Source organism: Pristiophorus japonicus, chromosome 4, assembly GCF_044704955.1.
Source record: "Pristiophorus japonicus isolate sPriJap1 chromosome 4, sPriJap1.hap1, whole genome shotgun sequence".
In the NCBI taxonomy this organism is placed as follows: Eukaryota; Metazoa; Chordata; class Chondrichthyes; family Pristiophoridae; genus Pristiophorus; species Pristiophorus japonicus.
This window is the reverse complement of record NC_091980.1, coordinates 128,947,356-129,008,303: the sequence shown is the minus strand read 5'-3', so window position 1 is coordinate 129,008,303 and position 60,948 is coordinate 128,947,356. Positions and strand designations below refer to the sequence as shown.

General features: G+C 47.8%; 1 protein-coding gene and 2 pseudogenes across 1 annotated transcript; 2 read left to right on the top strand and 1 right to left on the bottom strand.

The window, feature by feature from the left end:
• Positions 1-2,236: 2,236 nt before the first annotated feature.
• On the top strand, positions 2,237-6,553 carry LOC139262189 (ferritin heavy chain, oocyte isoform-like). Its single transcript, XM_070877334.1, has 4 exons — positions 2,237-2,338; positions 4,812-4,958; positions 5,927-6,052; positions 6,398-6,553. Exons 1-4 carry the CDS (start codon positions 2,237-2,239, stop codon positions 6,551-6,553), a joined length of 531 nt encoding a protein of 176 aa, XP_070733435.1.
• A 3,640-nt stretch (positions 6,554-10,193) lies between these two features.
• LOC139262524 (ferritin heavy chain B-like) lies at positions 10,194-18,460 on the top strand (annotated as a pseudogene).
• An 8,604-nt stretch (positions 18,461-27,064) lies between these two features.
• On the bottom strand, positions 27,065-31,605 carry LOC139262188 (ferritin heavy chain B-like; annotated as a pseudogene).
• Between the last annotated feature and the right edge of the window lie 29,343 nt (positions 31,606-60,948).

Below are 60,948 nucleotides of genomic sequence, written 5' to 3'. Positions count from 1 at the left end.
ATTTATTTAAAGTAAGCTATCAATGCTGCTCTGAGTTACTCCCGTAGGATACACTGCAGGTCGCTCACTCAACCAAACTCATTCTTGCTGCTATAGACTTTTTGTTCAGCTTGGTGGGCAAAGTAGCACAGAATGCTGGACTCCACACTCAATGTCTGAGCTCATTGAGTGAGCGATGGTATTGGGGCCAAGGGAAGTACAATTGGTGATTGGGAAATCCACCCTCAACTCCATTTTTACACAAGTTAATTTTATAAAATTAGTTCAGAACTGCAGTGAGTGCACTGAAATTGTTGTCATGTCATTCCATGTATATTCATCTCAAAGAAGTTACCATTCACTATATATCGAATGACAGTATTTAGTGCCCACTAGGCTGGCCATTGATTGTGACCATGTGATGTCCATCAGTTTGCTCGAAGTCCTTTGTGACTGCAGGGCATTTAATGCATCTTGGATCTTTCGACCAATATAGGTGTAAATACACAGGCACATGTTCGATTCAGGTGGGTCAACTGTGCTCATTGGTGGCATCTCCCCCGAAAGGGCAGTGCCTGTGGTGTGATTGGTGGCACTGGATCTGAACCACTGCCGCTCCCTCTGCCCCATCTAAAGCAGAGTTTTCATCCAAGGGAACACCTTTCATCAGCTAATCCAGGACTGAATACTTCTGCACTGAAACCAGATATTTCGACTTTGGTTCTCTGAGAAACACCAACATGAAAGGCAAATGACCAGAGGGGAGAGATGAGGACGATTATTTTTACGCAGCGAGTTGTTGTGATCCGGAACGTGCTGCCTGAAAGGGCGGTGGAATCAGATTCAACAGTAACTTTGAAGAGAGAATTGCATATCTGCTTCAAAAGGACAAAAGTTGCAGGGTGATGGGGAAGGAGCTGAGGAGTGGGACTAATTGGATCGCTCTTTCAAAGTGCCTGCACAGGCATGATGGGTCAATTGGCCTCTTTCTGTGCTGATAGAATCTATGATGAACCAGGCAGTTGGAGCATATCTGAGGTTCATCATTTCAATCGAATTTAAATATTCTTTCGCCTCACTGAAAGGTGACTGAAAAAGGACGCGTCCAACACACCAAATTGAGGGGCAGGAAAAGACCAGTTGGTCCATCAGGCCTGCCCCAAAACACGCCGGAGCAAATCATAGAATCATAGAATGGTTACAGCACAGAGGGAGGCCATTCAGCCCATCGAGCCTGTGCCGACTCTCTGCAACAGCACTTCAGCTAGTCCCACTCCCCCGCCCTTTCCCGCAACCCTGCTATTTTTTTTCCTTCAGGTACTTATCCAATTCCCTTTTGAAAGCCACGATTGAGTCTACCTCCATCACCCTCTCGGACATTGCATTCCAGATCCCAGCCACTCGCTGTGTAAACATGTCGCCTTTGGTTCTTTTGCCAGTCACTTTAAATCTGTGTCCTCTGGTTCTCGACCCTTCTGCCAATGGGAACTGTTCCTGTCTATCGACTCTGTCCAGACACCTCATGATTTTGAATCCCTCTATCAAATGGAGACGTGTCTGTGGGTGACAATGTGTTCAGTAATGTTCACTCCCTCTCATTCTCACTCACTATATTGAATTTTACCAGGCATCATTCCATGAGAATAAAAATGACAGATCGTTGATGCCCCCATGTAGCCAATCCTCAGACACATGGCCATTCTCTATATTCGAACTGGGGGCAGTTCACACCACCCCCAGGATGGAATTCTCATTCCACTGGTCAATGGTTGGTTTGTCAATTCACCAAGACGATGTGATAGCTTTGAATATTGCCTCAATGCCACAGAAACTTGCAAGTAACAAACTTCGCCAGATTATGAAAAACCCCTTCGGCGAAAGTAAAAAATGTTCATTTCAATCAATTGAGAGTGTTAAAAAATGAGACACTTTCAGATTTGAAGACGTTCAAGAAACTCAAAGTCAGTGACATCACCGAGACTGATCTCCCAAAATGTTGTGTTTCCCAAAGCTCTAATTGGCTCTGGATCTCCCCCAGCCCCGCCCCCAAACCTCCTCTCCTTTGTTAATTGGTGCCTGGATTCATGGAAGGTTCCTGATTGACAATCCCTGAGAGCCAATCATCATTGGTGATGTCATACCCTGTTTGAATGCAGCTGTTCCAATAGTATAAATACAGGAACTTGAGCACAATAGTGTGAATTTGAGAACTCTGCAGGAGATAGTGAGAAGTAATAGTGTAATATAGATAGTGAAGATGGCCTCCCAAGTGTGTCAGAACTACCACCAGGATTGTGAGGCTGCTGTCAACAAGCAGATCAACATGGAGCTCTGTTCCTCCTATGTTTACCTCTCCATGGTGAGTCTTGTATTCCTTGTTGTTGCATTCTGAAAAGTTGGAAATTCTCCAATTCCATGAATTGGCTTTAAGCTGTATTTCTCTGGAATTACTTCCCTGGGGGAGCAGAGTCTTTGGGCAGTGAGGACTTCAGGTGTGTAATACAAGGGGATCTTGTTGAGTTAATGGAGTCCTCCCTATAGCAGCTGTCCTTTTTTGAGGTTTAATATCTGAAATTAGCTCAGCTGCTGTCTGAGTGTATAACAGAAGAGCACAAACCTGGTCAGGGGCCAGTTGACCTGAGATAATGTTCAGTTTCAGTGGGGGGACTGTAGTGAGTGAAATGTGGGCAGGTCCTTACTAGCATTCTCATTAATTAGAGGTGAAGTACTGTGAATCCTGGTGTTGGAGCCTTGCTCACTGCTGAGATCTTTTTTATTTTATTTTATTTTATTTATAATATACATTAATGATTTGGATGAGGGATTTGAGTGTAATATCTAAGTTTGCAGATGATAAGCTGGATGGTGGTCTGAGCTGTGAGGAGGGTAAGAGGCTGCAGGGTGATTTGGACAGGTTACATGAGTGGACAAATGCAGGGCAGCTGCAGTATAATGTGGATAAATGTGAGGTTATTCATTTTGGTGGGAAAAACATGAAGGTAGAATATTATCTGAATGGTGGCAGATTAGGAAAAGGAGAGATGGAGAGATAAAATGAGCCCTGGGTGACATGGTACATCAGTCATTGAAAGTTGGCATGCAGGTATAGCAGGTGCTGAAGAAGACAAATGGTATGTTTGCCTTCATAGCTAGGGGATTTGAGTAAAGGAGCAAGGAGGTTTTACTGCAGTTGTACAGGGCCTTGGTGAGGCCTCACCTGGAATATTGTGTTCAGTTTTGGTCTCTTTTTAATCTGAGGAAAGATTTTCTTGCTGTTGAGGGAGTGCAGCGAAGGTTCACCAGACTGATTCCTGGGATGGCAGGACTGACATATGAGGAGAGACTGGATTGACTGGGCCTGTATTCACTGGAGTTTAGAAGGATGAGAGGGGATCTTGTAGAAACATATAAAATTTTGATGGGATAGGTTAGATGCAGGAAGAATGTTCTTGATGTTGGTAAGTCCAGAACCAGGGGACATAGTCTAAGGATCAAAGGTAAATCATTTAGGACTGAGATGAGGAGCAACTTCTTCACTCAGTAGTTAACCTGTGGCATTCCCTGCTGCAGAGAGTAGTTGTTGCCAGTTCATTGGATATATTCAAGAGGGAGTTAGATATGGCCTTTATTGCTAAAGGGATCAAGGGTTATGGAGAGCAAGCAGGAAAGGGGTACTGAGGTGAATGATTAGCCATGATATTGAATGCTGGTGCAGACTCGAAGGGCCAAATGGCCTACTCCTGCACCTATTTTCTATGTTTCTGTTACACTATTGGTGTGTAAACTACTGGAGTGGAGGATTGTTCTCACTAACTATCCTTCCATTCGATTAAAAGATTCAATCATTTCTATAGTGCCTTTCACTACCTTGGAATGTTGCAAAGTGCATTGTAGCCAATGAAGTAGTTCAGTGTAGTCACCTGTTATGTGGGAAATGCAGCAGCCAATTAATGCACAGTAAGCTCTCACAAACTGCAGAGATAATGATCAGATCATCTGTTTTGTAGTGTTGGTTGAGGGATAAATATTAGCCAGCACACTGCAGAGAGCTCCCTGCAGTAGTACCTCTTGGGAGTAAGCCATCGGCCCCTCAAGCTTGTTCTGTCATTCAATAAGATCATTGCTGATCTTGTACTCAACTGCACCTCCTGCACTGTCCCCATATCCCTTGATTCCCTTGTATCAAAAAAATCTATTGCTTTCTGTCTTGAATCTACTCAATGACTGAGCCTCCATAGGGTAGAGAGTTCCAAAGAGTTACCACCCTGAGTGAAGAAATTCCTCCTCATCTCCATCCTGAATGGCTGACCCCTTTTTTATTCTGAGACTGTGACCCCCTGGTTCTAGACTCTCCAGCAAGGGGAACCATCCTCCCTGCATCTAATTCTTCAAGCCCAGTAACAATTTTGTATGTTTCTAATGAGATCATCTCTCCTTCTAAACTTGAGGGAATAGAGGCCTAGTCTGCTCAATCTCTCCTCTTTGATCTTTCACATCCACCTCATGATGGACACAGTCTTGTGTGAATGATGGAAATTAGAGGAGGTATTGCTTATCCAGGACTAGTACTTGGTTTGACTGGACATGAAATATAATCCTGAACTTTAGTTTATAGTTTTTTCTTGCTGGTTGAACATTTCATCCAGTTATAGGGAGATGAGGCTCCACTCTCATTGATGAATTGAATGGCATTTTGCTAGTTTACAAATGGTATCTATTTTTGAAGCATTAAGAATTCACTATCTCCGGTGGTGGGGGGGGGGGAAATAACTATCTCTCTTTTGTATATGAATATCAAGGTCTGAAGAAGCTGTTTAAAATTCTCTCTGCAGTCCTTCTACTTTGACCGGGATGATGTTGCCCTGCGTCACTTTGCTGAGTTCTTCAAGGAGCAGTCACATGAGGAACGTGAGCGTGCTGAGAAACTGATGGAATTCCAGAATCGGCGTGGAGGCCGAATCATCTTGGCAGACATCAAGGTTTGGTTCAATAAATGAGTGGCCTGCTGTCTGGATAGCCTTAGATTGATTGTTTCAAATGGTTCCATGGTTGTGGTAGTGGAATGCAGAAATTATATATTCCTGTGACACAATGAGCCTGAAATTCTGGCCTCCCCGGGCCCGTACAAAGTTTCTACGGACCCGGGACGGCATCGGAAAAGCTGGTTTTCAGCGTGCGTTGCGCATGAGATGAAAACCAGCTTTTCTGATCTGTTAAGTTTCTGGCTTGCACATATCTGGAGCAAGGACATTTGTACATGCAAATTTTATATTTATTTACGCATCCAAATGTACGCAAAAATCTTGTGCCTGAAAAAGCAGGCGCATAGCCTACTTTAACAGGCACAAGTTTTTTAAAAACACACAAACAAACATTAAAAAAAAGTTATGAAAACCTATTTGATAAAAATCCTCCCCATGACTAAGTTTATTTTAAGGCATAATTAAAAAACTTGTATTTAAAAAAAAAAAAAAAATTCCTTTTTATTAAAAAGGCATTAACTTTAATTTAAATGAATCTTATGTAGTGTATATTTTATTATTATTGTGGGTGTTTGGAGTGGTTTTTCATTCATAGTATTAGGAGTTTCGTACTTATGAAACTCCTATTACTATGAGTGAGAATATACTATAACTGATTGGCTGCCCAGAGCCATGTGACTCCAGCTCCAGGCCTGTGCACGTCCTGACATGCACATGCTACGATATGCAGCAAGAGGAGGCCTGTGCATGGGAAAGTCGAGTGGGGGCAGCAGCTTTGGGTAGGTGTGTATATTTTCTCTTAAAATCTTGTCGAATGCCCACAGGAAGGAGCAAGTGGAATTTCTGGGTGATTGTTTATGCTAACATTGTCATCTGGTTGCTTTTTCACCCCTATTTTCCTTGTACTGTCTTGTGTACTTTGTTTGTTCCATTGTACATGAACTGCCTGTGACTTTCCTCTTCAGAAACCAGAGCAGGATGAGTGGAGCAATAGTCTGGAGGCGATGCAGAGAGCTCTGCAGATGGAGAAGAATGTGAACCAGAGTCTGCTGGATCTGCACAAACTCTCCACTAGGAGCACTGACCCTCATGTAAGTTCCTCATGTGGGTTTTTGGGTAAGTTGGAGGTGGTGGAACATTGCTGTCCTTGAGCTGTTTCAAAATGGCTCCATGCCCAATAGCTGTCTTTGGGTTCTTCATGGGGTGGGGGAGAGGACCGGGAAGTTGGCCTACTGTGGACATTGAGAATTAAATGTGTCCCAGTGTCTCCAGGATCTAAGCTCACATTGTACATGAGTTACTGGATTATTAGAGCAAATTTGCGTCGATCTCAATTGTCCTAGTTGACTATCCTCCAGTCGAAGAGGATTAAAATCCCAACTTGAGGGGATGTTCCTTGATATCTGCTACTAGTCATAACTTGTTTCCTCCTTCAGTTGTGTGACTTCCTGGAGACCCACTACTTGGATGAACAAGTGAAGATGATCAAGAAGCTTGGTGATCATATCACCAACCTGAAGAGACTAGGAGCCCCTGAGAATGGCCTGGGAGAGTACCTGTTTGACAAGCACACACTGGGAGAAAGTGACTGAAGCTTGTGTTCAGTACTCGTGTTCATATAATTGTGTGTGTGACTGTCCGAATAGAGAATGTCAGCTTGTGTCTTTGTGCAGCCTGAGACCTGGTCTCTTGATGTGAAATGTAATTAACTAACTGTAAATAAACTGTCTCCTTGTAAATTTGAGTGATTTGCTTATCTTCAGATTGACATCATTTGGTTTCCATCAGACAAGAATTCCATTGGGCTGTGTAACAGCTTTATTTTCCTTTCCTTCAGGTGTAATCTAATTTATTGAGCTGGATATTCAGTGTTGCATGTTCAAGATCTAATTTCAATTTGGTTTTTACCTAAGGAGCAAATTGTCTTCATGCATTTCAATGATTGTGTTGCAGCAGCAGTGAAGAGAAATGCTGTAACACAACAATTTGCTGATTTTTATATAACTCCTTTAGACATTTTCCTATGTTAAGGCATTTTGCAGGTGTGTCACTAAACAAAATTTGAGTGTGTCAGATGAGACAGGAAGGTTTTAAGGAGTGTCTTGGAGAAGGGGGTGAGAAGAGAATTTTCAGGGTGTGAATTCCCCAGAGCTTGTGCCAAAGTAACTGCTTTTATTGGTGATGAAAAATATTCTTTCTGCTCTTTGCATCAATGGCAGCTCTCTTTAATCCCTCAATACAACAAACTCTCAGCTGCTCTAACTTTTTGTTAAAATGCAAACAGAGTTTGCCAATGAATTGAGTGACACCATTTCATTCCCAAGAACAATCCAATTTCAAGAATGGTATCTGCCCTGGGGAGAAGAGTTTAGGTATTTAAAGTAAGCTTCTACCAATCCCACTGAGTAGTTCCTGTGGAATACACTGCAGGTCGCTCATGGAACCAAGCTCCATGTTGCTGCTGTTGACTTTCTGGTCAGTTTTGTGGGCACAGAATGACTAATTATCACCAGTGGAAGCAGTTACTTTGGCCCAAGCTCTGGTGAGTTCACACTGCTAAAATTCTCTTCCTGCCCCTTCTAAGACATTCCTTAAAACTTTCCTGTCGCATCTGACACACTCAAATTTTGTTTAGTGACACTCCTTTAAAATGTCTTAAACATTTTACGCTGTAAATACAGCTATATAAATCGGCAAGCTGTTGTTACAGCATTTCTCTTCACCTCTGGTTACAACACAATGTCTGAGCTCATTGTGGGAGCTCCCTGAACCCATGGTACTAATGGTGATTGGGAAATACACCTGAAATGCCATATTTACTTACTGGCCCTTAACCTCTTGGGGCAGAAAGTGTGGATTCCTTTTGGGTAGAGGATTCGACTTGGTTCTTAAAATGTTCTCTGTTTTGTGTCTCTTTGGATAGAATAACCTGTCTACCTTAGCTGCCACATGAACAAGAACTTATACAAGGCATTAAAGGGTGAGGTAACTATGTGGAACTGTACACAAATAAAATATAAACCTTCCAGAAGGAGTAAATGTATTTCATTAAATGCATAACGCAGTTAACTGAAAACACCAAGCAAGAACAATAGATATTTCTCCTGCCCCTATACCCTTCAACATTCTCTGTTTTACAAATTAATAAACCCAATACAGCTCCTCCATAAACTTATCCATTTGTGCATTTCATATTGGTGTTTCTCTGAGATCCAAAGCTGTGACATCTGGTTTCAATGCAGAAGTGGTTCAGATCTGGATAAGCTAATGAGAGGTGTTCCCTTGGATTAAAACTCTGCTTTAGATGGGTCAGAGTGGGTGGCAGTGATTCAGATCTGGAGCCACCAATCACACCACAGGTCCTTATAATTTATGAAAGGTTTGATAGAGTGGATACAGAAAGAATTTAGAACCACCTGAAGTGAAAATCTCACAATCTCCCTGTGTCTCTTTCACTGCAGGAATGGATGCAAATGTTGACTCTGTAACTGTATTTATTCATTGCTTATAAATTAATTAGTTGAGGACTGCAATGACTGAAGATGGCAATTTCATTTCAGTCATTCCTCATTAATGTCTTTGCATCTCTCGACGTTTCCTGTCACCTTATTCGATCTTTGCTATTGTATGAAAATTCATCAATGACAAAGGAAGCTTCTCACCACCTTGGGCATTCTGTGCCTATCGCCATCCTGATTCCCCACAGGGAGTGACACTGAATTCAAAGAGATCCTGTAAAAGGATCAAAGGTTCCCTCAGACCCAGTAACCACAGGCCTGAATTGAATCTCTGGTCCCCACCAGGGTGGCCACGTGATGTCCATCAATTTGCTCAAAGCCCTTTGTGACTGCATCTTGGATCCTTCGACCAATACAGGTGCAAATACCCAGATACATTTTCGGTTCAGGTGTTTCAAAATTCTTTCCGTATGCACTCTATCAAATTTTTCATAATTAGAAGGACCTGTGATATGATTGGTGACTCTGGATCTGAATCACTGCCACCCACTCTGACCCATCTAAAGCAGAGTTTTAATCCAAGCGAACGTGTCTCATCAGCCAATCCAGGACTGAACCACCTCTGCACTGAAACCAGATGTCACGGCTTTGGATCTCAGAGAAACACCAACATGAAAGGCAAAGGACCAGAGAGGAGAGATGAGAATTGTTTTTACGCAGCGAGTTATGATCTGGAACACACTGCCTGAAAGGCCCATGGAAGCAGATTCAACAGTAACTTTGAAAAGGGAATTGGATATATAGGAGGAAAGAAAAACATTGCAGGGCTATGGGGAAGGAGCTGAGAAATGGGACTAATTGGATCACTCTTTCAAAGAGCCTGCACAGGCACAATGGGCTGAATCACCTCCTTCTGTGCTGTATGAATCTATGATGAGGCACAGTTACAGAGCAACTGAAGAGGGTGTAAAAAAGATTTACAAGGATGATACCAGAACTGTGAGGGTATACCTATCAGGAAAGGATGAACAGGCTGGATCTCTTTACTCTTGAAAAGAGAAGACTGGGGGGTGACCTAATAGAGGTCCTTATAATTATGAAAGTTTTGATAGAGTGGATACAGAGAGAATGTTTCCACTTGTGGGGAAGAGCAAAACTAGAGGCCATCAATATAAGATAGTCACCAAGAAATCCAATAGGGAATTCAGGAGAAATATCTTTATGCAAAGAGTGGTGAGAATATTGAACTCGCTACCACAGGGCATGATTTAAGTGAATAGTATGGAAGCATTTAATGGGAGGAAAGACAAGCAAATGAGGAGAAGAAAATAGAGGGTTATGCTGATAGATTTAGAGGAGGAAAGACTGGAGGCTCGAGTGGAACATAAATGTTGGCATGTACTGATTGTGCCGAATGGCATATTTTCCAAAGCTCTGATTGGCTCTGGGTCTCACCCCCTACCCAAAAAAGTGAGAATATGGTGTTGAGATAGAGGGTTAGCCATGATCATAATGAATGGTGGTGCAGACTCGAAGGGCACAATGGCCTAATACTGCTCCTATTTTTCTATGTTTCCTTTGTTAATTGGTGCCTGGATTCAAGGAAGATTCCTGATTGACAATCCTTGAGAGCCAATCATCATTGGTGATGTAATTCCTTCTTTGAATGCCGGCTGTCCCAGCAGTATAAATACAGGAGCTTGTGTGAGAAAGGGTCAATACTAGAACTGTGCAGCTGATAGTGAGCAGTAATCGTGCAATATACATAGTGAAGATGGCTTCCCAGGTGTGTCAGAATTACCAGAAGGACTGTGAGGTTGCTGTCAACAAGCAGATCAATGGCCGCTGCACTGCCAGGGCAGAGAGAGAGCAGACAAGGTGGGCCGACAGAAAAAGCTGTCAGGGACACCGTTCAACGGTTCATGGAAATGTTTTCGCAAATTTGGGACGGATTGAAATGGGGCGGAATAGCGGCAGTGCGCGCTTTGCTGGCGTGCTTGCAGCAGTCAGCAACAGCGGGGCGGAAGTGGGGACAGGCAGAAAAAACCCGAGCTGAATTTGGGTTGGGGTGGCCAATGGAGTGGAACGCAGCGGCCATTCGTTAAATAGACCACATGACATTCATTTGCAATGTGCGATAGAATTAGATCATGAGGCACCCTGTGAAGGGCTGTGCATTTATATTTTATTCACATAGGCAGCCCTTTTAAAGCAGTGCTGTCACCATGAAGAAAGTGTTTAGTAAACCATGGTTCTTGTTCATTTTTGAACAAGATGCAATGATGCAAGTTGCCTGAAAATGCATCACTGTTCTGTTTGCACGTGATGCCATTGTGTATAAAAAAGGTCTGTGGCTCTTTGGCTGGTCTCCCTCCAAAATAAAGCAAGGGTTTGCCCAAACACCTTCTTCCTGAAGATTTTTCAATATGCATTGGTTTATTCCAGAAGGAAAATATCCATCTTAGCAACTCTCACCTAACCTGTTTCTAACATTGAAAGGATAAGCTAGTCAGGAAACTCCTATTTGATATTGTCTTTCCTTCAAAAAGAAAATTCTAGAACACAAGCATTCTGCATTCTAGGGGGGAGGCCATCTTAGACTGGGTGTTGTGTAATGAGAGAGGATTAATTAGCAATCTCATTGTGCGAGGCCCCTTGGGGAAGAGTGACCATAATATGGTGGAATTCTGCATTAGGATGGAGAATGAAACAGTTAATTCAGAGACCATGGTCCAGAACTTAAAGAAGGGTAACTTTGAAGGTATGAGGCATGAATTGGCTAAGATAGATTGGCTAATGATACTTAAGGGGTTGACTGTGGATGGGCAATGGCAGACATTTAGAGAACGCATGGATGAATTACAACAATTGTACATTCCTGTCTGGCGTAAAAATAAAAAAGGGAAGGTGGCTCAACCGTGGCTATCTAGGGAAATCAGGGATAGTATTAAAGCCAAGGAAGTGGCATACAAATTGGCCAGAAATAGCAGCGAACCTGGGGACTGGGAGAAATTTAGAACTCAGCAGAGGAGGACAAAGGGTTTGATTAGGGCAGGGAAAATGGAGTACGAGAAGAAGCTTGCAGGGAACATTAAGGCGGATTGCAAAAGTTTCTATAGGTATGTAAAGAGAAAGAGGTTAGTAAAGACAAACGTAGGTCCCCTGCAGTCAGAATCAGGGGAAGTCATAACGGGGAACAAAGAAATGGCAGACCAATTGAACAAGTACTTTGGTTCAGTATTCACTAAGGAGGACACAAACAACCTTCCGGATATAAAAGTGGTCAGAGGGTCTATTAAGGAGGAGGAACTGAGGGAAATCTTTATTAGTCGGGAAATTGTATTGGGGAAATTGATGGGATTGAAGGCCGATAAATCCCCAGGGCCTGATGGACTGCATCCCAGAGTACTTAAGGAGGTGGCCTTGGAAATAGCGGATGCATTGACAGTCATTTTCCAACATTCCATTGACTCTGGATCAGTTCCTATCGAGTGGAGGGTAGCCAATGTAACCCCACTTTTTAAAAAAGGAGGGAGAGAGAAAGCAGGGAATTATAGACCGGTCAGCCTGACCTCAGTAGTGGGTAAAATGATGGAATCAATTATTAAGGATGTCATAGCAGCGCATTTGGAAAATGGTGACATGATAGGTCCAAGTCAGCATGGATTTGTAAAAGGGAGATCATGCTTGACAAATCTTCTGGAATTTTTTGAGGATGTTTCCAATAAAGTGGACAAAGGAGTACCAGTTGATGTGGTATATTTGGACTTTCAGAAGGCTTTCGACAAGGTCCCACACAGGAGATTAATGTGCAAAGTTAAAGCACATGGGATTGGGGGTAGTGTGCTGACGTGGATTGAGAACTGGTTGTCAGACAGGAAGCAAAGAGTAGGAGTAAATGGGTACTTTTCGGAATGGCAGGCAGTGACTAGTGGGGTACCGCAGGGTTCTGTGCTGGGGCCCCAGCTGTTTACATTGTACATTAATGATTTAGACGAGGGGATTAAATGTAGTATCTCCAAATTTGCGGATGACACTAAGTTGGGTGGCAGTGTGAGCTGCGAGGAGGATGCTATGAGGCTACAGAGTGACTTGGATAGGTTAGGTGAGTGGGCAAATGCGTGGCAGATGAAGTATAATGTGGATAAATGTGAGGTTATCCACTTTGGTGGTAAAAACAGAGAGACAGACTATTATCTGAATGGTGACAGATTCGGAAAAGGGAAGGTGCAACGAGACCTGGGTGTCATGGTACATCAGTCATTGAAGGTTGGCATGCAGGTACAGCAGGCGGTTAAGAAAGCAAATGGCATGTTGGCCTTCATAGCGAGGGGATTTGAGTACAGGGGCAGGGAGGTGTTGCTACAGTTGTACAGGGCCTTGGTGAGGCCACACCTGGAGTATTGTGTACAGTTTTGGTCTCCTAACTTGAGGAAGGACATACTTGCTGTTGAGGGAGTGCAGCGAAGATTCACCAGACTGATTCCCGGGATGGTGGGACTGACCTATCAAGAAAGACTGAATCAACTGGGCTTGTATTCACTGGAGTTCAGAAGAGTGAGAGGGGACCTCATAGAAACGTTTAAAATTCTGACGGGTTTGGACAGGTTGGATGCAGGAAGAATGTTCCCAATGTTGGGGAAGTCCAGAACCAGGGGTCACAGTCTAAGGATAAGGGGTAAGCCATTTAGGACCGAGATAAGGAGAAACTTCTTCACCCAGAGAGTGGTGAACCTGTGGAATTCTCTACCACAGGAAGTAGTTGAGGCCAATTCACTAAATATATTCAAAAGGGAGTTAGATGAAGTCCTTACTACTCGGGGGATCAAGGGGTATGGCGTGAAAGCAGGAAGTGGGTACTGAAGTTTCATGTTCAGCCATGAACTCGTTGAATGGCGGTGCAGGCTAGAAGGGCTGAATGGCCTGCTCCTGCACCTATTTTCTATGTTTCTATGTTTCTATGCAGCATAAATACAATCATTTTATACAATATAATGCCAATTCTGGATGCATCATATTTTCTATTATTAGGGACTACATCACAATATGATCTTCCACTACTCTTAACTCTATTTTATTTCATTCCTGAAATGGAGCCAGCTGTTACATAAGATGCTAGGTATCTAGATCCTAGAAACGGCTCCACCTGCCGTAATGGTCCATAAAGGTGTCACGTGCAACCTCACCTCCTCAGTGTAAGAGCTTCCATTATATTTACTGTCACATCACACATCAGTGTAGGTAATGAAACTTATAGTTTGGTTTCCCTTACATTGAGCAACATGAAGAATCTCCACCATCTTGACATGCTTAAAAGCAAATTCAGTGGAGCATTGAGGAATTCTTGTTCTCCCTTCTCTCCTGAAGGTGCTGACTCTTAATGGTACTGGCAGCCCTCTGATACCTCACTCCAATGGCCATAGTTGATGTGAATCTAGACAGCGAGTATTCCCAGACTCTTCATTTGTTGATGGTATTCCAGCCAAGCCTAATTCTGTTCTTGTCTGTGATCCACAAACCTTTCAGCTCACGTCACTATACTGAACAGGAATTGGAAACTTAGCTGCCTTGGCTCAGTGATAACATTCTCATTTCAGAGTCAGAAGGTTGTGGTTTCAGGCCAAACTCCAGAGACTTGAGAACAAAATCCAGGCTGACACTCCAGTGCCGTACTGAAAGAATGCTGCACTGTTTGGATGAGATGGTAAATGGGGCTTAGGTGGATTTGGAAGATCCCATGTTATTATTCAAAGAAGAGCAGGGAGTTCTCCCAGGTGTTCTGGCCAATAACTATCCCTCAACCAACATCACTAAAACATTATCTGCCCATTACCACATTGCTGTTTGGGATCCTGCTATGCACATTTTGGCTGCTGCATTTCCTTCATCATCATCATAGGCAGTCCCTCGGAATTGAGGAAGACTTGCTTCTACTCTTAACATGAGTTCTTAGGTGACTGTACAGTCCAATACGAGAACCATAGTCTCTGTCACAGTTGGGACAGATAGTCGTTGAGGGAAAGGGTGGGTGGGACAGGTTTGCCGCCCGCTCCTTCCGCTGCCTGCGCTTGATTTCTGCATACTCTCGGTGATGAGGCATTTCCTACATTATAGCAGTGACTATACTTCAAAATAAACGTACTGTAAGTTTGCTGTAAAGCACTTTGGGATGTCCTGATGATGTGAAAGGCGCTGTAGAAATGCAAGTTCATTCTTTCCTCCTGATGTTTCACCAGGCACGCTGTAGCACGTCTAGCAACAGATCAGTTAACTCTGCACAGGCTGGCGATCAAACTGGGGCCTTGGTCTGTGCAGTTAAGTTACAAGCTGCTTTTTGCAATGAGCCATCAGGGTAACAAGCTGGTCATCGCCCTAGCCAGAATGTCCAGGGTTTTCCACATATTTGACAAGGTCTCACACAAGAGATTGGTGTGCAAAATTAAAGCACATGATACTGGGGGTAATGTACTGACGTGGATAGAGAACTGGTTGGCAGACAGGAAGCAGAGTTGGGATAAACGGGTCCCTTTCAGAATGGCAGGCAGTGACTAGTCGGGTGCCGCAGGGCTCAGTGCTGGGACCCCAGCTATTCACAATATACATCAATGATTTGGATGAGGGAATTGAGTGTAATATCTCCAAGTTTGCAGATGATACTAAGCTGGGGGGCAGTGTGAGCTGTGAGCAGGATGCGAAAAGGCTGCAGGGTGACTAGTACATGTTAGGTGAGTGGGCAAACGAATGGCAGATGCAGTATAATGTAGATAAATGTGAGTTTATCCACTTTGGTGGCAAAAACACGAGGGCAGAATATTATCTGAATGGCGGCAGATTAGGAAAAGGGGAGGTGCAACGAGACCTGGGTGTCATGGTTCATCAGTCATTGAAAGTTGGCATGCAGGTACAGCAGGCGGTGAAGAAGGCAAATGGTATGTTGGCCTTCATAGCTAGGGGATTTGAGTATAGGAGCAGGGAGGTCTTACGGCAGTTGTACAGGGCCTTAGTGAGGCCTCACCTGGAATATTGTGTTCAGTTTTGGTCTCCTAATCTGAGGAAGGACATTCTTGCTATTGAGGGAGTGCAGCAAAGGTTCACCAGACTGATTCCCGGCATAGCAGGACTGAGATATGAGGAGAGACTGGATCGACTGGGCCTGTATTCACTGGAGTTTAGAAGGATGAGAGGGGAACTCATAGAAACATATAAAATTCTGACGGGACTGGACAGGTTAGATTCAGGAAGGATGTTCCGAAGGATGTAAAGTCCAGAACCAGGGCACATTGTCTAAGGATAAAGGGTAAGCCATTTAGGACTGAGATCAGGAGAAACTTCTTCACTCAGAGAGTTGTTAACCTGTGCAATTCCCTACTGCAGCGAGTTGTTGATGCCAGTTCATTGGATATATTCAAGAGGGAGTTAGATATAGCCCTTACAGCTAAAGGAATCAAGGGGTATGGAGAGAAAGCAGGAAAGGGGTACTGAGGTGAATGATCAGCCATGATCTTATTGAATGGTGGTGCAGGCTCGAAGGGCCGAATGTCCTACTCCTGCACCTATTTTCTATGTTTCTATGTTCCTCCTATGTTTACCTCTCCATGATGAGTCTTGTATTCCTTGTTGCTGCATTCTGAAAAGTTGGCAATTCTCCAGTTTGATGAACCGGCTTTAAGCTGTATTTCTCTGGACTTCCTTCCCTGGGGGAGAAGAGTCTTTGGGCAGTGAGGACGTCAGGTGTGTAATGCAGGGGGATCTTGTTGATTTAATGGACTGCTTCCTGTAAAAACTTCCCTCTATTGAGGTTTAATATCTGAAACCAGCTCAGCTGCTGCCTGAGTGTATGACAGAAGAGCACAAACCTGGTCAGGGGCCTGTTGACCTGAGACAACATTCAATTTCAGTGGGAGGACTGTAGTGAGTGAAATGTGGGCAGGTCCTCACTAGTGTTCTCATTAATTGGAGGTGAAGTACTGAGAATCCTGGTGTTGGAGCCCTGCTCACTGCTGAGATCTCTATTGCACTATTGCTGTGTAAACTACTGGAGTGGAGGATTTTTCTCACTCCATGCCCAAACTTGGATTAGAATGGAAGAATAATCATTTCTATTGTGCCTTTCACTAACTTGGAATGTCCCAACGTGCTTTGTAGTCAATGAAGTAGTTAAGTGTAGTTACCTGTTATATAGGAAACACAGCACCCAATTAGAGCACAGTAAGCTCCTACAAACTGCAATGAGATAATGTTCGGATCATCTGTTTTAGTGGTGTTGGTTGAGTGATAAATATTAGCCAGGACACTGCAGCGTTCTCCTCTGCTCTCTGAAGTATTACCTAGAGCAAAGGAGTAGGCCATTGGCCCCTCGAGCCTGCTCCATCATTCAATAAGATCACAGCGTTTCTTCTACCTCATCTCCACCTCGTTCACTGTCTCCATATCGCTTTGTTCCCTTAATATCGAATAATCTATTGATCTGTCTTGATTATACTCTTCTGGGGTAGTGAATTCCAAAAATTCACCACCATCTGAGGGAAGAAATTTCTCCTCCACTCAGTCCTGAATGGCCGACCCCTTAACCTGAGACTGTGATCCCTGGTTCTTGACTCCCCAGCCAGGGGAAACATCCTCCCTGCATCTACCCTGTCCAGCACTGTAAGAATTTTGTAGTTTGTTTCAATGAGACCACCTTTGATTCTTCTAAACTCTAGAGCATATAGGCCTAGTGTAAATCTCGCTTCCTTGAGATCTTTCACATCCACCGGAGGACAGACAGGGCCTCTGTTTAATGTCTTGTGTGAATGACAGGAACTATTACTTGTCCAGGAGTAGAATTAAGTTTTACTGGACATCTCTAATCCTGTTATAGGAAGGAGTGGCTATCCAACTCCGATTAGTGAAGTGAATTGCACTTTAGCTAGTGAACAAATGGTAATTATTTTTGAAAGATTCAGAATTAGCTAACTAAGTGGAAAAGTAATCTTGCCTTGTATATGAAGATCAATGTCTGAAAAAGCTGTTTGAAATTCTCTTTGCAGTCCTTTTACTTTGACCGGGATGATGTTGCCCTGCGTCGCTTTGCTGTGTTCTTCAAGAAGCAGTCACATGAGGAACGTGAGCACGCTGAGAAACTGATGCAATTCCAGAATCGGCATGGAGGATGGATCATCATGTCTGACATCAAGGTTTGATTCAATAAACGATTTGCCTTCTTTCAGGATCCCCATGGACTGATTGTTTTAAATACTTTCTAAAGCAATTGGTTCCAATTTTATTCCATGGTTCTGGTGGTGGAAGGCAGTAATTCTATATTCCTGTGTCACATGGTGTATGGTAACCTGGGTGTCTCGTTGCTTTTTCACCTGTTTTCCTTCTACTTTCTCATATTTTGATTAATTGATTGTAAGTAAACTGCCTCTTCAGAAACCAGAGCAGGATGAGTGGAGCAATGGTCTGGAGGCGATGCAGAGAGCTCTGCAGATGGAGAAGAATGTGAACCAGAGTCTGTTGGATCTGCACAAATTCTCCACCGGGAGCACCGGCCCTTATGTAAGTTCCTCATGTGGGTTTTTGGGTAAGTTGGAATATTGCTGTCCTCGAGCCTATTCCAAAGATCTCTGCCCAATAGTGTTGTGTTGGAGTATCTCTCCTGGCTTCTTCAGTTATTTGGGGAGAGGACCGGGAGGTTGGCCTCCTGTGGACATAAATGTGTTTCCAGGATCTAAGCACCCATTGTACAGGAGTTGGAGCGTCATTAGAGCAAATTTACATCAATCTTAATTACCCCACTTGATTTTTCTCCAGTCCAAGAGGATTAAAATCACAACTTTCGAGGGATAAGTTCGGATGTTGCTTGATATCTGGCACTGGCCATAACTCGTTTTCCTCTTTCAGTTTTGTGACTTCCTGGATACCCACTACTTGGATGAACAAGTGAAGATGATTAAGAAGCTGGGAGATCACATCACCAATTTGAAGAGACTGGGAGCCTCTAAGAATGGCATGGGAGAGTAGCTGTTTGACAAACACACCATGGGGGAGAGTTACTAAACTGACTGATGGGATCAAGCTTATTGTGTTTCGTACTTGTATTTATATAATCAGATCCCTGTCTTGTAGGGAATGATGGCTTGTGATTTTGTACAAAGAGCTGAGACCCATCACTCTAAATAAACTGTTCAACATTGGACTGGGTTTTGTCTCCTTGTAAGTTTGAGTGGTTGCTTATTTTTCATTTAACATAACTTGGTTTACACCAAACAAGAGTTGCACTGAGCTGTGCAACAGTTATATGGGATTCAGTCCTATGAAATGTGTTTTCCTCTAGTGTAATGTTGATGTATCGACTGAGATATTCTGGCACCTGTTGTAAGATCTAAAATGTTCAAGGGTGTGTTCGGACAACTGACAACCCAATGGGATATTGGCCCAGTGACCAAAAGCCTGGTCAGAGGTATGTATTAAGGAAGTACAGTGATGTTTAGGAAGGGATCTCCAGAGCTTGGGACTTAGAAGCTGTATAAAATTAACTGTTCCAACTATCTGCCCTTGCTTAAATGACAATTCAATCCAACAAGATGTGACATTTGTTAAACATAGAGGGTTTTTGCCAGTAAATTAATGTTGCACCATTTCAGTGCAGTGAAGAAAAAGTCCTGGATTAGCTTCCTATTTAGTGTATCAGCCCTGTGAAGAGCAGTTTGTATTCAATAGCTGCTACAGATCCTGTTCAGTTATTCAGGTAGTTCAGTAACTGGACTCACCACTGCTGCTATCGGCTTTCTATTAAGCTTTGTAGGCAGACAAGCAATATCTCAGCACATGGAACTCTGGGCACTACAATTGGGTGAGGAGGGAAAGCAACAGGTGGCATCAGCTTGCTGTCACAGCTTCAGTGGTGTAATGTCTGTAGCTCCACACTGTGGACATATTGTGTTATTGCACCAGAGTGTTTAATAAACAGTCAAGTCACCTGACAAGAGACAGCTTCTACAGAGAGTTCCGGAAAGCTGCTCCATCGTAAAAGCTTGTGTGCTGTGTGATTTGTGAATCTATCACAAATGGTGGCAACGAATGGGATAATCGGATAAAACAAAGCTGAAATTTTTGTTGGTGAATGATTCAGCCAGCTGACAGAGAGACTTTGAGAGTTTTTGTATTTTAATTACAGCTACAAATTTGAGGTAAATTATGAGCACACTGTTGAACTGCCAGAGTTAAAATGGCTGCAACTATGGGAATGATGTGACATTTCAGGGAATATAAATGTGACCGGGAAAGGTTCAAAGCATATGTGGATTGGCTAGAAATGTATTTTGCTGCAAATAGCATAATCAAAGTCCCAGAGAATGCAGACCAGAACGGGGCGGTGATGGAACAGAAAATTATTTTCTTAACTGAAGCTGGGCCTGAGTTGTATGAAACGCTGATAAATTTGCTTGTGCCTGCCGGTCAAAGGACACAATGCTTGAGGAGATTTTCACAGCATGACAACCCCATACCCTTGGAAATTGCAGAAAGCTATCGTTTCGGTTTATGAAGTCAAAAGGCTGATGAAAATATCAGTGAATACATTGTAGCATTAAAAAAGCTATCTATTCGCTGTAATTTTTGAAACTTTCAGAACCGAGCATTGTGGGACCATTTTGTTCGTGATCAGAAGAAAGTTATTGACAATGTCTGACTTGACCTTTGATATAGCTTGTCAGACATCTAGGTCGATGAGCATGGCCGACCAATATTCATGAGAATTTCTATTATTTTCAGTCGCCAGACAACCAAGGTTAATCGCCTGCAGGTTCAAAGTAAAAGGCGGTGCGGGCCCAAAGTCTCAGAAACTAGAAATTGTAAGAGAGCATTGACATCCTGCTATCAGTGCCTGGGACATTACATTGCTCAAAGTTGTCCAAATGTGAAGGCAGAGTGTTTCTTCTGCAGGAAATCTGGGCATCTTGCGAAGCCATGCCGAAAAAATGGTAAACCAGTTTTCAAAACTATTTGTTCAGCTTTCAAAGCTATGAGTAAAAATCCCCAGATACTACACAGCATGGAAAAACAAAAACAGGACGAGGAGATGTTAGAGTTAAACGTCATCTGGAGCACGAGGTTAACGGACAGCGATTCGAAAAGTATCATAATCCACATAGATGTTGTGGGATTCAAGATACCCATGGAAATCGACACGGGTGCATCCGTGAGTGTAGTACCGGAGTCACTATACCTCGACAAATTGTGTGATTTCCAACTGGAGAAATCCAAGATAGAGCTGCGAGGCTACTTGGGAGAGAACATTTCTGTGGTAGGTTGTATCACCGTATCAATGAAATACAAGGATCAAGTTCTGAGCTTGCCTCTAATAGCAGTGGCAGGAGACAAGCCTGCCTTTTTAGGAAGAAATTGGTTGGGATCACTGAAGTTGTAGTGGAGTAAGATTTTTCGTGTTGAAATGAAATTTGCATCAACGGATGAGGTCATCAAGAATTATCCAAAGGTGTTCTGGAAAACGGGCAGTCCGATCCAAGGCTTCAAAGCGAGTGTCAGGGTGCAGAAGGACGCTAGATCGGTTTACTACAAGCCAAGTTCCATACCATATGCACTCAAGGAGAAAATTGAGCAAGAACTCAAAAGACTAGAAACTGAAAACATTATTTCTAAGATAGATCGATGTGATTGGGCTACACCCATTGTTGTTATACCTAAGTCCGATGGTAAGATACGATTGTGTGGTGATTATAAAGTAACCGTAAACCAGGTTCTAGAGGGTAATATCCCCAATACATTGCCAAATGTAGAAGATGTGTTCACAACACTGAAAGGTGGTCAGATCTTCTCAAAGTTGGATCTTACGAATGCCTACTTACAGCTTGAACTAGATGAGGAGTCCAAGTCATGCTTGACTATAAATACTCATCTAGGCCCATATCAATTGAATAGGCTACTGTTTGGAGTATCTTCTGCTCCTGCCATATTCCAAGGGGTGATGAACCAGATTTTGCAAGGTATTGAAGGGGTATAATGTTATTTAGATGATATTCTGATAACAGCACCAAATAGGCAAATTCATAATAACATATTAAATGAAGTCCTCAAATGGCTAGAGAAGCACAGAGTACGAGTGTCTGCTCGTAAGTGTGAGTTATTTAAAAACTCAGTGGAGTACTTGGGGTACAGAGTAGACAAAGATGGTTTATATCTAACCATGGCAAAGCTGGATGCAATCAGAAATGCACCCACTCCCAAGAATGTCACTGAACTTCCATCATTTTTGGGTCTTTTGAACTATTATGGGAAGTTCCTACCAAATTTTTCGACAGTATTACATCCACTGAATGAACTATTGAAAAAACAGATCCATTGGAAGTGGTCAGAAGAATGCGATACAGCATTCAAGGAGTGTAAAAGCAACTTGGTAGAGAGCACCATGTTAGTTCACTATGATGTTTCTCAGGAAATCAAGCTAGCATGTGATGTCTTTCCGTATGGAGTTGGGGCAGTGATCTCTCATGTAGCATATAGTTGGGAGGAGAGACCAATTGCTTTTGCTTCACGCACTCTCAGTGCCAGTGAGAGTAATTATGCACAAATTGAAAGGGAAGCTTTACATTAATTTTTGGGGTCAAGAAGTTTTACAAATACTTGTATGGTGGTAACTTTACCATCGTTACGGACTATAAGACCCTGACAGCAATCCTCCATCCAAAGTCCCCAGTTCCAACATTAGCTACAACCCGAACGCAGAAATGGGCTTTGATTTTATCAGCATATACATATGATATTGAATACAGATGATCAGCTGATCACAGTAATGCTGATGCTATGTCTAGATTGACTTCCCCATCACCAGTTACACCCAATAGGGAAGAAGTGTTTTATTTTTCATACAATGATGAACTGCCAGTCACAGTTGAGGAGATTGGTAGAGCAACCAAATATGACCCAGTGATGTCAAATGTGTATGAGCATATTGCAAATGGATGCCCAAACCAGTAAAAGACAAAGATATTCACCCATTCTTCTTTCATAGGAATGAATTATCAGTCGATAAAGATTGTATGATGTGGGGTGCAAGAGTGGTTATACCAAATAAATTCAGGTCCAAATTATTAACAGACCTCCATGACCAGCACTTGGGAATGTGCTCGACCAAGAGTTTTGCACGTAGTTACTTATGGTAGCCAGGTCTTGATAAAGATATAGAGTACATCGTGAGTCAGTGTACGACACGTCAATCGTTAAGCAAGCAACCACCATCAGTACCATTACAGCAATGGAAATGGCCTTCCAAGGTGTGGCAAAGGCTACATATTGATTTTGCTGAGCTAGAAGGATAATAATTGTTCATTGTGATTGATAGCCATTTGAAGTGGCTCGAGGTGTTTCCAATGTGGAAAATTACAACAAGTAAAACATTCGACATTTTGCAAAGTTTAATTTCTTCATTTGGCCTCCCAGAAGAAATTGTTTCTGATAATGGACCACAATTTCATTCAGAAAAATTTGCACAGTTCACGAGCAAAAATGATGTGAAACACCGTACCACCCTGCTTCAAATGGTGCAGCAGAGCACACTCTACAAATTGTAAAACGTGCCCTCATCAAACAAATGTTGGATCCAAATCCAAAGAAATGACAGTTGTCATTCGATCACAAATTGGCTAATTTTCTAATTACATTCCGTAATATTTCTCATACAACTACTGGTAGAACACCAGCAACGTTGTTTTTCAAACGACAGCCACAAACCAGATTCTCATTGTTCAAACCAAATTTGGCACAGTCTGTAGAAGAGATACAATTAAGACAGAAAGAAAATCATGATAGAGGTAGAGTAAAAGAAAGAAGTGTGAAATTAAATCAGGTGGTGAGCATGAAGGACCATCACTATAAATGGGTAAAGTGGTTATTCGGAAGATTGGTGAAGATATTTGGTCAAGATGTTTGATAGGTTAGGTTTGTTCACATTGATCATATTTTACCTTCAGACATGGAAGGAGTTGAAGGTGGGAATGATTTAATTATTTCTGACTCATCAGACAGTTTTGATACACCAGTAGCATATCCTACACCTAATGTACTGGAAACAAATTCAAGAGAAAAATCATAATTTAATCTGAGTCCGAGTTGGGAAAACAAACAGCCTGAAGATAGAGAGAGTTCAAATGGAAATTAAGGGCCCTTAGAGGAAAACGTTCCTCAGGATCAGCCTCGATTGAGTTTAAGTTCAATACCATGTTTGGAAGGTTCTATTTGAGAGCAAAAGTATCCTCTTCGAAACAGAAAACAAGTGAATAAGTTTAATTTGTAAATACGGCAAAATAAGTTCATATCCTTTGTTACGTATAACCATGCAAGTTATGTGTGATGATTGTTGTTATAATAACTTCTTCATTAAGGAGGGAGAAATGTAATGTCTGTAGCTCAACCTATTGGGCATCTTGTGTTACTGCACCAGAGTGTTTAATAAAGTCAGGTCACCTGACAAGAAGCAGCTTCCACAGAGAGTTCCAGAAAGCTGCTCTATCTTAAAAACATTTGTGCCTTGTGCTCCGTGACTATCACAATTGGTTAGTGTGGGATGTTATATATGTGGACTTGTATTTACTCTGTACAGCCACCAGAGGGCTCTTCCCCTGGAGTCCCAAGGAATCCAATAATTCCTTGGGAGCACAGGTATTTAAGGAGGCTTCACAGGTTGGAGAGGCACTCTGGAGACCTGCAATAAAAGACAAAGGTCACATTTTACTTTGAGCTCATATGTTCAGTCTGACTCTTTCTCCATACACAGCAACTGGCGATGAGATACAGATAGTGAACCCAAAGATGCAGAGAACAGTGGGCATCCTGGAGAGAGATGATTGGGAAACTTTTGTGGAGCGACTCGACCACTACTTCGTGGCCAACAAACTAGATGGGGAAGAGAGCGCTGCCAAACAAAGGGCCATCCTCCTCACCCTCTGCGAGGCATCATCGTATGGCCTCATGAAGAATCGGCTCACTCCAGCGAAACGCAAGGAGAAATCATACGATGATTTGTGCACACTATATAAGGGGGTGGTCCCAGGGGTCAGGTTCACCTCTGCCCAACTTGAGCGGTTCGAATTGCTCCCATTCCCTTGGGTTCTAAACTCTGGATTTATTTAGGGGATGTGACAAAGTGCAAAGGACACTGGTTTGATGCAAAAGAACTTCGATTTTATTACACTCAAGAAAATACAATGTCAAACTAATCACTCTAATAAAGAACAATACATTACACATTCAAGGGGGGGGGGGGGGTTACAGTAAAATTACACCTCCCAATACCTAATTCTAGCTAGGTTAGACTCCAGGACAGACAGGGACTATGCTTACCAATCCTTTCTGGTCCGTTAGCGGTAGTTCTCAATTTGGGGGTTCGTTGAATTCTGTAGGACCTGCTTGCCACACCCCGAATGTCGGCAAAGACTTCTTACTATGCAATCTTCAGTAACTTGAATAAAAGCATTGTGACGGTTGAGACCAAAAGATCTGTCTGTAACTGAGTATTCTGTTCACTACTATAATTCCTGGGTCTAGAAATGATGGGGGGGGCGGGGGGTGATTTGAGACCACCACCAACTTAGTACTCTGGCTTCACGGAGCTCCCACATTGCTGGTCTCTCCAAAGTCTGACTTCACCCCCAAAACTGACCAACAAGTCTGCAGCAGCAGCATGGAGTTTGGTTCCATGAGCAACGTGCAGTATCTCCCACAGGACCTATGCAGTGGGAGTAGTGGAAGCTTACTTCCAATTAATATATAAACTGTTCTTCCCAGAGCAGTTACCATTCTTGAAATTGAATTCTTCCTGGCAATGAAATGGTTCGACTGTAATTCTTTGGCACACTCCTTGCATTTTAACAAAATTACAACAGCTGAGAGCTTATTGTATTGAAAGATTAAAAAGAGTTACCATTGATGCATGGAGCAGAAAGAATATCTATCACCAGTGGAAGGAATTACTTTGGCCCAAGCTTAGAGTTCACACCCTGCCAATTCTCTTCCGTTCACCCTCCTGTAAGACACTCCCTTAAAACCTTCCTGTTTGACCACAAGTTTAGTTATCTTTCTGGTCTCTATTTAGAGACACTCCTGCAAAATGCCTTCGGACCATTTATGTTTAAAAAGGAGCTATACAAAAAAAATCAGCAAGTTGTTGTTACAGCATTTCTCTCCACCTCTCATTGCAACACAAACATTTAACTGCAAGAAGATAAATGGCTCCCAAGGTATAAACAGAATTAAAGTTCGATCTTCAACATGCAACACTAAGGGCCCAAGTTTCCACATGATAAAAAATGGGCGCCCCTCCGCGCTGGGCACCCGTTTTTCGCGCCTAAAACAAAACTCGCGATTCTGGAGAGCCCTGCAGCTCCTTGTCTGTTTGGCACGGCGCCCAGGGGGGCGGAGCCTACACTCGCGCCGATTTTGTAAGTGGGAGGGGGCGGGTACTATTTAAATTAGTTTTTTTCCTGCCGGCAACGCTGCACGTGCGCGTTGGAGCGTTCGCGCATGCTCAGTGTGAAAAAAACATTGGCACTCGGCCATTTTTGTAGTTCTTTGTAGCTGTTTAGTTTTTGAACATTTTTTAATGAAAGTACATTGCCATCAGCACAGAGGCTTCTTGTAGCAGTGAGAAGGGTGCAGGAAGCCTCAGAAAGTTGAGGCAACCGTTTCCCGGTGACCTCCCCCTTTTGCCGTCGGGAAATGGCTCCTCAATTTCTGAGGCTTCCTGCAGCCTTCTCTCTTTCCCTCCAGCCGTCTGGAACGGCTCCATTCCCTTCCCACCCCCAGCGTTCGGTCGGCTCCCTCCCTTCCCACCGGCCGCCTCCCTCCTTCCCCGCCCGGCTCCCTCCTTCCCTTCCCCCCCCCCCGCCCCGCCTGCGTTCGGCTCCCTTGTTTTGTGAGGCTTGCTGCACCATTCTTCCTGGCTGAAGCACTTTCACACAGGTTTATTTAATCTTTTCTTTGCTTATAAATGTTTATTCAGGTTGGATTTAATTGTATAATATTTGTTGAAGTATAAATAAGGATTGATTGTAGAATTTAATGAGTTCCCTTCCCCCCCCACTCCGTTCTGGACACCTGATTTGTAACCTGCGCCTGATTTTTTAATGTCTAGAACAGGTTTTTTCAGTTCTACAAAAATCTTCACTTGCTCCATTCTACTTTAGTTTCGAGTACATTTTCACTGTGGAAACTTTCAAATCAGGTGTCAGTGGCCAGACACGCCCCCTTTTGAAGAAAAAATTATGTTCCAAAGTAGAACTGTTCTACCTGACTAGAACTGCAGAAAAAAAAAATGTGGAGAATTGCAAATTCTAAGATAGTCCATTCTCCACCAGTTGCTCCTAAAAATCAGGCGCAGATCATGTGGAAACTTGGGCCCATAATGTCTAGCTCAATAAATTAGACTTACAGCTGAAGAGGAAGAAAAAAAGCTGTTGCACAGCCGAGTGTAATTCTTGCCAGATGTTAATCTGACAATAAGCAACCACTCAAATTTACAAGGAGACAACCTAGTCCAATATTGGACAGTTTATTTACAGTTAATTGCATTTCACATCACAGCCTGCACAAAGACAAGCTGACATTCTCTACAGTATAAGCTCACAATTATATAAACACAAGCTTCAGTCACTCTCCCCCCAGGGTGTGCTTGTCAAACAGGTACTCTCCCACACCATTCTGAGGGGCTCCCAGTCTCTTCAGGTTGGTGATGTAATCTCCAAGCTTCTTGATCATCTTCACTTGTTCATCCAAGTAGTGGGTCTCCAGGAAGTCACACAACTGAGGGAAACTAGTTATGTCCAGCAGCAGATATCAAGGATCAGACCTTCCCCTGGAGTTGAGATTTAAATCCTCTTGGACTGGAGAATAGTCAAGCAGGGCAATTGAGATTGATGTACATTTGCTCTAATGATCCAGTAACTCCTGTACAATGTGAGCTTAGATCCTGGAAACATTGGGACACATTTACTTGTCAATGTCCACAGTAAGCCAACTTCACAGTCCTCTCCCCCACCCCCTGAAGAATCCAGGAGAGACCCCCCCCCCTCAAAAAACAAAGCTGTTGGGCATGGAGCACTTTTGAAACAGCTCAAGGACAGCAATGTTTCACCACCTCCAACTTACCCAGAAACCCACATGTAGGAACTTACATGAGGGTCAGTGCCCCCAGTGGAGAGAGTTTGTGCAGATCCAGCAGACTCTGGTTCACATTCTTCTCCATCTGCAGAGCTCTCTGCATCACCTCCAGACCATTGCTCCACTCATCCTGCTCTGGTTTCTAAAGTGGAAAGTGACAGGCTGTTAATTTACAATGGAACAAACAAAATACACAAGACAGTACAAGGAAAATAGAGGTTTCAATCAGTCTAAGGGGAGCCAGACAGGCAGCCACACGCTTATGAAATCCAACCTTGATGTCCGCCAAGATGATACGGCCTCCTCACCGATTCTGGAATTCCATCAGTTTCTCAGCATGCTCACGTTCATGTGACTGCTCCTTGAAGAACTCAGCAAAGTGACACAGGGCAACATCATCCCAGTCAAAGTAGAAGGACAGCAGAGAGAATTTAAAATAGCTTCTTTAGACATTGATCTTCATATACAAAGAAAGATTATTTCCCCCAGTTAGGGAATTCTTAATCCTTCAAAAATAGATATCATTTGTTAACTAACAAAATGCCATTCACTTCATCAATTGGAGTTGAGCTTCACCTGCCTATAACAGGATGAAAGGTTCAACCAGCAAAGAAAAGCTATAAACTAACATTCAAGATTATATTTCATGTCCAGTCAAACAAAATTCTATTCCTGGAAAAGAAATACCTCCTCTACTCTGTCACTCACACAAAACATTAAACAGAGGGTGTCTGCTCAGGTGGATGTGAAAGATCTCAAGGGAGTAGAGTTTGAGCAGACTCAGCCTCTTCTCTAGAGTTTAGAAGGACAAGGTGATCTCACAATACAAAATTCTTACAGGGCTTGAAGGATTAGATGCAGGGTGGAAGTTTGCCCTGGCTGGAGTCTAGAACCAGGATTCAATCTCAGAATAAGGGGTCAGCCATTTAGGATTGAGATGAGGAGGAATTTCTTCCCCAAGGGTGGTGAAACTTTGGAATTTTTGATCCCAGGGGTTGTGGAGTCTCAAATTATATTCAAGACAGAGCAATAGATTTATGTATACCAAGGGAATCAAGGGATATGTGACAGAGCAGGAAGTGGAGTGAATACAAGATCAGCAATGATATTGAATGATATTCTAGGTACTACTGCAGTGAGCAGGGGCATTCTCTGCAGTGTCCTGGCCAATATTTAACTCTTTTTGGGAGTAAACAAAAAACATTAAACCGTGCCCCCCCCGATCTGGGGGAAACACCAAACATTTACAGGCCCTTTTATTTTTTTTTTGTGGTTTTTTTGAGGGGTTTTTTTTGGCACAAAAACATATTTTTTCTCCAAGTGCCCCCTATAAAAGGGGAGGGGGACACAAAGCACCGGCAATTAAAACAAATTAACTTAAAAACATAAAATCAAATTAAAATTTGGTTGCCGGGCGTGATGATGCACTCCAGTCCCTCCGGTGCCCACCTCTCGCGGAAGGCCGCGAGCGTACCGGTGGACACCGCGTGCTCCATCTCCAGGGACACCCTGGACCGGATGTCTGTGCGGAAGAGAGGCAGGCAGTCTGGCTGAACGACCGCCCGCTGCCTGGACCGGCTGATGGCACCCTTGGCCGTGCCCAGGAGCAGTCCTACGAGGAGGCCCTTGGACCTACCCGCTCCCCTCCGCACAGGGTGCCCGAAGATCAGGTGTGTGGGACTGAAGTGCAGCCAGAATTTCAGGAGCAGCCCCTTTAGATAACAAAACAGGGGCTGCAACCTCGTGCATTCAATAAAAACATGGAACACGGACTCTTCCAGACCGCAGAAATTGCAGGCGGCCTGGGAGCCCGTGAACCGGCTTAAAAGTTTATTGCACGGCACTGCTCCGTGCACCACCCTCCAGGCCAAGTCCCCGACAAATAGTGGGAGGACCCCTGAGTAGAGTGCCCTCCATCGGGGACCCCCGCCTCCTCCGGACGGCAAGATGGTACGCCATGGCGTGTCCGGACGGCAGGCGAGGATGGCAAAGTTGAGAGTGTGCAGGAGCAGCCCGTACAGGAAACCCCTCCGCGCGGAACTGAAAGGCACGGAGGGGATTTCCCCGAGGCGGCTCAAGTTGAGGTGCCGGCCCCCGAGGGAGGTTCCGGGGTTTGGCACCGATGAGGAATTCCGTCCGGACGGGGGTCAGTTCGGACGGGATCTCCCCACGTGCTTGAGCCTCCTCGATGCACCTAACGGAGTCGGGGCCCAGAGCTCTTTTTAGCGACTCGATGGCATCGGCCGCGTGGCGGGCGTTGGCAGAATTTAGGCGCCACACCAGCGTGTCTGGCGCCATCCAGCCCGCTCCTCTGCCATCGAGCAGGTCGCTGACCCTGGTCACCTCTCGTCCGACCGCCATAAAAAACCTCCGTCGTGGAGGTACGGATTCCCGAGCAGCGGCTCCTGCAGGACGGCCGCCACTCCAGCCGGTGGAGAGCTGCGCTTGGTGGAGACTTTGTTCCAGACCCTGATGAGTTCCTTGTAAAAGACAGGCAGCTCCCGGAGGGCAGTCCTGATGCCCCCACACTCACAAACAGGAGCTGCGTGTCGTAGTTGAGGCCGTGCTGCTGGCGGAAGAAATACGTCGCCAGAGCACGCCACCCAGGAGGGGGCTCGACGTAAAGGTATCTCTGCAGGGTCTGAAGACAGAAAGTCACGAGCTGGGTGCTGACGCACACCAACGACTGACCGCCCTCCCCAAGCGGGAGCCTCAAGACCGCCGCAGAGACCCAGTGCTTCCTGTTGTTCCAGAAGAAGTCCACCAGCTTCTTCTGTATCTTGGCGACAAACGCAGGGGGAGGGGTCAAAGTGACCAGCCGGTACCACAACATTGCAGCCACCAGCTGGTTTATGACTAGCGCTCGACCCCTGTAAGACAGCACTCGGAGCAGTCCTGTCCAGCGCCCTAGGCGAGCGGCGACCTTGGCCTCCAGCTCCTGCCAGTTCGCCGGCCAGGCTTCCTCGTCGGGGCTAAGGTATCCCAGATAGAGGAGATGGGTCGTGCTCCAGGCAAAAGGCCTGAGCTCCTCCGGCAGGGAGTCCACCCGCCACTGACCCACCAGGAGTCCGGAACATTTTTCCCAGTTGATTCTGGCAGAGGATGCGGCCGAGTAAATCTCCTGGCACTCACGCATCCTCCGCAGGTCAGCGGGATCCTCTACCGCGAGGAGCACGTCATCGGCGTAAGCCGAGAGGACGACCTCCACGCCCGGCCCTTGCAGAGCCAGTCCCGTCAACCTCGTCTGCAGGAAAGGCTCCATTGGCCAATATTTATTTCAAACCACACTAAAACAGGTGATCGGATCATTCTCATTGCAGTTTGTGGGAACTTACTGTGCACTAATTGGGTGCTGCATTTCCCACATTAGAAACATGAAACACCTTCATTGGAATGTCCCAAATTGCTTTAGCCAAGGTAGTGACTGACACTATAGAAATGATTATTCTTCCATTCTAATCCAAGTTTGGACATGGTGAGAAAAATCCTCCTCTAGTAGTTTAGTCAGCAATAGTGTAAGAGATCTCAGCAGTGAGCAAGGCTCCAACACCAGGATTCTCAGTACTTCACCTCCAATTAATGAGAACACTAGTGAGGACCTGCCCACATTTCACTCACTACAGTCCCCCCACTGAAACTGAACATTGTTTCAGGTCAACAGGCCCCTGACCAGGTTTGTGCTCTTCTGTCACACACTCAAGCAGCAGCTGAGCTGGTTTCAGATATTAAACCTCAATAGAGCAGCTGCTACATGGAGCAGTCTATTAACTCAACAAGATCCCCCTGTCTTACACACCTGAAGCTCTCACTGCCCAAAGATTCTTCTCCCCCAGGGAAGGAAGTCCAGAGAAATATAGCTTAAAGCCAGTTCATGGAACTGGAGAATTGCCAACCTTTCAGAATGCAGCAACAAGGAATACAAGACTCACCATGGAGAGATAAACATAGGAGGAACAAAGCTCCATGTTGATCTGCTTGTTGACAGCAGCGTCACAGTCCTGGTGGTAGTTCTGACACACTTGGGAGGCCATCTTCGCTATCTAAATTACACTATTACTGCTCACTATCACCTACACAGTTCTAGCACTGACCCTTTCTCACACATGCTCCTGTATTTATACTACTGGGACAGTCTGCATTCAAACAGGGAGTGACATCACCAATGATGATTGACAATCCCTGAGAGCCAGTTAGGAATCTTCCCTGATTCCAGGCACCAATTAACAAAGAAGAGGGAATGTGGGGCGGGGTCGAGACCCAGAGCCAATCAGAGCTTTGGATAACAGGCAGGTTTGGGAGATCAGTCTCGGTGATGTCACTGTCTTTGGGTTCCTTGACCTCCCTCGAATCTGAAAATGTCTCGTTGTTTAACGTTCTCAGGTGAATGAAATGATAATTTGCTATTTTCAAAAAGCTCAAGGAGTTGAGATGCATCCTTTGCTATTTGATGACTTTTCCTACAATTGTTCCTTTATCGTCGCTGGATCAATATCCTGGAACTCCCTCCCTAACAGCGCTGTGGGAGCACCTTCACCACATAGACTTCAGCGATTCAAAAAGATCCCATGGCACTGTTTCTAAGAAGAGCAGGGGAGTTCTCCCCAGTGTCCTGGGGCCAATATTTATCCCTCAATCAACATAACAAAAACATTATCTGGTCATTATCACATTGCTGTTTGTGGGAGCTTGCTGTGCGTAAATTTGACAGCTGTGTTTCCCACAGTACAACTTCATTGGCTGTAAAACGTTTGAGAAGTCCAGTGGTTGTGGAAGGCGCTATATAAATGCAAGTCTTTCTTTTTTCAAGGGCAACTAGGGATGGGCAATAAATGCTGGCCTTTCCAGCGATGTCCACATCCCATGATTTAATATACAAAAGATTGAATAAATTAATCGGAAACATCTTTATGTGTTATGGAACCTACACCAGAGTTAGTCATTCTCATTATCAGATTCTTTGGAAGCGAGACCCATTAGACTTGACCTTCCTTTCAATAATTTTCCCCATCACACAATCCCTTTGAATGTAAAGACAGAAATTTCTCTTCCAGACAAACAGGCGTGTAATTTCCAGCCCACTCAGGGAGCTGCCCCCAGGGCTGTGCTCCTTTGTGGTCAGACTGTCGGAAACGTATCGTCATGGAGTGGGGTGAACATTGAGCGGGTATATTGTGTGAGATGCAAACAGTTAACCATTAGTGCAGTTCTGACCTCAGTGTGGGGAGTGCTTGTAGCTGAAGCATATCCGAGTTCAGCATGTTCAATGTGTATAGAGCCTGGGTTAGTCTATACTTGGAGTACAGTGCACAGTCTGGTCTCCATAGAGTCAGATAGATTCATAGAATAGTACAGCATAGAAGGAGGCCATTCGGCCCATCGAGTCTGCGCCGACTCTTTCGGAGAGCAATCCAGTTATTCCCACTCCCCCGCTCTTTCCCCATGTCACTGTAATTTTTTCTCCTTCAAGTATTTATCCATATCCACACTGAAGGCTACTATTGAATCTGTATCTACCACCCTATCAAGCCGTGCATTCCAGATCATAACCACTTGTTATGTAAAAAAGTTTCCCTCGTGTCACCTCTGGTTCTTTTGCCAATCACCTTAAATCTGCACACTCTGGTTATCGACCCTTCGACCATTGGAACAGTTTCTCTTTATTTACTCTATCTCAACACCTCTATCCAATCTCCTCTTAGTCTTCTCTGCTCTCAGAAGAATTTCACAGAAGGGATATAGAGGCACTGGAGAAGGAGCAAAAATTATTTACAAGGATGATAGCAGAACTAAGAGATTACATCTATCAGGAATATCTATCTATCATCGATGCATTTAAGGAGAAGTTAGGTAACACATGAGGGAGAAAGGAATAGAAGGATATTCGGATGGGTTGAGATGAAGAGGGGTGGGAGGAGCTCGTGTGGAGCATAAACACCGGCATGGACCCATTGGGCCAAATGGCCTTTTTTAATGCTGTAAATTCTATGTAATTCTTAAATCATGGACGCCTGCAAAATGTTTCACATCGAGTGAGCTGAAGACTCTTTTGTCTGAAACGTGAGGCTGCTGAACACATCAGCTGCAAACCCAACCCGACTGGTAGAATTGCAGCTCAACGTGTGAAATGTGGTGATATCGAAACCCCAAAAATGCCTTGCCAAGATGCAAAGACATTAACATGGAACAGCTGAAGACAGCAATTTCATTGCACGCACTGCAGTTCTCAGCCAAGTTCTATAAATTAACCAGTAAACACTGGATTATTGCTAGCGGCAGCATCATCAATATTTGAATTCATTCCTGGGATGAAGTAGACACATGGGAATCCAGTAGGATTTGGAAAGGACAATTGCTATTTGGTATGAAATGCACAATGGGCCTGAATATCAATCAATACAGTTCTGGAGGAGCTGCTGGTATTGGGTTTATACACTGAAGGAACAGGCCTGTGGGGATGGTGGGGGGTGGGGGCGTGGTGGTGGGGGGATGGAAAAAGTGAGATTTTCGGGACGAGTATCTATTTAACTTTGGTGTTTAGCTTAGTGTATTTAATGAAATACATTTACTCCTTATAGATGGATATTTTGTTGGAGTACAGTTCCACACCTATTCCTCACCCTTCAATACCTTACCCAATTCCTTACTCGTGTGGGAGCCTAGACAGTGAGTGATGGCAGGATAGGCAACCAAGAGTTGGGAGGGGTGGGGGGATGCGGGGGTGGCTGGCAAGGCGGGGTGTCAGGACCAAGCACAATAAACTATCCTCACTTTCCACACTAAAAGATCTTTTGAATTCTTTAGCCCCCAGGAGCTGGAGATGCTGAACCGTTGAGTATACTCAAGGCTGAGATCGAAAGATTTTTGGATTCTAGGGGAAACAAGTGATATGAAGATCAGGCAGGAAAGTGGGGTTGAGTTTGAAGGTCAGCCATGATCTTATTGAATGGCGGAGCTGACTCGTGGGCTGTATCCTGCTCCCATTCTTGTGGAGAGCAAGCCGCTAACAATTGATTCTCCAACACCACATTCCAGCCCCCAGGATAAGTTCAGTTAGCTCAGACACTGCTGGTCTGTACAGTAATTATTTGCATCTCAGCTCACAAAGCTGATCAGAAAGTCTGCAGCAGCAGCCGTGAGCTTGGTTACTGAGCAACTTCCCAGTAATAACCTAATGGGATCTATAGCAGTGTGCTGGATACCAACTGCTCTTCCCAGGGCAGGTACAATTCCATAGAATGCCAAGCGAGAACTGTTAGTTCACACTGCTGGGTGTGTATTATAGACCCCCCCAAACAGTGGGAAGGAGATAGAGGAGAAAATATTTAGGCAAATTACTGTGAAGTCTTAAAACCATAGGGAGTAATATTAGGGAATTTTAACTATCCAAGTATTGGTTGGGGCAAATTTAGTGTGAAGGGTATGAAGGTGCGGAATTCTTGAGATGCATTCAAGAGAACTTTTTTCGTCAGTATGTCGCACGACCAACACGAGAGAGGCAGTCTTGGATTTAATTTTGGGAAATGAAGCTGGGCAGTTTGAAGGGGTCTTAGTGGGGGAGCACTTGGGTGTCAGTGACCATAATTCAGTTAGATTCAAGTTGGTTATGGATAAGGACAAGAATAGGCCTAGAATAAAAGTTCCAAATTGGGGAAAAGCTAATTTTGCTAAGTTAAGGAATGATTTGGCCATAATGGACTGGAAACAGCTACTTGTGTGTAAATCAGTGTCGGAACAGTGGGAGGCATTCAAGGAGGAGTTCCAGAATGCTCAGGCCAAACATGCTCCCTTAAAGAAAAAGGCTGGGAAAAATAATTCTAGAGCCCTCTGGATGTCTAGGGACTTACAGTGGACGATTAAGAAAAAAAGGGACACTTATGTCATATATCAACGGCTAAATACTTTAGAATCTTTAGAGGAATATAGAAAGTTAAGAGGCAAAATTAAAAAGGATATTAGGAATGCTAAGAGAGAATGAGAAATTCTTGCCCAGTAAAATTAAGGAAAACCCTAAGATGTTCTATAAATATATTAAGAGTAAGAAGGTAACTAAAGAAAGGGTAGGGCCTATTAGAGAACATGAGGGTAATCTTTGTGTGGCAGCGGAAGATGTTGGTAGGGTTCGGAACGAATACTTTGCATCTGTTTTCACAAAGGAAAGGGGTAATGCAGATACTGCTATAGAGGAGGAGTGTGATATTCTGGATGAAATAAATATAATGAGAGAGGAAGTATTAAGGGGTTTAGCAGCTTTGAAAGTAGGTAAGTCCCCAGGCCCAGATGAACTGCATCCCGGGCTTTTGAGCGAAGTATTAGAGGAAATAGCAGAGGCCTTGACCATCATTTTCCAGTCCTCTTTGGATATGGGCATGGTGCCAGAGGATTGGAGAACTGCTAATGTAGTATCCTTGTTTAAGAAGGGAAAAAGGAATAGGCCGAGTAATTACAGGCCTAACCTCAGTGGTGGGAAAATTATTGGAAAAAATCCTGAAAGACAGGATAAATCTGCATTTGGATAGGCAAGGATTAATCAGGGGCAGTCAGCACGGATTTGTTAAGGGAAGATCGTGTTTGATTCAACTGTTTGAATTTTTTGAGGAGGTAACCAAGAGGGTCGATGAGGGTAGTGAGTACCATGTAATATATATGGACATTAGCAAGGCTTTGGATAAGGTCCCGCATGGTAGACTGGTCATGAAGCCCATGGGATCCAGGGCAAAGTGGTAAGTTAGATCCAAAATTTTCTCAGAGATAGGAAGCAAGGGGTAATGATTGCTGGATGTTTTTGTGACTGGAAGAATGTTTCCAGTGGGGTTCTGCAGGGCTCAGTAGTGGGTCCCTTGCTTTTTGTGGTATACATCAATGATTTAGATTTGAAGAGAGGGGGTATGAATAAGAAGTTTGCAGACGACACTAAAATTGGCTGTGTGGTTGATAATGAAGTGGAAAGTCATGGGCTGCAGGAGGATATCAATCTACTGGTCAGGTGGGCAGAGCAGTGGCAAATAGAATTTAATTCAGAGAAGTGTGAGGTGATGCACTTTGGAAGGGCTAATAAGGAAAGGGTATACACATTAAGCGGTAGGCCACTTAATAGTGTAGATGAACAAAGGGACATTGGCGTGCTTGTCCACAGAACTCTTTTGGGAGGAAACTAAAACATTGATCCTTAAATCGTGCCCCCCAATCTGGGGGGCATTCCAAACATTTACAAGATCCTTTTTTTGTGGGTTTTTTTTTTTTTTTTTGTGTTTTTTTTTTTAAAGTTTTTTTGGGCACTAAAATCATATATATTTTTTTTTCTCCAAGTGCCCCCTATAAAAGGGGAGGGGGACACTAAAAACACCGGCAAATAAAACAAATTAAACTTTAAAACATAAAATCAAATTAAAATTTAGTTGCCGGGCGTGATGATGCACTCCAGTCCCTCCGGTGCCCACCTCTCACAGAAGGCCGCGAGCGTACCGGTGGACACCACGTGCTCCATCTCCAAGGATACCCTGGCCCGGATGTACGCGCGGAAGAGAGGCAGGCAGTCAGGTTGAACGATCCCCTCGACCGCCCGCTGCCTGGACCGGCTGATGACACCCTTGGCCGTGCCCAGGAGCAGTCCTACGAGGAGGCCCTCGGAAGTACCCGCTCCCCACCGCACAGGGTGCCCAAAGATCAGGAGTGTGGGACTGAAGTGCAGCCAGAATTTCAGGAGCAGCCCCTTTAAATAATAAAACAGGGGCTGCAACCTCGTGCATTCAATAAAAACATGGAACATGGACTCTTCCAGACCGCAGAAATGACAGGCGGCCTGGGAGCCCATGAACCGGCTTAAAAATTTATTGCATGGCACTGCTCCGTGCACCACCCACCAGGCCAAGTCCCCTATAAATAGTGGGAGGACTCCCGCGTAGAGTGCCCTCCATCGGGGACCCCCGCCACCTCCGGACGGCAAGATGGTACGCCACGTCATGTCCGAACGGCAGGCGAGGATGGCAAAGTTGAGAGTGTGCAGGAGCAGCCCGTACAGGAAACCCCTCCGCGCGGAACTGAAAGGCATGGAGGGGATTTCCTCGAGGCGGCTCAAGTTGTGAGGCGCCGGCTCCCGAGGGAGGTTCCGGGGTTTGGCGCCGATGAGGAATTCCGTCCGGACGGGGGTCAGTTCGGACGGGATCTCCCCACGTGCTTGAGCCTCCTCGACACACCTAACGGAGTTGGGACCCAGAGCTGTTTTTAGCGACTCGATGGCATCGGCCGCGCGGCGGACATTGGCAGAATTTAGGCGCTGCACCAGCGTGTCTGGCGCCATCCAGCCCACTCCTCCGCCATCGAGCAGGTTCCTGACCCTGGTTACCTCACCAGCCACAACCCTCTTGTCCGACCGCCACCTAAAACCTTGGTCGTGGAGGTACGGATTCCCGAGCAGTGGCTCCTGCAGGACAGCCGCCACTCCAGCCGGTGGAGAGCTGCGCTTGGTGGAGACTTTGTTCCAGACCCTGGTGAGTTCCTTGTAAAAGACAGGCAGCTCCTGGAAGGCGGTCCTGACGCCCCCCAAGCTCACAAACAGGAGCTGCGTGTCGTAGTTGAGGCCGTGCTGCTGGCGGAAGAAATACTTTGCCAGAGCACGCCACCTAGGAGGGGGCTCGACGTAAAGGTATCTCTGCAGGGTCTGAAGACGGAAAGTCGCGAGCTGGGTGCTGACGCACACCAACGACTGACCGCCCTCCCCAAGCGGGAGACTCAAGACCGCGGCAGAGACCCAGTGCTTCCTGTTGTTCCAGAAGAAGTCCACCAGATTCTTCTGTATCTTGGTGACAAACGCAGGGGGAGGGGTCAAAGTGACCAGCCGGTACCACAACATGGCGGACACCAGCTGGTTTATGACTGGCGCTCGACCCCTGTAGGACAGCACTCGGAGCAGTCCTGTGCAGCGCCCTAGGCCTCCAGCTCTTGCCAGTTCGCCGGCCAGGCTTCCTCGTCGGGGCTAAGGTAGACTCCCAGATAGAGGAGATGGGTCGTACTCCAGGCAAAAGGCCTGTGCTCCTCCGGCAGGGAGTCCACCCGCCACAGACCCACCAGGAGTCCGGAACATTTCTCCCAGTTGATCCTGGCACTCACGCATCCTCCGCAGGTCAGCGGGATCCTCTACCGCGAGGAGCACGTCATCGGCGTAAGCCGAGAGGACGACCTCCACGCCCGGCCCTTGCAGAGCCAGTCCCATCAACCTCGTCTGCAGGAGGCGCAGGAAAGGCTCCACGCAGATGGCGTATAACTGGCCGGACATGGGGCATCCCTGGCGCACCCCTCTCCCAAAGCGAAGGGGTGCCGTCAAGGACCCGTTAACCTTTATCAGACACTCCGCGGCGGCGTACAAAAGTCGGATCCGGGCGACGAAATGCGTCCTGAACCCGAAAGCACGCAGAGTTCCGAACAGATAGTCGTGATCCACCCTGTCGAACGCTTTCTCTTGGTCGAGAGATAGGAAGGCAACCGACAGACCAGCCTCCTGGGAATGATGGATGAGGTCCCGGACCAGATGGATGTTATCGTGGATTGTCCGGCCCGGGACCGTGTAGGACTGGTCGGGGTGGATCATGTGGTCCAGCACGGCACCAAGGCGAGCAGACATCGCCCTGGCGAAGATTTTGTAGTCCGTGCTGAGGAGGGAGACCGGGCGCCAGTTCTTAAAGAGGCGGAGATCGCCCTTCTTAGGCAGCAGGATGATGACTGCCCTGCGCCAAGAGAGGGGCATCTCCCCGGTCGCCAGACTTTCCCCCAGGACCCGCACGTAGTCACCCCCCAGGACGTCCCAAAACGCCCTGTGGAACTCCACGGTCAGCCCGTCCAGCCCCGGGGATTTTCCCCTCGAGAGCCGGTCGAAGGCACCGGTCAGCTCCGCCAGGCTTAGCGGAGCTTCCAGATTTTTGGCGCCCTCCAGGCTGACCTTCGGCAGGTCTACCCAAAAACTCTACGCGCTTCCTCGCTGGACGGCTCCGGAGAGAACAGAGCCCCGTAATATTCACGGGCCCTGTTGTTGATGCCCTCTGGATCCGAGAGAGCCGTCGTCGGCCAGCAGCGTCAAGAGCTGCTTACGGACACTCTGTCTTTTTTCCAGCGAGTAGAAGAAGGGGGAGCCGCGGTCCAGATCCCGCAGGAACCGGATCCGCGACCTCGCGAACGCGCCTCGGGACCCGACGAGCTGCAGGTCCTTCAGCGCGGCCTTCTTCACTTCGTACACCATCCGCAGGGCCGGGTCCTCAACGACTTGACCGAGACGGGACTCCAGGCCGAGCACCTCTTTTTCTGGGCGCCCGACCCTGACCGCCCGCCTCTTGGTCGACCCCCTCGCGTTCTCTTGACAGAAGACGCGGACGTGAGCCTTGCCCACGTCCCTCCATAGCCTCAAGGAGGGGAAGCCCCCCTGCTTCCTTCTCCAGTCGGCCCAGAAACGACGGAACGAGTCCTGTAACCGCACGTTCTCCAACAGCTGGTTGTTACAATGCCAATACGCGGACCCCGTCCTCGCGCGGAGCGAAGCGAGCTCCGCCCACACCAGGTGGTGGTCCGAACACGGCACCGGCTGCATGGAGGCCGCCGGGACGCAGGAAACGTACGCCCGAGACATGTAAAGGCGGTCAACTCTGGACCATCCTACTCCAGGCCTCACCCAAGTAAAGGCGCTGGAGTCGGGATGGAGATTTCGCCAGACGTCCACCAAGTCGAAGGACCCGACCAGTTCCCTCAACTTCTCCATCGCCGTCATGCTCTGCGGGGCACCGAAGCGGTCCCTCGCCTCGAGGGTGCAGTTAAAGTCCCCCCCGAGGACAATGCAGTCGCCGACGTCGACGGAGCCAAGAAGAGCGGATACTTCTTCGAAGAAGCGCGTTTGCTGCGGGCCGGGCTGAGGGGCGTACACGTTCATGAGATGGAGCGGCACAACCCCCAGGCGAACCGTGACGTGCAGCAAGCGGCCTGGCACGGGCTCCTCGACCCCCAAGATCTCCGGCTGAAAATGCAGGGCCAACAAGATGGCCACCCCACAAGAAGTGGCAGTGAGGTGGCTCATGCGGACCTCTCCTTGCCATTCCAGGAGCCACATGGCTTCGTCTCCCGGAACGGTGTGGGTTTCTTGCAGGCAGCACACCGCATATTTCCCCTCCCGCAGGAGCGAAATATTGTTAAATCTACGGTGTGCCTCTCTTGCGCCGTTGATGTTGAGGCTGGCTATGGTTATCTTCATGACAAAAGCATAGTGCAACTTCTACCTAATCTATTGTGGAGGGTGGGGTGTGGAGTCGGTTGTTGACCTCCACTCCCTCAGCAGCCCAGCGAGGGACCTTTTGAGCCGGGGCAGCTCAAGGCCTTGCGCCTTTGATAAGGGCCCGCCCGCGGCCATGGTTTTAGCGGCGGCGCGGACGGACGCGACGAGCAGCCCCGGCTCGGACCATCTTTCCAGGGCCAAATGGGCTCGGTTGCGATGACCCTGGCTCTGGACCAAAAAGTCCCGGAGTTCCTTTGCAGGAATGAAGGGGGACTCAGCGGCGGGCATGAGGAGATCCACCGCCTCACTGGCGATGGACTCGAGATCTTCTCCCTCGTCCCCCACCGAGTCCCCGTCCCCCTCCGGGAGGTCGCCGCCAGCAGCCGGCCCGTCGACGGCAAACGGCCCGGCCGCTCCATCCGACCCAGGCTCTGCCCCGATCCCACCCCCAGGATCGTCGACAGAGGAGTCCCCACTGGGCTCTTTTAAAAGCGGTGCTGGGTCAGGAAGCGACAGCGGAAGGGGTTCCTCCCCCACCCCAGGAGCCGGGGAACGCGGAGAGACCTGGTCAAAGAAATTCTCCAGGTCCTCCAAGTACCCCAGCTCCAAAGTAGGGGGCGAGGGTTGTTGTTCTTCCCCCTCCCCGCCGCCACCCCCCAGCCCAGCGTGTACAGAATCATTAAAATTGTTAACATATTTTGTTTCTTCCGGGCCGAGCGACTCCCGGGGGAAGTTGGTTAATGGCTGGGCGGGCTCAGGTTCGGTCTTTTCGGCCACGCCCACCTCAGTCCCCGGGACGCCCGGCCCGGCGGCTATGCATTCCTCCGCTGGCCCCACGCCCCTCACGACAGGCAGATCTTCCACGCCATCCCCGGGAGGCAGAGGCAGAGCAGCCTCGACTGTCTCACCCTCCCCGGGGACAGACTCCTCTCGCCTACGGCGCAGTTTGGGGGCGCTGGTGGGGGACCCTCATCTAAATCATTAATGTACAGTGTAAACAGCTGGGGCCACAGCACAGAACCTTGCGGTACCCCACTAGTCACTGCCTGCCATTCTGAAAAGTACCCATTTACTCCTACTCTTTGCTTCCTGTATGACAACCAGTTCTCAATCCATGTCAGTACACTACCCCCAATCCCATGTGCTCTAACTTTGCACATCAATCTCTTGTGTGGGACCTTGTCGAACGCCTTCTGAAAGTCCAAATATACCACATCAACTGGTTCTCCCTTATCCACTCTACTGGAAACATCCTCAAAAAATTCCAGAAGATTTGTCAAGCATGATTTCCCTTTCACAAATCCATGCTGACTTGGACCTATCATGTCACCTCTTTCCAAATGCACTGCTATGACGATGCCCGCGCACCCACAGCTCCCGGCACGCGGACGCTACTAGGGGGAGGGGTGGCGGCAGCGCCAGCCTTGGCCGCCCTCGGTGGTTTGGCGGCCTTGGAGGCGGAGCAGTTCTTGCGAACGTGCCCCACCTCCCTACAGGAATGGCACCGCACGCCATCCGACGTCTCGAAGACGCGGTAGGCAGTCCCCTCGTGCATCACATGAAATGATCCCTCCGTCATCTCCTCCCACGCCAGCCGGACAAAGAGCTGGCGGCGGAAGGAGAACACGTGGCGCAGGCTGCTCTCCCTGAGGCCGAGCGGTATGGGGTTGATCCCTGACCTTACCTCTCCCAGTTGGTGTAGGTGAGGGAGGAGGAGCTCAGCGGGAACAAAGGGCGGGACGTTAGAAAGGATGACCCTCTGCGCAGTGGCCTCGAGAGAGAGTCCACCGGCAGGAACATCCCGCTCACCGTGAGCCCCTTTTCAAGGGCCAGGGACACCGCCCGCTCCGACCCCAGGAAGAATACAGCCTTCCCAGACATCTTGGAGGCTGCGACAATGGCCGAGGGGCCGACTACCCCAGCCATCGCCCACACACACTCCTCGATGCTCATTGTGGGGTGAGTGTAGCTCTTGACCCCGTGTTTTTTTGTTATAAGTCTGAATGGTGGCAGGGCAGCAGGAAGCGCAGGAGGGGCCGTGGAAGCGGTTGCCACCTGCGCATATGTCTTTGCTGGCCCTGCCACCGGCGTGGATGGGGTCGCCATCACGGGGTCCCTTTAAGGGCTACACCCACCCCAAAGTCACAGGCCTTAATGGTCTTAAATGACCTCGTTGGTGTTTGAACAGAGGGAGCTCTAAAAGAGGCACACCTCTCCCCTAGTTGACAATTGGGGACGAGCCTTGCTCCCTCTCCTCAGTTGTCTTAATTGTTTTTACAATTAGGAGGAAAGGGCTCTCAGAGAGAGAGGGGAGAGACAGAGAGAGAGAGAAAGAGAGTGTGGGGTTGGAAAGAGGAAAGCTGCGAGGGCAGGTCTCCCCTCACAGCGATGGGTGGATGTTTTTCTTGGGGTGCACTCCCCAGATGATGGCAAAACAAACACAGTCTTTGTAGATGGTCTTCGGGTGGGGGGAGAAGATCTCTTCACCTGGGACAGCTGGAGCCACCCAGGCACACACTCCCAACGATGTTAAATAGGTGATTAATAGTTCTTCAGCCAGGTCGCTCCAGCTATCCCAGGCTAGGCAATGGGGGAGGGGTGCTTCAGTGGTGTGTGGGGCCTAGCTGTAAGCAAGACCCCCACACACACTTCCACACACACACACACACCCCGCGATGTTCCGGCCCTCTAGCAAGTCTTCTTTCCTCCCCCCCACCGATATAACAAAGTCTTTCGGGGAATGCACCAAAACACACCCACCTTTGGTTGATGAAGTTTCTCCCTCCTTCCACACTGGATAGTTGTTCTTTTTTCCCTCTCTCTCCAACTCTCTGCAGCAGTATTAAAGGTTGTTGAATTTTCCGCTCTCCTCCTCTCCCTCTGGATAGATTGGAATGTAGAAAGCCCCTTCCTCCTCTTCCTGGGCTGTTTCACAGGGCTCACTCAAGGCCTCCCAGTCAGGAGCAACAGCAGGGAGTTCCTTGTCTCACAGCAACAGAGCTCAACTGAATAGGCCACGCATCCAAAGCTCTACCATTGGTCCACAGAACTCTTTTTGGAGGAAACTAAAATATTAATCCTGAAATCGTGTCCCCCCGATCTGGGTGGCACACCAAACATTTCCAAGGCCCTTTTTTTGGTGTTTTTTTTGTGGGTTCTTTTGTGGTTTTTTTTAAGTTTTTTTTTTGGGCACTAAAATCATATATATTTTTTTCTCCAAGTGCCCCCTATAAAAGGGCAGGGGGACACTAAAAACACCAGCAATTAAAACAAATTAAACTTTAAAACATGAAATCAAATTAAAATTTGGTTGCCGGGCGTGATGATGCACTCCAGTCCCTCCGGTGCCCACCTCTCGCGGAAGGCCGCGAGGATACTGGTGGACACCGCGTGCTCCATGTCCAAGGACACCCTGGCGCGGATGTAGGCGTGGAAGAGAGGCAGGCAGTCAGGTTGAACGACCCCCTCGACCGCCCACTGCCTGGACCGGCTGATGGCACCCTTGGCCGTGCCCAGGAGCAGTCCTACGAGGAGGCCCTCGGATCTACCCGCTCCCCTCCACACAGGGTGCCCAAAGATCAGGAGTGTGGGACTGAAGTGCAGCCAGAATTTCAGGAGCAGCCCCTTTAAATAATAAAACAGGGGCTGCAACCTCGTGCATTCGATAAAAACGTGGAACACGGACTCTTCCAGACCGCAGAAATTGCAGGCGGCCTGGGAGCCCGTGAACCGGCTTAAAAATGTATTGCACGGCATTGCTCCGTGCACCACCCTCCAGGCCAAGTCCCCGATAAATAGCGGGAGGACTCCCGCGTAGAGTGCCCTCCATTGGGGACCCCCGCCTCCTCCGGACGGCAGGATGGTACGCCATGGCGTGTCCGGACGGCAGGCGAGGATGGCAAAGTTGAGAGTGTGCAGGAGCAGCCCGTACAGGAAACACCTCCGTGCGGAACTGAAAGGCACGGAGGGGATTTCCTCAAGGCGGCTCAAATTGTGAGGCGCCGGCTCCCGAGGGAGGTTCCGGAGTTTGGCGCCGATGAGGAATTCCGTCCGGACAGGGGTCAGTTCGGACGGGATCTCCCCACGTGCTTGAGGCTCCTCGACACAACTAACGGAGTCGGGGCCCAGAGCTATTTTTAGCGACTCGATGCCATCGGCCGCGCGGCGGACGTTGGCGGAATTTAGGCGGCGCGCCAGCGTGTCTGGCGCCATCCAGCCCGCTCCTCCACCATCAAGCAGGTCCCTGACCCTGGTCACCTCACCAGCCACAGCCCTCTCGTCCGACCGCCACCTAAAACCTCGGTCGTGGAGGTACGGATTCCCGAGCAGCGGCTCCTGCAGGACAGCCGCCACTCCAGCAGGTGGAGAGCTGCGCTTGGTGGAGACTTTGTTCCAGACCCTGGTGAGTTCCTTGTAAAAGACAGGCAGCTCCTGGAAGGCGTTCCTGACGCCCCCCAAGCTCACAAACAGGAGCTGCGTGTCGTAGTTGAGGCCATGCTGCTGGCGGAAGAAATACGTCGCCAGAGCACGCCACCTGGGAGGGGGCTCGACGTAAAGGTATCTCTGCAGGGTCTGAAGATGAAAGTCGCGAGCTGGGAGCACGTCATCGGCGTAAGCCGAGAGGATGACATCCACGACCGGCCCTTGCAGAGCCAGTCCCGTCAACCTTGTCCGCAGGAGGCGCAGGAAAGGCTCCACGCAGATGGCATATAACTGGCCGGACATGGGGCATCATTGGCGCACCCCTCTCCCAAAGCGAAGGGGCGCCATCAAGGACCCGTTAACCTTTATCAGACAATCTGCGGTGGCGTACAAAAGTCGGATCCAGGTGACGAAATGTGTCCCGAACCCGAAAGCGCGCAGAGTTCCGAACAGATAGTCGTGATCCACCCTGTCGAACGCCTTCTCTTGGTCGAGAGATAGGAAGGCGACCGACAGACCAGCCTCCTGGGAATGATGGATGAGGTCCAGGACCAGATGGATGTTATCGTGGATTGTCCGGCCCGGGACCGTGTAGGACTGGTCGGGGTGGATCATGTGGTCCAGCAAGGCGCCAAGGCGAGCAGACATCGCCCTGGCGAAGATTTTGTAGTCCGTGCTGAGGAGGGAGACCGGGCGCCAGTTCTTAAGGAGGCGGAGATCGCACTTCTTAGGCAGCAGGACGATGACTGCCCTGCGCCAAGAGAGAGGCATCTCCCCGGTCGCCAGACTTTCCCCCAGGACCCGTGCGTAGTCACCCCCCAGGACGTCACAGAACGCCCTGTGGAACTCCACGGTCAGCCCGTCCAGTCCCGGGGATTTTCCCCTCGAGAGCCGGTCGAGGGCGCCGGTCAGCTCCGCCAGGCTTAGCGGAGCTTCCAGATTTTCGGCGCTCTCCGGGCTGACCTTCGGCAGGTCCACCCACAAAACTCTACGCGCTTCCTCGCTGGACGTCTCCGGAGAGAACAGAGTTCAGTAAAGTTCACGGGCCCTGTTGTTGACGCCCTCCGGATCCGAGACGAGAGAGCCGTCGTCGGCCAGCAGCCTCAAGAGCTGCTTACGGACACTCTGTCTTTTTTCCAGCGAGTCGAAGAAGGGGGAGCCGCGGTCCAGATCCCGCAGGAACCGATCCGTGACCTCACGAACGCGCCTCGGGACCCGACGAGCTGCAGGTCCTTCAGCGCGGCCTTCTTCGCTTCGTACACCATCCGCAGGGCCGGGTCCTCAACGACTTGACCGAGACGGGACTCCAGGTCGAGCACCTCTTTTTCTAGGCGCCCGACCCTGGCCGCCCGCCTCTTGGTCGACCCCCTCGCGTACTCTTGACAGAAGACGCGGACGTGAGCCTTGCCCACGTCCCACCATAGCCTCAAGGAGGGGAAGCCCCCCTGCTTCCTTATCCAGTCGGCCCAGAAATGATGGAACGAGTCCTGGAACCGCATGTCCTCCAGCAGCTGGTTGTTAAAATGCCAATGTGTGGACCCCGTCCTCGCGCGGAGCGAATCGATCTCCGCCCACACCAGGCGGTGGTCCGAACACGGCACCGGCCGCATAGAGGCCACCGGAACGCAGGAAACGTATGCCCGAGACACGTAAAGGCGGTCGACTCTGGACCATCCTACTCCAGACCTCACCCAAGTAAAGGCGCTGGAGTCGGGATGGAGATTTCGCCAGGCGTCCACCAAGTCGAAGGACCCAACCAGGTCCCTCAATTTCTCCATCGCCGTCACACTCTGCGGGGCACCGGAGCGGTCCCTCGCCTCGAGAGTGCAGTTAAACCCCCCCCCGAGGACAATGCAGTCGCCGACGTCGACGGAGCCAAGAAGAGCGGACACTTCTTCGAAGAAGCGCATTTGCTGCGGGCCGGGATGAGGGGCGGACACGTTCACGAGATGGAGCGGCACGTCCCCCAGGCGAACCGTGACATGCAGCAAGCGGCCTGGCATGGGCTCCTCGACCCCCAAGATCTCCGGCTGAAAATGTGGGGCCAACAAGACGGCCACCCCACAAGAAATAGTAGTGAGATGGCTCATGCGGACCTCTCCTTGCCATTCCAGGAGCCACGTGGCTTCGTCTCCCGGAATGGTGTGGGTTTCTTGCAGGAAGCACAACGCATATTTACCCTCCCGCAGGAGCGAAAAATTGTCAAATCTACGGCGTGCCCCTCTGCCGCCGTTGATGTTGAGGCTGGCTATGGTTATCTTCATGACAAAAGCATAGTGCAACCTCTACCTTAACCTATTGTGGGGGGGGGGGGAGTGGAGTCGGTTGTTGACCTCCACTCCTTCAGCAGCCCAGCGAGGAACTTTTTGAGCTGGCGCAGCTCAAGGCCTTGCGCCTTTGATAAGGTCCCGCCCGCGGCCATGGTTTTAGCGGCGGCGCAGACGGACGCGACGAGCAGCCCCGGCTCGGACCATCTTTCCAGGGCCGATGGGCTCGGTTGCTGCCACCCTGGCTCTGGACCAAAAAGTCCCGGAGTTCCTTTGCAGGAATGAGGGGGCTCTCAGCGGTGGGCACGAGGAGATCCACCGCCTCACTGGCGATGGACTCGAGATCTTCTCCCTCGTCCCCCACCGAGTCCCCGTCCCCCTCCGGGAGGTCGCCGCCAGCAGCCGGCCCGTCGACCCGCACGAGGTACGGCAAACGGCCCGGCCGCTCCATCCGGCCCTGGCTCCGCCCCGATCCCACCCCGAGGATCGTCGGCAGAGGAGTCCTCACTGGGCTCTTTTAAAAGCGGTGCTGGGTCAGGAAGCGACAGCGGAAGGGGTTCCTCCTCCGTCTCAAGAGCCGGGGAACCCGGAGAGACCCGGCCAAAGAAATTCTCCATGTCCTCCAAGTACCCCAGCTTCAAAGTAGGGGGCGAGGGTTGTTGTTCTTCCCCCTTCCCACCGCCACCCCCCAGCCCAGCGTGTACAGAATCATTAAAATTGTTGACATATTTTGTTTCTTCCGGGCCGAGCGACTCCCGGGGGAAGTTGGTTAATAGCTGGGCGGGCTCAGGTTCGGCCTTTTCGGCCCCGCCCGCATCAGACCCCGGGACGCTCGACCCGGCGGCTACGCATTCCCCCGCTGGCCCCACTCCTCCCACAACAGGCAGATCTTCCACGCCATCCTCAGGAGGCAGATGCTGGGCAGCCTCGACTGTCTCACCCTCCCCGGGGACAGACTCCTCTCGCCTACGGCGCAGTTTGGGGGCACTGGTGGGGGACGCAGGACACGCGGCGGGCACCGACTCCTCCACGGAGGGATGTTGTTCCCCCTCCGCCTCATTGGAGCGGCGCCTCCTTTTGTTCCTGGGAGGGCGCGGAGGCAGGGAGACCTCCATGTCTGCCGAGGCCTCCCGCTCCACTTCCCCCCTTTTTCTTATCTTGTCCGCGCCCGAGCCCCTCAGTGATATTGGTCAAGGGCTCGGGCACGGGCTCAGGGCACCCCGCGCTCGCCGGTGACGGGGTTGGGCTGAGCGCGGGGATCAAATTGTCTGGCGCACTGAGGGGACCCGCCTCGAGATGTTTCGCCTTCCTCCGCGCCTTCCTTCCGATCGGACGCTCTCCCTCCCCCCTGCCGGAGGCCGTTAAAACAAAGGCCCCCGACGATGCCCGCGCACCCACAGCTCCTGGCACGCGGACGCTACTAGGGGGAGGGGTGGCGGCGGCGCCAGCCTTGGCCGCCCTCGGTGGTTTGGCGGCCTTGGAGGCAGGGCAGTTCCTACGAACATGCCCCACCTCCCTACAGGCATGGCACCGCACACCGTCTGACGTCCAAAAGACGCGGTAGGCAGTCCCCTCGTGCACCACATTAAATGATCCCTCCGTCGTCTCCTCCCGCTCCAGCCGGACAAAGAGCTGGCGGCAGAAGGAGAACATGTGGCGCAGGCTGCTCTCCCTGAGGCCGAGCAGTATGGGGTTGATCCCTGACCTTACCTCCCCCAGTTGGTGCAGATGAGGGAGGAGGAGCTCAGCGGGAACAAAGGGTGGGACGTTAGAAAGGATGACCCTCTGCACGGTGGCCTCGAGAGGGTCCACCGGCAGGAACGTCCCACCCACCGTGAGACCCTTTTCAAGGGCCAGGGACACCGCCCGCTCCGACCCCAGGAAGAACACGGCCTTCCCAGACATCTTGGAGGCTGCGACAATGGCCGAGGGGCCGACTACCCCAGCCATCGCCCGCACACACTCCTCGATGCTCATTGTGGGGTGAGTGTAGCTCTTGACCCCGTGTTTTTTTGTTATAAGTCTGAACGGTGCAGGGCAGCAGGAGGCACCGTGGAAGCGGTTGCCACCTGCGCATATGTCTTTGCTGGCCCTGCCACCGGCGTGGATGGGGTCGCCATCACGGTGTCCCTTTAAGGGCTACACCCACCCCAAAGTCACAGGCCTTAATGGTCTTAAATGGCTACGTTGGTGTTTGAACAGAGGGAGCTCTAAAAGAGGCACACCTCTCCCCTAGTTGACAATTGGGGAGGGGCCTTGCTCCCTCTGCTCAGTTGTCTTAATTGGTTTTTCAATTAGGAGGAAAGGGGCTCTCAGAGAGAGAGGGGAGAGACAGAGAGAGAGAGAGAAAGACAGAGGGGGGTGGGAAAGAGGAAAGCTGTGAGGGCAGGTCTCCCCTCACAGCGATGGGTGGGTGTTTTTCTTGGGGTGCACTCCCCAGATGATGGCAAAACAAACACAGTCTTTGTAGATGGTCTTCGGGTGAGGGGAAAAGATGCCTTCACCTGGGACAGCTGGAGCCACCCAGGCACACACTCCCAACGATGTTAAATAGGTGATTAATAGTTCTTCAGCCAGGTAGCTCCAGCTATCCCAGGCTAGGCAATGGGGGAGGGGTGCTTCTGTGGTGTGTGGGGCCTAGCTGTAAGCAAGACCCCCACACACACTTCCACACACACACACCCCCCGCGATGTTCTGGCCCTCTAGCAAGTCTTCTTTCCTCCCGCCACCGATACAACAAAGTCTTTAGGGGAATGCACCAAAACACACCCACCTTTGGTTGATGAAGTTTCCCTCCTTCCACACTGGATAGTTGTTCTTTTTTCCCCCTCTCTCCAACTCTCTGCTGCAGTATTAAAGGTTGTTGAATTTTCTGCTCTGCTCCTCTCCCTCTGGATGAATTGGAATTGTAGAAAGCCCCTTCCTCCTCTTCCTGGGCTGTTTCACAGGGCTCACAACAGGCTTTCCAGACAGGAGCAACAGCAGCAAGCTCCTTCTCTCACCACAGCACAGCTCCAACTGAATAGGCCATGCCTCCAAAGCTCCACCATTGGTCTACAGATTCCCTGAAAATAGCAGGCCGGGTGGATAATGTGGTTAAGAAGGCATACGGAATGCTTGCCTTTTATTGGCCGAGGCATAAAATATAAGAGCAGGGAGGATATGCTTAAATTGTATAATACTTTAGTTAAGCCACAGCTGGAGTACTGCGTGCAGTTTTGGTTGCCTTATTAGGATGTGATTGCACTCAAGAGGGTGCAAAGGAGATTTACTAGGATGCTGCCTGGAATGGTTATGAGGACCGATTGGATAGGCTGGATTGGTTCTCATTGGAACAGAAGAGTTTGAGAGGAGACCTCATTGAGGTGTACAAAATATTGATGGGCCTGGATATAGTGGATAGTAAGGGTCTATTTCCATTGGTGGAGGGATTTATTATGAGGGGACATAGTTTTAAGGTGGTTGGTGGAAGGTTTAGAGGGGATTTGACAGCGGGGGGGTGGGGGGCTTATTTAGGCAGAGGGTTGTGGGGATCTAGAGCTTGCTGCCTGGAAGAGTGGTGGATGCAGAAACCCTCGCCACTTTTAAAAGATGGCTGGATAGGCAATTAAAATGCTGCAACCTGCAGGGTTACGGACCTAGAGCTGGTAATTGGGATTAGACTGGATGGCCATTTGTTGAATGGTAAGTACTACAGGGAATAGAATTCAGCCAGGGTGATCTCCTGGACGGGTCGGAGAGGAATTTTCCCAGATGTTTTTCTCCTAAAATTGGCCTGGGCTTTTAATCTGGTTTTTGCCTCTCCCAGGAGATTACATGGCTGTGGTTGGGCTGCAGCGTAGATGTTTTCAGTATAAGGGGTGTCACAGTTGTGGGAGGCAGACTGGTTGGGCTGGGTGATCTTTGCCTTTCTGTCATTGTTCATAGGTTTATATGTAACATTTAGGGCTGCTGATCAAGGGCCGTGTGGCTCTTTGTCGGTCGGCGCGGACACGATGGGCCAAAATGGCCTCCTTCTGCATTGTAATTTCTATGTTTCTATTGGACTGAAACGGTGTGACACTGATTCACTGGCAAACTTCTTTGTGTTTATTATAACAACTTGCACGTCCTTGCATTAGGTTAAAAAGTTATTCATCACCAGTGGGAACAGGTACTTTTGTTTAGCTACCTCAACCAAATGCTCTTGAATTCCCTCCTTGAACTTCTCTGCCTCCTTTAAAGCACTAAAACATACTTCTGGTACCACTAACTCATGTGGCTGAACACACCTGTAAATACTGCTGCATACCCCGGTGTAATACTTGCACAGTAACCAAATTATGGTAACTGGAATATAAGCAACCACTCAAACTTGCAAGGAGACAAAAACCCAATCTAATATTGAACAGTTTATTACATTTCACATCAAGAGCCCAGGTGTCAGCCTGTAGAAAGCCACAAACACTCATTCTCTTTTAGGACAGAGTCTCACAATTATATAAACACAGGTACTGAACACAAAATGCTTCAGTCACTCTCCCCCAGGGTGTGCTTGTCAAACAGGTACTCCCCCATCTCAGTCTCAGAGGCTCCCAGTCTCTTCAAGTTGGTGATGTGATTTCCAAGCTTCTTGATCATCTTCACTTGTTCATTCAAGTAGTGGATCTCCAGGAAGTCACACAACTGAAGGAGAAGAGGGAAACGAGTTACAGCTAGTCACTGGCTCACAGTACGGAGTTCATTGTATCATTTCATACACCACAACTGGCAACGAGGAAAATACGAACGCACGCAAAAGTATGGCGAGCACAGCACAATCGAGTACTGTTGGAATTCTCAAGAGATTCAATGAGGGAGAGGATTGGGGAGATTTCACGGGTTGTCTTGACTAGTATTTTGTGGCAAACGACCTGAACAAAGACGAGGATGCAGAGAAGCGCAGGGCAGTTCTTCTCACCATCCATGGCCCCACGATCTATGCACTTATCAAGAATCTGCTCTCTCCCACTCTTCGTACAGAAAAGGATTACAAAGAACTGTGTACTCTATTTTGGGATCACCTTAAACCCACGGAAGGAATCCTCATGTCCAGATATCGCTTCCATATGCAGGTTCGTCGAGAAGGCCAGGACGTAGCGGCATTTGTTGCCGACCTGAGACATTTTGCAGGGCCTTGCAAATTTGGGCCTGCATTGTAAGACATGCTGTGTGACTTTTTTGTGATCGGAGTCAACCACGAGGTGATCTTAAGTAAGCTGCTGGCTGCGGAGACGCCGGACCTCAGCAAGGTCATCACCATCACCCAGGCTTGCATGTCCACACAGAAAAGCACGAAGCAGTTATCACGACAAAACAGGAACTTCACAGCAAGTACTGTGTACAAAATTGTATCGACGGCTGGCAGAGCTGCACATGGCAGGGCCTGCTCGACTGCGTCTGCAAGACCAGGCGCCACTCAAAGTTCGCCATTGAGGGCCTACTCGACTGCGTAAGCGAGAACGGGAGCTGCTCAAAGCCTGACATCGGGCGCAAATCCGAGCTCAACGTGTTGGCATTGTGGGGGCAATCACCGACCCCATCAGTGCCACTTCAGGCAGTATGTATGCCGAGGCAGTGCGAAAACTGGGCATCTTCAGGGGAATGTCCGCAGCAGAGCAAGCGAGCTGTGACACACCATGTGGATTTTTATCAATTTAGCATGGATCAGGCGATGCAGCCCAAGGCATTTGAGAGCTCCAAGGAGGAAGTGTATAGCGTACGTGCGTTCCTAACAAAGAGCCAATTGATAATGATGGAGGTAAAATTAAACGGCGTTCCAGTATCCATGGAATTAGACACGGGTACGAGTCAATCGATAATGAGCCAGAGGACTTTTGAAAAGCTGTGGGTTGTCCAAGACAGAGAAACCCAAGCCGAGTCCGATAAATACGAAGTTGCATACCTACACCAAAGAGTTCATACCAGTAATCGGTAGTGCAGCAGTAAGAGTGTCGTACGAGGGATCGATTCATGATCTACCATTATGGATTATCCCAGGCAACACCCATCGTTATTCGGCACGAGTTGGCTCGAGAAAATAAAATGGAAATGGTACGATATCAAAGCTTTGTCATCAGCGGATGATGATTTGTGTGCTGAAGTGCTGACCAAATTTCCCTCATTTTTGAACCGGGAATTGGCAGCTTCAAGGGAGCCAAGGTGCAGATTCACCTAGGCCCAGATGCAAGGCCCATCCATCACAAGCCAGGCTACAACGCAAGGGAGTCATCTCACCGGTCGAATTTAATTAATGGGCCAGTCCCATTGTTCCGGTGTTAAAGAGCGACGGCACGGTCAGGATTTGTGGAGACTACAAGGTCACAATCGACCAAGTTTCGCAGCAAGATAAGTACCCACGACTGAAAGCTGATAACTTGTTTGCAACACTAGCCGGGGGAAAATCATTCACCAAATTGGATCTAACATTGGCCGACATGACACAGGAACTGGTTGAATCAAAGAAAATTACGTGCATCAACACGCACAAAGCACTGTTTATTTACAACAGGTACCTTTTTGGCATTCGTTCGGCGGCAGCCATATTTCAGAGAAACATGGAGATCCTATTGAAATCCGTCCCAAGGACCATGGTATTCCAAGACGACATCCGAGTCACAGGTTGTGACACCGCCAAACACCTGCAAAATCTGGAAGAGGTTCTGCGTCGTCTGGACAAAGTGGGACTCAGGCTGAAACGTTCGAAGTGTGTTTTCATGGCACCAGAGGTCCAATTCCTTGGACGAAAGATTGCTGCAGACTGAATCAGGCCTACAAACGCGAAAACAGAGTCCATCAAAAATGCGCCCAGGCCCCAGAATGTGACGGAGCTGCGTTCATTCCTGGGTCTTCTCAACTACTTTGGTAACTTCTTACCCAAATTAAATGCAGTATTTAGAGTCTTTGCACAAGCTGCTCAGGAAAGGAGATGACTGGGTGTGGGGTAAACTTTAAGACAGAGCCTTTGAGAAGGCTAGGTATCTGTTGTGTTCCCACAAGCTACTGGTACTGTATGACCCATGCAAGCGTCTAGTTTTGACCTGTGATGCATCGTCCTATGGGGTCAGCTGCATACTCCAGCAAGCCAATGAGTCAGGCAAACTACAACCAGTTGCATATGCATCTCAAAGCCTGTCCAAGGTAGAAAGAGCCTACGTCATGGTAGAGAAATGTTTAAGCATGTGTTTATGGGGTAAAAAAAGTGAACCAGCACCTGTTTGGGCTTTGCTTCGAGCTGGAAACCGATCACAAGCCGCTTATATTGTTGTTCTCGGAACATAGAGGTATCAATACCAATGTCTCGTACCTCAGGGCTTCACAGTGGAAGACACAAAAACCATGCCAAAAATTGCTGGTCACAGGAATGTGGGAATGAAGGACCTTGAGACAATCACGATCACCAGGGGGGTAGTGCTGGATAGGCTAATCGATCTCAAGGTAGACAAGTCTCCTGGTCCTGGCATCCCAGGATATTAAAAGAGATGGTAGAAGTTATAGCAGATGCATTCGTTACAATCTACCAAAATTCTCTGGACTCTGGGGAGGTACCATCGGATTGGAAAGCAGCTAATGTAACGCCTCTGTTTAAAAAAGCGGGCAGAAAAAAGGCAGATAACTATAGGCCGGTTAGTTTAACATCTGTAGTGGGGAAAATGCTTGAAGCTTTCATTAAGGAAGAAATAGCGGGACATCTAGATAGGAATAGTGCAATCAAGCAGATGCAACATGGATTCATGAAGGGGAAATCATGTTTAACTAATTTACTGGAATTCTTTTGAGGATATAACGAGCATGGTAGATAGAGGTGTACTGATGGATGTGGTGTATTTAGATTTCCAAAAGGCATTCAATAAGGTGCCACACAAAAGGTTACTGCAGAAGATAAAGGTACGCGGAGTCAGAGGAAATGTATTAGCATGGATCGAGAATTGGCTGGCTAACAGAAAGCAGAGAGTCGGGATAAATGTGTCCTTTTCGGGTTGGAAATCGGTGGTTAATGGTGTGCAACAGGGATCGGTGCTGGGACCACAACTGTTTACAATATACATGGATGACCTGGAAGAGGGGACAGAGTGTAGTATAACAAAATTTGCAGATGACACAAAGATTAGTGGGAAAGCGGGTTGTGTAGAGGACACAGAGAGGCTGCAAAGAGATTTAGATAGGTTAAGCGAATGGGCTAAGGTTTGGCAGATGGAATACAATGTCGGAAAATGTGAGGTCATCCACCTTGGAAAAAAAAAACAGTAAAAGGGAATATTATTTGAATGGGGAGAAATTACAACATGCTGCGGTACAGAGGGACCTGGGGGTCCTTGTGCATGAATCCCAAAAAGTTAGTTTGCAGGTGCAGCAGGTAATCAGGAAGGCGAATGGAATGTTAGCCTTCATTGCGAGAGGGATGGAGTATAAAAGCAGGGAGGTCCTGCTACAACTGTACAGGGTATTGATGAGGCTGCACCTGGAGTACTGCGGGCAGTTTTGGTCACCTTACTTAAGAAAGGATATACTAGCTTTAGAGGGGGTACAGAGACGATTCACTAGGCTGATTCCGGAGATGAGGGGGTTACCTTTTGATGATAGATTGAGTAGACTTGGTCTTTACTCGTTGGAGTTCAGAAGGATGAGGGGTGATCTTATAGAAACATTTAAAATAATGAAAGGGATAGACAAGATAGAGGCAGAGAGGTTGTTTCCATTGGTCGGGGAGACTAGAACTAGGGGGCACAGCCTCAAAATACGGGGGAGCCAATTTAAAACCAAGTTGAGAAGGAATTTCTTCTCCCAGAGGGTTGTGAATCTGTGGAATTCTCATTGAATGTATTCAAATCACAGATAGATAGATTTTTAACCAATAAGGGAATTAAGGGTTATGGGGAAAGGACGGGTAAGTGGAGCTGAGTCTATGGCCAGATCAGCCATGATCTTGTTGAGTGGCGGGGCAGGCTCGAGGGGTTAGATGGCCTACTCCTGTTCCAAATTCTTATGTTCTTATGTTCTTATGTTACCATTGCCCACACCGGAGGTGGAAACGCCAATTCCTGCAGAGCTACTCATGGTCATGGATGCCTTTGAGAGTGAAGGGTTGCCTGTCACTGCTCAACAAGTTAAGACCTGGACCAGCCAGGATCCGACCCTATCGGTTGTAAAAAGTTCTGTTCTTAACAGGGATGGTCAACCATCTCCAAGAAAATGGATGATGAAACCAAACCGTACAGCCGCCGCAAAGTTGAACTTTCCATCCAGTCTGACTGTTTACTGTGGGGTAATCATGTTTTAATACCCAAGAAAGGCAGGGCGAGATTTGTACGGGAGTTAAATAGTATGCATCCCGGTATTATCATGATCAAGGCCATTGCCAGGTCCCATGTTTGGTCGCCTGGCATTGATTTGGACTTAGAGTCATGCGTGCATCAGTGCAGCACTTGCATGTAGTTAAGCAATGCCACAAAGGAACCTCCGCTCAGTCTGTGGTCATGGCCATCCAAACCATGGTCTGCAATCCACATCGACTATGTGGGCCCCTTCCTCGCTAAAATGTTTTTTGTGGTGGTGGAAGCATACTCCAAATGGATAGAATGTGTGATCATGTCATCTAGCACTTCCGAGGGCCTAGTGAGAAGGAGGAACTGAAGGAAATCCTTATTAGGAGGGAAATTGTGTTCGGGAAATTAATGCGATAGAAGGCTGATAGATCCCTGGGGCCTGATAGTCTGTATCCCAGAGTACTTAAGGAAGTGGCCCTAGAAATAGTGGATGCATTGGTGATCATTTTCCAACAGTCTATCGATTCTGGACCAGTTCCTATGGACTGGAGGGTAGCGAATGTAACACCACTTTTTAAGAAAGGAGAGAGAGAGAAAATGGTAATTATAGACTGGTTTGCCTGACATCAGTAGTGTGGAAAATGTTGGAATAAATTATTAAAGATGAAATAGCGGCGCATTTGGAAAGCTGTGACAGGATCGGTCCAAGTCAGCATGGATTTATGATAGGAAAATCATGTTTGACAAATCTTCTAGAATTTTTTGAGGATGTAACTGGTAGAGTGGGCAAGGGAGAACCAGTGGATGTGGTGCATTTGGACTTTCAAAAGGTTTTTGACAAGGTCCCACACAAGAGATTGGTGTGCAAAATTAAAACACATGGTATTGGGGGTAATGTACTGACGTGGATAGATAACTGGTTGGCAGACAGGAAGCAGAGAGTCGGGATAAACGGGTCCTTTTCAGAATGGCAGGCAGTGGTTGGTTGGGTACCGCAGGGCTCAGTGCTGGGACCCGAGCTATTTACAATATACATTAATGATTTAGATGAAGGAATTGAATGTAATATCTCCAAGTTTGCAGATGACACTAAGCTGGGTGGTGGTGTGAGCTGTGAGGAGGACGCTAAGAGGCTGCAGGATGACTTGGACAGGTTAGATGAGTGGGCAAACGCATGGCAGATGCAGTATAATATGGATAAATGTGAGGTTATTCACTTTGGTGGCAAAAACACGAAGGCAGAACATTATCTGAATGGCGGCAGATTAGGAAAAGGGGAAATGCAATGAGACCTGGTACATCAGTCATTGAAAGTCGGCATGCAGATACAGCAGGTGGTGAAGAAGGAAAATGGCATGTTGGCCTTCATAGCTAGGGGATGAGTATAGGAGCAGGGAGGTCTTACTGCAGCTGTACAGGGCCTCACCTGAGGCCTTGGCTGGAATATTGTGTTCATTTTTGTTCTCCTAATCTGAGGAAGGACGTTCTTGCTATTGAGGGAGTGCAGCGAAGGTTCACCAGACTGATTCCCAGTATGGCAGGACTGAGATATGAGGAGAGACTGGATCGACTGGGCCTGTATTCACTGGAGTTTAGAAGAATGAGGGGAGATTGCATTCTGACAGGACTGGACAGGTTAGATCCAGGAAGAATGTTCCCGATGTTGGGGAAGTCCAGAACCAGGGGACATAGTCTAAAGATAAAGGGTAAGCCATTTAGGACTGAGATGAGGAGAAACTTCTTCACTCAGAGAGTTATTAACCTGTGGAATTCCCTACCCCAGAGAGTTGTTGATGCCATTTCATTGGATATATTCAAGAGGGAGTTAGGTATGACCCTTATGGAGAGAAAGCAAGAAAGGAATACTGAGGTGAATAATCAGCCATGTTCTTATTGAATGGTGGTGCAGGCTCAAAGGGCTGAATGGCCTATTCCTGCACCTATTTTCTATGTTTCTATGCCACCATTGAGAACCTAAGAGTCATGTTTGACATACATGGTCTGCCAGACATCATTGTCCGCGACAACGGACCGTGTTTCACGAGCCTGAAGTTTCAAGAGTTCATGAAACGCAACGGCATAAAACACGTGATTTAATATAGTACACTATAATTTCCCACTCCTAGTTTAAACCACTGTCCTAGGTTGAAGAGAAAAACAATGGTTGGCCTACTGTGGACATTAAGAAGTAAATGAGCCCCAGTGATTCCAGGATCTAAGCAGCTATTGTACATGTGGATCATTCGGGCAAATTTACATCAAATGCAATTGCACCAACTGACTCCCCGCCCATCCAAGAGGAGTAAAATCCAAACTCTCGAGGGGAAGCACAGATGTTCTTTGATATCTGTGGCTAGAAATAACTAGCTTCCCCTTCTCTTCCCCCACCCCTTGCACCAGTTTTGTGACTTCCTGGAGACCCACTACTTGGATGAACAAGTGAAGATGATCAAGAAGCTGGGAGATCACATCACCAACCTGAAGAGACTGGGAGCCCCTGAGATTGTCCTGGGAGAGTACTTGTTTGACAAGCACACCCTGCGGGGTGAGTGACTAAACTGACCGACAGTTTCAAGCTTATTGTATTTAGTAATCATATTTATATAATTGAGACCCCTGTCTTGAGGCCAGCAAGGTCCAGTCGGTATTTGGAGTGTGAGCAGATGCAGCAGGAGCGGCAAGATCGGGGCGAAATCGCGGCGAGAGATTGTGGAGGGACGTGATTGAGGCCCGGGGAGGCGTGAGTTTGGGGCCAGGGGCAACACAGACCAGCCCACACTGTGATGTGTGTGCACTAGGTCCGTGCAGCAGAGCAGCTCTCCAGTTGTCTTGGGTAATCCTTGCCACTGGGCCAAGACCTAGCTCTGTCAAGTCCGTGTGGTGTGCAATGGGCACCACACGTTAAAAAAATCCACGCACACGCATCTTCCAGCCTTGAGGATGTAGTTTGGGTTCTTCATTCGAAACACCTCTGAAGTCATCCTTTATGGCATGAAAGCATGTCATCCTCGTTTCGAGGGACTGTCTATGGTGATGATGATAATGATGATTACCTTGATGGCTTGTTACTTTGTACAAACAGCTGTGATAGCTGGGCTCTTGAAGTGAACTGTAAATAAACTGCTCAATATTGGACTGGGTTTTGTCACCTTAAAGTTTTGGTTTACATCAGACAAGGATTGCTCTGGGCTGTGTAATAGCTTTATTTTCCCCTTTCTGATGTATTGAACTCGATATACAGGGTTGGAGGTCAAATTTCAATAGACTACTGTGACACCATTCATGCATCTCAATGATTGTGTTGCAATCAAAATGTAAAGAGAAATGCTGTAACACAACAACTTGAATTTATATAGCACCTTTCTTAATCTATGATCTCTCAAAGCATTTCATATTCACAGACAAACTAAATGTGACCCAGAGTCTCATAAGGAGATAAGTCAGGTCCCAAAAGCTCAGTCTGAGCTTAATAGCTTAGTTTTAAGGAGTGTCTTTGAAGGGACGGTGGGAGGCGGGGGGGAGGGGTGCGGGGGAGAGAGAGTGAAAAGTTTGGGAGGGAACTCTGGAATGTAGGGCCAGGGCAGCTGAATACAAGTAACTGTTGCCATGGGTGATGAATATTCTCTGCCCTTTACAACAATGCAACAAAATATCAGCAGTAACCTTGTCAAAATGCAAGGACCATGTTCCAGGCAAATCGTGTTACACCATTTCAATCCAAGGGGCCCAACCCCTCGATTGATTAACCGATCTCTCTCAGCTTCCACAAAATATTGAAGGGAGATGAATACCTGTGAAACTATACCCCAACAAAACAATCCTTCTGGAAGGAGTAACCATATTTCATGAAATACACACAACAACCCTAGGATGTCATAAAGCAGCTTGCAGCCAATGAAGTACTTTAGAAGTATAGCCACTCTTCTGGTGTAGGCTCAACATGGCAGCCAATTTGCCACAAATGGTGAGGGATAAATATTGGGTGACCTTCCCTATTCTTCAACTAATGCCATGGGACCTTTTATGTCCACCATAAAGGGCAGATGGGACCTCGCTTTAAAATCTCTTCTGAAAGACGATACCTTCAATAGCGCAGCTCTCCATCAGTATTGCACTGGATTGTCAGCCTGGTTTATGTGCTCAAGTCTCTG

Coding starts and splice junctions, on each gene's coding strand:
- LOC139262189 (XM_070877334.1), top strand. CDS start 2,237: ATGGCCTCCCAAGTGTGTCAGAACTACCACCAGGATTGTGAGGCTGCT. Junction 2,339..4,811: donor CCTATGTTTACCTCTCCATG/GTGAGTCTTGTA, acceptor TTCTCTCTGCAG/TCCTTCTACTTTGACCGGGA. Junction 6,053..6,397: donor CTAGGAGCACTGACCCTCAT/GTAAGTTCCTCA, acceptor TTCCTCCTTCAG/TTGTGTGACTTCCTGGAGAC.